Source organism: Alnus glutinosa, chromosome 5 (genome assembly GCF_958979055.1).
Source record: "Alnus glutinosa chromosome 5, dhAlnGlut1.1, whole genome shotgun sequence".
Taxonomy (NCBI): domain Eukaryota; kingdom Viridiplantae; phylum Streptophyta; class Magnoliopsida; order Fagales; family Betulaceae; genus Alnus; species Alnus glutinosa.
The window spans coordinates 22303371-22369030 of NC_084890.1; the positions used below are offsets into that span (position 1 = coordinate 22303371).

Consider the following 65660-nt stretch of genomic DNA (forward strand, 5'->3'; position numbering starts at 1 on the left):
TACTTAATAGTTAGATGGTATTACCATTTGATTAAATTTTATTATTAAATTATATATATATTATATAGATATTTATAGATATAATTATTTAATTATAAATTTATAGTTTATAGATATAATTATATGTTGTAACAAGTAAAAGCTTACAAATTATTAATTATATTTAAACTATAATAATAATAATAATAATAATCATACTTAATTATTATTTTATACTTAAGCTAGAAGTATCAAGTATGTATCAAAATTATTTAAGTAATTATCTAAGTAACAAGATACTTAATCATTATTATTTACATTAGTTACTTGGTGTGAATTGTATACTTATGAGTTATGACTTATGTAGTTATAAGTTATGTGACTATGTCATTATGTGGTTATAATAATTTATAGTTATAGCTTAATTTTTAATTATATATAATTTTAAATTTTGATTTATATCATATGATATGAGCTTATTTATAATATGATATAGAAATTATGAATCATACTTAATTACTTATCCTAACTTCCGTAGTATCTAATTAATAATAACATTTATATAATATAATATAACTAGATAAGCATTATCATTATAATTAAGATACATAGGAAATAAGACCATAGGATTATTAGCTTATATAATAAATATACATTATGCCATATGACATGAGATTTAATATCCTATATATTGTTAGATGATACTTAAATTTAATCAAATGAATTATTAGATCATATCACCTAACTATTATTGTTAGATCATAGTACATTGTTAGAACTTGAATCACACTTAATTATATAATGATATAAAATAACTATTGTTGATATCATTATTACATTATATAATAAAGATATAATGTGTTATATCACATAAGATTTAATATCATATAAATTGTTAGATCATATGCATTTCATATAAATTATAGTGATAATATATGATCATATGTACTTGCGGAACAAGCCTTTTCTGGATGATTTTATAAAAGATCTATGATTTCTCAATATATATATATATAATATTATAATATCAATTCTAATAATTATACTTAATTTTTTATTATAAGAAACACATTGTTGATTTTAATGCTAATCAATTGATTTGGGATTATACCAAATACATTATCATTGTATATGATATGATTATTTGAATAATACGATTAAGTAACAAGATTTTCATTAAATTATATGATTAACAATTTATTGTTAATTCAACAATCATTAGATATTTTATTAGACTTAGAGTCTTAGTCTCTTAGATCATATAAGATATAATCATATTAATTATCTTTTATAATTAAATTATATATTATATAGATAATTATAGATATAACTAATAATTATATATTGTATAACAATGATTAATTAAAAAGTGATATACTAAATAAGTTATTTTTATCAATATATATGCATATATTTATTAATAAATATATACGAGTCGGGCCAATAAGCGAGCTGAGCCTTTTTACGAGTATGTTCGCGACCTTTAAACGAGCGAGCCGGGTTTTATATGGGTATTTATCGTTTAATAATCGAGTATAGTTTCGTGTCCACGAATAGCTCATTTAATAACTGAGTCACGCACGAGCCGAGCCTTATCGAGTCGAGCCCGAGCGAGCTCACGGATAGCTTTGCTTCATTTACATCCCTACCCTCACCCCCTTCGACTCCTCTCATCACAATCACTTTCTTTTCTCCCAGATTTTTTCGAGAAACAAACACAGACCAACCTTCCCAACCAAATTCCCAAATGGCTCGTAGCAAGCAAACTACCTGGAAGTCGACTGAAGGAAAGGCTCCTAGGAAGCAGTTGGCAACAAAGGCTGCCAGGAAGTCGGCTCCGGCGACCAGTGGAGTAAAGAAGCCGCATAGGTTCAGGGCGGAGACGGTGGCTCTATAACGCCCCCAAACCGCTAAGAGTTAGATTCGTCCATTTTCTTACACCAAAATCACAAGGATTCATAAGGTCTGCCAGATAACCTAGCTAATATACTAAATTAAATAAATTACTAGAAAAAAATAAAAATAAACTCAGAGCTTCAATAAATGCGGAAACGGGTATTTCAAAAAGAGTAGTTATGTTTGATACAATAAATGAAAATCTAAAGAAAACTAAATTTATCGCGCAAGTGCACTTATTAAGGTAACAGAAATGCAATATCCTAATGCTAGCCTAGATCCCATCCCGGCCGCCTAGGTCTCTTTGCTCATAACCTGAAAAGAAAACAAAATAAGGGGTGAGCGAGAAAGGCTCAGTAAGGTAGCCCTCAACCACAAAACGATTGAGTTAAATTCATTTTTTTCAAAACGATTATTAAAACTCACTTGAAATCTAAATTTCCAGAACACAAATATAAGTTCAACATTTTGCTTAACACATAAAATTACTGGTTGATAAATAAAACTTCTCATATTTAGGGACCATGTACACTATTACGCCCTGTGTACTAGGGTTGCGCGGTCTTGGAATGTCTTGGAATGATATGTCTTGGAATTTGAAGAACACAAAAATCTTACACCACTAACGATTCTTAGTACTTCAGCTTGGTTAGGTAAATGTTGATCATGATATTTGTGCATTATAGGATTACCACGTTTCCGCTACGCCACTCTAATGCGATGTCTGCGAGATAAGCACTACTCCTAACAAGGGGTCAATGATGAGTTTGACTTCTTTACTTGAAGGGAACATAATGAGCTAATCCAAGGAAATTCTTGGAAGCCCAACTACTAGGTATCTACGACATAGTGTTTTCGTTACTCAAGTGGACATATTCCTCCAAATGACTTGCTCCAAATCGTTCTCCTCCTGAGGTTGCTACAAAATTCTAACTCTAGAAATTCTAACCCTAGATTGCAGTCTTTTAGTAGAAAATGATGACAACCAAAGTAACACTTTTATCTACTCAAACAAAACTCCTTAGATAAGTCGGAAGCGTACTTGTGTCCTATCGCTGGAGGCATTAGTGTCTGTCGAGTTTGACGTGCAACTCGAGCTGGTGCGATGTTTCTCTTTTGCCGTATCAAATTTGGCAAGATTAGTGATTAGCGGGTGCTCTGTAATCTCTGACAATGTGGCCTGGTCCTTTGCATCTATAGCAAACTGCTTGTCTGTGCAAACATTTTCGAAGGTGTATCCTTCCGCATCTTTGGCTCGTCGGATGACTTTCATTTATTAAGGCTTCTGGTTGGCGTTGCGATGTCGAGCTCCAGTCATAGCTCTGATTACTTAGCTTCTCCTTTGAGATGATTTTTCTCTCTCCTTGTTTGTCATTATTGGGTACAACTCTCCTTCCCTGGGGCAAGGTACGTCATGCTAGTCTTCGGTATGTTTATTGATGAGGTCCTCCATTATGTTTACCATTTGGGTTGCTAATGCTAACAAAGCCTCTAGGTTTGGATCTTGATTCCTTGCAGTTCCAGCTTCATTGTTGACAACATTCTCAATGACATCCTTATTGGGTTTGCTGCCTATAAATGGTGCCATCTAAATTGAAACCACATGTATCAAAACTGAGCAAGGGATTGCATCCCTAACAATCTAACTTAAGTAATAGACTAACTCTACTAGGCCGGAACGTGATTTCTCATTACCCCACGAAGTTTAACCTGATGATCTGGCTTCTACGAGTCTACAGAACCTTATAATCTTTGCTCTGATACCAAAACTGTAACGCCCCCAAACCGCTAAGGGTTAGGTTCATCAATTTTCTTACACCAAAACCGCAAGGATTCATAAGGTCTGCCAGATAACCTAGCTAATATGCTAAATTATTACTAAATAAAAATTAAAAAATTAAACTCAGAGCTTCAATAAATGCGAAAACGGGTATTTCGAAAAGAGTAGTTATGTTTGATACAATAAATGAAAATCCAAAGAAAACTAAATTTATCGTGCAAGTGCACTTATAAAGGTAACAAAAATGCAATATCCTAATACTAGCCTAGATCCCATCCTGGCCGCCTAGGTCTCTATGCTCATAACCTGAAAACAAAATAAAATAAGGGGTGAGCGAGAAATGCTCAGTAAGGTAGCCCTCAACCACAAAACGGTTGAGTTAAATTCATTTTCTTCAAAACGATTATTAAAACTCACTTGAAATCTAAATTTCTAGAATACAAATATAAGTTCAGCATTTTGCTTAACACATAAAATTACTGGTTGGTAAATAAAACTTCTCATATTTAGGGCCCATGTACACTATTACACCCTGTGTACTGGGGTTGCGTGGTCCATGCGTCACAAGCAGGTAAATGGTGGCCACAGGCCTGCCCCGTCAGCTAATTAATCAAAGTGCACTTAGCATGACCTAGGGATGAATTACCGCCTTCTCAAAGTCCTTCATCGGGTTGCTCTTCCAGTACCGAGCTTAATCATTTGTGAATCTCTGTGAATATCTCTGGGGTCAAAATAATAGTCTCCTCCACACACGTGCCTCATTTATAAAAATCTTTCTCATTTTCATAAATTATTCTTATTCCTTTCGCTATGCTTGGTAACTCTTGAAGCAACGTGTGGGAGGGTTTTTACATTCATCTTTTCATTAATTTCAAAAAGTAGTAACTTCCCGTATCAGGAACCAAATAAGCAATTGACTATAATTGGAAAGTCTTTTATAACTAAAGCTTTTCTTAAAACCATTGATTTCAAGAATATCATTTCTACCAACAACTTTCATCTCAAAAATATTTTAAAACAATCCTTCATGCATCAATATAAATTTGAAACACATAACGAGAACAATTATTCGTAAATATGCTAGAATTAATGGATAAAATAATATGATATAAAATAATTTTAGAAGGGGTAGAGGATCCCTTACATCTCTTAACGCAGTACGTTACTGAAATATTTCGACAACTAGCTAATCACCTGGGTACATGTTTAAATAAACCAGTACAATATACTAGTCACTAGATGACATACTGACCTCACTATGGTTCGTCTTGCTAGCCTAGTGAGAATAGACTTACTCGGTATATTTACATAACTCATTTTACAATTGTATACATGTGTTAAAACATATTAAAAAAGGTATTAATATGTGTTATCCACTGAAACTGTGAAACTTAGTTATTTCAAACCTTTAGATGAAATCATGAAACCACGTATTAAAATCATGGAGGTAGTGCATGGTGTATAGAAAACAGTTTCAAACTCTGTATATGTATTGTACCCTAGCCGTGACTTCTGGCTGAAAAAGAAGTTTCAAATATATATATGGGAAAAGTACACTTTACCACCCTGATGTATTCACCCATTGGCAATTTGACGCCCAATATTTAATTTTTGGTAGATGACCCCCTTAATGTTGTACACGTGTGTCACTGCGGACCTTCCGTCCACTTTGTCCGTCTAAAGTGACAGAAATGAGGTCACATGCAAAGCACGTGACCTTTTAAATCTCAGCTTTCCAAAATCACACATTCTATTCAAAACACACCGTTTTATTTAATTAGTCAAAACACACCGTTTCAAAACACATCTACTGCCTCTCCCTCAGCGGCCTGAGCTGCCGTTTGGATTTCTTCTCCTTGCCAGAAACGACTTTAGTTTGGGAAACTGTGTCGTTTTGAAGACCGGTAGAGGTGGAGGAAGGTCTGGGAGGTGGAGGACGAAGGAACTCTTTCTTCACGGGAGCGATTGCCTTGTCCGCTAGCACTTCCGGCGTTGGCTGAGAATCGTTCGATGGCGGTGACTCCATCGAGAGCTTCTCTATGTCCACGACGAGCTCCACTGGAGACTCGTCCATGGCCGGTACGACTCAACTTGGAACTCAGTTGCTATGTGTGAGAGTGTAGAGCGGAACATGTAGCTCTCCTTTCTCAGTTTTTTGAACGTCAAACAGAACACATACTGGTCTCGGTTTGGACATGGCGTTTGGAACGAAAGACAGGTGATCTGCCCTATGTATCACCCGATCCCACAGCACCCTCGATTCACAATAGTAAATCCTACGACAAAAAAAAAAAAGAAAAAGAAAAAGAAAAAAGAAATCATAAAATAAGTTTCATATATTTATATAGATATATGATCATGATTGGGTTAGAACAAATTAAAAGAGTGTACCGTAAGATCTAGCGTTGGTTGCGATGTCTGAAAACATATGGGCAATGTCAACGTAAGTGAATCTGGAACCTGGTAGTTTGGCACAAAGGTTGTTGATCATTGTCTTCACATTTGCATTAACAGTTTGAAAAGAAGGTTGACCGTTTCCGAGCAAATTCTAGTTGGGTTTTGAACTCTGCTTCGGGTATTATCATGCTCTGTTTTTTGAACGTCAAACAGAGGACGTGGATTAGATGATGATCACTAGTTTCATTTTTAGGCATTGCAAAGCAACCAGACTCTAGAAGTTTTGGCACTGGGTACTTGGTAGGTTTTAGTTTTTTGCATGGCTTTACCCATGGTCATCCCAAATCCCTTCAGGTAGCTACATCCAATGTGCTTCCCTCAAATGAACAAATGCATATGGTACAACCACTGCATCACAAGTTGACTTATACAACACCACCCCAAGCACCACCTCATGCTTTCCTCTATAACAATGGATTTTGCATTGACCCCAACAGCCTATCCTCAACTGTATACTCTCCTAGTTTCCTCCCCTACATAATGGATTCAAGTGGAACTATTGTCATCCCTCATCCTCAAGTTTTAGGATTAGGTGCTCCGCATATCATGAGCAATCCAGGTGGCATGGGTGCTCAACATATGATGAGTTTTACTGGTGGATCAGGCCCTTCTAGGCTTCTAGCGTACTAGTACGCAAGATATTTCAAAACCACAGTGTATACAAGCGTGTGAACAGGAAAACAAGAGAAGCATGCAAAACCACTGACGCTCGCTTGATTCAAGTCTAAAACAGAGCGACCTGCAGATCCAGTTGCACCTTTTGTGGAACAGTTATGGGTGGATCCCTTTTCGACCATCCACTACGTGGCAAAGCCACAACTTCACGTTTTTTTTAAGAGTCTTTCAAAACTGTGAGTTAAAACAGTGCGTTTCTTTCATTCTTTTGAACAACAAAAGACATTAATTAAACGGTGCGTTTTTTCATTATCTTCTACCTTCCTTCTTCAACGTTGTTTGACCTAATTTTTACTATACGCCTGAAACCCAAACAGTGGTTTCCGGTTGTTAGAAGAAGCGACAGACCAGTTCTGGAAAGAAAACAACTTGAATTAAACCATTGGCAGGGCGACTTTCCTTTTCGAAAGGAACGACTCTTATCACTGGCAGCCATCTACTAGCTCGCGGACATTGTGGTGGTCATGGGTCACCACGTGCAAAAATGGCAAAGAGAAAATGGACTGGAGTTGAGTGTGAAACTCACCGTTTTAATATGGGGCAATTTTGGAAAGCTGAGATTTAAAAGGTCACGTGCTTTGCATGTGACCTCATTTCTGTCACTTTAGACGGACAAAGTGGACGGAAGGTCTACAGTGGCACACGTGTACAACATTAAGGGGGTCATTTACCAAAAATTAAACATTGGGCGTCAAATTGTCAATGGGTGGATACATCAAGGGGTTAAAGTGTACTTTCCCCTATATATATATATACACATAAACGAAAGTATGAAAATTTTAGGAACAAATTTTGTCCCTGTAGTAACATCTTGCTAATGAAAATAATAAATGGTTTCATAAAGAAAATTTACGTGACTGTGTGTTAGTGATATGACCACAATTTGCGATAAAATAATATTGGCTAAAAAAAAAAAAAAGACAAAGGACTATGAGTATCATCATCACAAAAGACAAGAAATATGTAATTATACGTGATGTCAAAGGCGTCCTCCACTACAAGACTGAAGATGAACAATTTCCCATGCAATACCAACTCTTGACTAACTTCTAGAAATTACACAATGAAAAAGAGAGTAGTTCAAGGCAATAATGATATCTAACAAAGAGTAATGATTCATTTCCACCTTTTTATACAACTTTTCACCACCTTACCTATGTGGCAAGGTGGTCCCTTATTATTTTTTGAGTTTTAAAAATAAAATAAAGTGGGGGACCACTTTGCCACATAAGTAAGGTGGCGAAAAGTTGTATAAAAATGTGGCAATGAATCATTACTCAAATAAGGGTAAGAGGGAAAAGAAAGCTAAACATAGAAAAATTATGAATGGCATCTCGGTTGCAGTATCAAGAAAGAAGGAAAGAGAGCAACAAGTAGCAGTAAATGCAAAAGAACAAGTACTGCCTTTAGACTTGCTACGGCATGACTAGAAAATAAAGAAAACAAAATAAGAGAGAAAAAGAATAGAAAACAGCTGGAGACCATGTTGTGACTAAACCAAAAAGAAAACAAACAAAAGCAATAAGAGGAGTAAGCAATAGGACGTGAAGCGACGGTCAACAAAAATCAAAGAATAACGGGGGCCGTCAAACTTTGAAAATACGGTATCTCAAGAAATAGAAAAGAATGTAATGCTTTAGATGACGTCGATACAGCATGTGAAAAAAAAAAAAAGAACAAAAGGAGCCGGTCAAGCTTTTCACTAAAAGAAGTAGAAATAAAGAAATAGACAAGCTTACCTTATTGTAGAACCCCAAGTCATGCGAGAGAGAATCGGAGAGACGGCTTGAAGAATTTTTTGTGATAAGAGTTGACAGCTAGAGATGTATTTATAAGATTAGGGTCTTTTTCACTTGGTGGCTACTAGGGTTTTGACAATAAGAATTTTACATTTAAGACTAAAACTAGATATTAGATATTAAATTATTGTGTGTAAAAGAGGCATTCAATATTAATATAAAAAAATTTAAATATAAAATAAGCTATTTGGTAAAATATAAAACGGGAATTCAATATGAATAATAAAATATTATATGAACTTAAGTGTTAAATATTTAAAATATCATATTCGTTATCCATTTTCATATATAGCAATTGACCATTATGCCCTTGTAAGAGGGTCGGGGTTATTACAGGCTCTGAGGGAGATCAAGAAGTACCAAAAGAGCACGGAACTGTTGATAAGAAAGTTGTTGTTCCAAAGGCTGGTGAGAGAGATCGCTTAGGACTTCAAGTCCGATCTCCACTTCCAGAGCAGCGCCGTTTCCGCTCTTGAGGAGGCCGCAGAGGCGAACCTTGTGGGGCTCTTCGAAGACACCAATTTGTGTGCTATTCACGCCTAGAGGGTCACCATCATGCCCAAAGATATCCTGCTCGCTCGTAGAATTAGAGGCAAGAGAGCTTAATTAGGGAACAATAATTGTGGAGCTAATGAATAGATCTAAGTTATTTTCATTTAAGTGATTTCTTTGTTTCTGGATCTGTGTTATTATACGTGGCCTGTGAATGTTTGGAAATCTAATCGCTTATTGGATTTCTGTTGGATAATTGGTGCTATCAGTTCAATTTTGTGAAATTTGAAGCTACCGTTGTTCTTATATTCTCTGTTTCTTATGGTTTACCAGCTGGCACATTGATGCGAGTGTTTAGAATTCTTTATTAATAATGAGAAAAAAAAATGAAAAACATAAAAACATTTGTCCTCAAAGTACCTAATTATCACTTGCATTTTTTAAAGTATATGAAAAAATTATGTGTTTTAAGAATATATGTTAGTTTAATAAATTAAATTGTAAGAATTTTTTTGAATTCAATTTAAAAGAAAACTTTATTCTTACGTATTTGTAATAATATAATTAGAAAAGGTTGGGAAGAATTTGACCGAGCATATTTTAAGGGATAATTATTAAGGTGAAACTAAGGATAACATATGTATATAGGATCTCTATATTTTCACAATTTTTTGAATATAATCATGAAAATAAAGTCAGATTATATTAACTAAAAAAATTGAATCAAAAGCAAATACAGGAGTAATGCCACTTTTCTTATTCGTTTATTATATTGATTTATACGAATTAATATGACGTGTTTTGAATAAATAATTTTTTATTTTAATTGTTAAAAAAAATGTTACTTAAAATACACTATTATTTAAGAGAATAATTTCAATCAGGTTGTGGTTGTAAAACACCTCATTTACCGCATCTAATAAGAAATTGACACATCAGCTTCAATCAGGCCCACCATCTCTGGTCGCACGGTACGCATCCGGCGCAAGTTAGATAGAATAGTTGAATTGGCGGGAAAAAAAGAAAATGATAACAACATTCGATTCACCTAAAACTCACTCCGTTACACCGAAACCCGACATCTGTGTGTGTGTGTGTGTGTGTTCAATGGACAAATACTTGGCCCCTCTCGAGCCCTCACCTAAAAACCCTAAACACATTCAAAGGCACCGATGGAAACGAATCGCCATCGAATTGAACGGCCCGTTCGAGCTGAAGTACCGTCACGAGATTTCTGGTTTGCTCATGCAGTCGTATTCCGAGGTGCGTCTGATTTGTGATATTCTTTGTTTGTTTGTTGAATTGTTTTGTGTAAAAAATGGATGAGTCTTTGTGCGCAGGTTTTTTGATGTAGGACAAGCCGAGGATGCGCCTCGAGAGGTTGACAATGTCTCCGAGGCTGACAATGTCGTCTCGGATTATATCCGAGATGTGCCGGGATTTGTCTCGGTAAATTGCAACTTTCCCACTTTGTCAAATACCCGAGACTCAGCTCGGTTCATTCCAGCAATTAACTGAGACCCAGTTCGGTCCCTTCCAATAACTAACCGAGACCCAGCTCGGTAACTCGAAGTGAAAGACTTCTGCGGAAGGAGCAGGCGAGCGGACTTTCTAGAAAGAAACAGCCAAGCGGATTTTCTGGAGAGTTAGTGCGGAAATCATGGAAGAGTTGTTGATTTCCCCATTTTCTTTAATCATTTTGTAGTACTTTTTCTTAAACCGTGGGATTTTCTTTTGACCATCAAACCTCCCTCATTAATGAGAGATTTGATGACTACTTTCATTTATTAATTATTTCCTTTTACAAGCCTTAAGGCTTCACTATAAAAGGAAAACAATGTAAGAATGGTGGATCATCATTGATTATCATTTGAATGAAAGTTTGCACTTTCCTATTCAACTTGCGAGTTGAACTTTGTGCTTGAGAACACAGCTTCTCTTCACTTTTATCTGCCTGCACTACGTCAATTGGTATCAAAGCCTTTACTATCCTGGTCTGATGGCAAGAGACGGAAACGACGGCAACCACTCTGACGGTGAAGAACGTGGAGTGCAGGCCCTTTGGGCAGCCATAGACACCCGTGATCAGCAACTTCTCCGCATGGAACGCACCCTTGAAGCGTTACAACAAGCAGTTGCCGGACTAGGCGTTGAAGGCAACCAGAATCATGAACCCCCCCGGAATCGCGCCTACGAAGAGGCTCGTGGCCATCCCGGCGGAGAACGTGGTCCTGGACCTCGACGAAGGCATCAACCCTTCGAATAGTCATCTAGTGAGGAGGAAGACCACCTCCGGGAAGGAGAAGGCGATAGAAGGAGACTGGAAAATGCCCACAATTTTCGGGTAAAGATTGACCTTCCTAATTTTAATGGTCACCTCCACGTCGAGAACTTCCTTGATTGGATTCTCGAGGTAGAGAATTTCTTTGATTACATGTAGACTCCGGAGGCTCAACAAGTGAAATTGGTGGCGTACAAGTTGGTGGGGGGGGGGGCATCAGCCTGGTGGGAATAAACGTAGAGCATAGCAATCGGAAAAGGCAAGGAAAACAACCGGTTCGAACATGGTTAAAAATGAAGAAGTTGATGAAGGCTCGGTTCTTACCTCCAGACTATGAGCAAATGTTATACCAGCAGTTCCAAAATTGCCGACAGGGAACTTGGTCAGTTACGGACTATACCCAGGAGTTTTATCGATTGGCCTCTCGGAACAATCTATTCGAGACTGAGGGGCAGCAAGTAGCTTGGTACATTGGAGGGTTGCGAATGGCAATTCAAGATCAAGTCTCGTTACATACGGTGTGGACTTTATCTGAGGTTGTGAACCTAGCAACGAAGATTGAGTCGCAGATGGCACGACACTCGGGTCGGTCACAAGCTTTCAGGCAGTCTGAGAGAAAAGGAGAATCGACGATTGTACCAAACCCTCAACAAAGCTCACAGCCCCGAAGGTTTCAGGGTGAAAGCAGTAACACCTAAAGGGCTAAAGAAGTGTCCTTTCCCCCTCGGGAAAAGGAAGCCGGCGGCAGTAGTAACAGTTCGTACACCAAGCCTATTCTCGGCAAATTTTTCAAGTGTGGCCAACCAGGTCACCGATCCAATGAATGCCTGAGCCGACGTCCTGTAAATATGGTGGATTCGACGGAAGGAGTCTTACCAGAAGATTCGGTAGGAACCGAGGAGGACGAGCTCGATGAATATGAAGGAGGAGAATTCACCGAAGGTGACAACGTAGAGTTCGTCAATTGCATAGTCCAAAGAGTGATGTTAGCTCCGAAGCTTGAAGAACCGACGCAACAACATAACATCTTCAAAACCCGATGTAGTATCAATCAAAAGGTGTACAATTTGATTATTGATAGTGGGAACTGCGAGAATATTGTCTCTCGTAGATGGGTTGAAGCATTGCAACTAAAAACCGAGAAGCATCCAAGCCTCTGCAAAATCAATTGGATCAAGAAAGGAGCAGAGACGAGAGTCACAGACACCTGCTGAGTGCCTTTTTCAATCGGGCAGTCGTACCAAGACGAGGTTAAATGCGATGTTGTAGACATGGATGTCTGCCATGTATTGTTGGGACGACCGTGGCAATACGATGTAGACGCCACATATAAGTGTCGGGACAATGTCTACCTCTTTTGGTGGCATGGGAAGAAGATTATATTAGTACCAACTGCGACTAATAACACACCTCAAAGTCGTACCACGGCAAGCAAACCATCTTTCCTCACCCTCGGGGAAACGAAGTTTATGCAGGAATTGAAAACTGCAGAGACAATAATAACGGTGGTAGTTAAAGGAGTCGAGTCGGAGTCAAAGGCAGATATTCGTCGATTAATTCGGCCGATGCTGGATGAGTATGGGGATCTCGTGCCAGCTGAATTATTGACCGAGTTACCTCCCATAAGGGACATTCAGCACCAGATTGACTTAGTGCCGGGAGCGAGTCTTCCTAACCTCCCCCACTATCGGATGAGTCCCGAAGAGCATTAGATCCTGCAAGAGAAAGTAGAGGATCTGATCTGAAAGGGTTTGATCAAGGAGAGCTTGAGTCCTTGCACTGTGCCGGTGCTACTGATTTCAAAGAAGGATGGAAGCTGGAGGATGTGTGTTGACAGCCGAGTCATCAACAAAATCACGGTGAAGTATCGATTCCCCATTCTGAGGCTACATGACATGCTCGATATGTTAGCAGGGGCAAAGGTCTTTTCAAAACTTGACCTATGCAGCGGCTATCACCAAATTCGGATTCGACCCGGGGATGAATGGAAAACAACCTTCAAGACGAAGAAGGGTTTATACGAATGGCTGGTGATGCCATTCGAGCTGTCGAACGCACCGAACACGTTCATGCGAGTAATGAATCAGGTACTGAAACCTTTCATCGATAAATTCGTTGTAGTTTATTTCGATGATATTATGGTTTATAGCCAAAGTACCGAAAAGCATCTGGAGCAGGTCCAAGAAGTTCTGAGTGTGCTTAGAAACAACAAGCTATACCTCAATCTAAAGAAATGCACTTTCCTCATGGACAAATTGCTCTTCCTCGGGTTTATTGTAGGAGCTAAGGGCATCCAAGTAGATGAGGAGAAAGTCCGAGCCATTCGAGAATGGCCGAAGCCCACTACAGTTGGCCAAGTTCGAAGCTTTCACGACCTAGCCACTTTCTACCGAAGGTTCATTCGGAATTTCAGCAGCTTGGTAGCTCCAATTACCGAGTGCTTGAAGAAGGGGCAATTTTTTGATGGGGTGAGAAGCAAGAAGCCAGCTTTGCCCTAATCAAGGAACGACTATCAACCGCACCGGTCCTAGCTTTGCCTGAATTTGAGAAGTTATTTGAAGTTGACTGTGATGCCTCCATTGTAGGGATTGGAGCAGTATTATCACAAGAAGGTCGGCCTATAGAGTTCTTCAGTGAAAAATTGAATGAAGCTCGGCAGAAGTGGACAACCTATGAGCTCGAGTTCTACGCGGTTATCCGAGCCCTGAAGCATTGGGAGCATAATTGATTCATAGGGAATTTGTTCTCTATAGTGATCATCAAGCTCTAAAGTTTGTCAACACATAAAACACTCTGAATCGGATGCATGCCCGGTGGATTGCTTTCATGCAGAAGTTTACTTTCGTGTTGAATCACAAATCGGGAAAACAGAACAAGGTGGCAGATGCCTTGAGTCGGCGTTCGGCATTACTCGTGACATTACAGTCCGAGATAACAAGCCTAGAGTACTTGCGGGCTCTATACGCCGAGGATGAGGATTTCGAAGAAGATTGGGAAAAGTGCATGTCGATGCAACCAAATGCCGATTTCCACATCCAAGAGGGATATCTGTTCCAAGGAAATCACTTTGTATTCCCCGAACCTCACTACGTGAGCAGATAATGTGGGAGTTGCATGGAGGAGGACTCGATGGTCATGTGGGTCGGGACAAAACTATTTCACTGGTCTCGAATCGATATTATTGGCCACAACTCAGGTGAGATGTCGGCAAATTTGTTTCGAAGTGCCCGATATGTCAAACCGAGAAGGGAAGCTTGCAAAATACCGGACTCTACACCTCGCTGCTAGTGCCCGAGAACATTTGGGAAGACTTAAGCATGGACTTTGTGGTTGGACTTCCGAGGACTCAACGAGGTATGGATTATATTTTTGTAGTCGTTGATCGGTTCTCCAAAATGGCACACTTCATACCCTGTAGGAAAACTTCGGACGCTACCCACATAGCCCATCTCTTATTCCGAGAAGTAGTTTGTTTACATGGAGTGCCAAAATCCATCACCTCGAGTCGTGATGTCAAATTCCTTAGCCACTTCTAGAGGACTCCATGGCGTAGATTCGATACCTCTCAATTATAGCAGCACTTGTCATCCACAGACGGATTGGCAAACCGAGGTGACCAACCGTACTCTTGAAAATATGCTGAGGTGTGTTTCCCGAGACAAACCAAAGCAACGGGATGTCAACCTTCCTCAAGTTGAGTTCGCCCATCAGGGCGGGAAGGGGCGACCAATGTAATTACCTCCCTTGGGTGTGACCATTAGGGTTCCCACCTGCTGTGGAATGTTTGGTTTGAGCCATAGATACTGCCTTGGAAGGCGAGTCTGTCACCACAGCCCCACCAAGTTGCAAGTTGGGAAAGCCCCTTCTTAGTAGTATCTGGTTTGCGGACTATTACTGCAAATAGGTTCGCACCTGTTACCACTAGGAAGAAGGGAGAGGAAGAATTGAACTTTATCCCCTGCTACTTTACCAACTCGATTACCACTTTGGTGGTGGTTTTAAGAGTTCAATACATAAAATTGGTGGACAGAGGGATAGGTGGGCCACAAATTCTCAGAACTCCCCAGTGAGACCCTGCTATAGCCTAACCCATCTGCAGCCCAATCTAACAAATCGTAAAGCCCAATCCGTTACCACCCATCATTTTTCCAAATTTGCCCTAACAAACCCTAAAGTCTAATAAAAACCCTTGCTCCCTCTCCCTCGCACGCTCATCTGCTCTCCGCCGCTAGCACTGCCTCCGATTCTGCATCTGCTCCGATGGTAAGCCATTTCTCTTGATCTCGACACCAACCTATACGTACACAAGCTATTTCTATCTATATTCTCTGATCTCTCGTTGTGTGTGTGTTTGATTCTGGATCATATTTCGATATAGGGAAAGGGAACAGGGAGTTTCGGAAAGAGGAGGAACAAGACCCACACCCTCTGCGTGAGGTGTGGCCGCCGCAGCTTCCATCTCCAGAAGAGTCGCTGCTCCGCATGTGCGTTCCCCGCTGCCCGCAAGAGGACGTGTAAGCCCCTCTCTCTTATCCCTGCGCATATTATTCTATGGATGTTTAAATATGTTTCTGATTGATTATGTGTTTCTGGGTTTGTTTCTGAGTCAATTTAAGGTAATGGGTTTGTTGTGTTTTTGCAGTAGCCGTGTTGTTCTCCTTTAAGGGAAGTGTTTTGTAGTGATCTGTTTTCTGCAGATTGTGTGTTTGTTTCCCTATTGAGAAGTGCATCCAGTTTTCTGGAGTGTTGAACTTTGTTCTTGTTTGGTCTATAAAATCTTTTTTTCATAAAAAAAAATAAAATAAATGAGAGGGCTTTTCTTTCATCACCGTGTTTGTATTATTGTTTGATTGTTTTTATGTCTTGGGTTGGGATAATAAGCGTTTGTAACTCATATTACTGATTGAAATTTTCTTGTGGGTTTGATTGAGCTATGGTTGTTGGTTTTGGTTTTACTGATATGAATGCGATGTTTTCTATTTGTTTTATGTTTGTGTTAGGGGTGATTTGTTGTGTTTGGGGGTAATGATGTTTTTTGGTTATTGTGTTGGGTTTTAGATAACTGGAGTGTGAAGGCGATCCGAAGGAAGACTACTGGAACTGGAAGGATGAGGTACCTCCGTCACTTGCCTCGCAGGTTCAAGAGTGGCTTCAGAGAGGGTATGCGATTTTCTTTTTCTTGAGCTGTTGGGCTATGTTTGATTTTTAGTAGTTTTGAGTTCAATTGTTGTGTGTTGATTCTTTGTTTGTGATTTTTGTTAGGTACTCAAGCAGAACCAAGGAAGAAGGGAGCTGCCGCCACTGCTTAAGGCATTAGTGTCAGTGGTATTGGGTGTAATTTGCATGCCAAATTACAGATTTAGTTTTGAGTTTTTATGTGTCGAAACTGGTTTTATGAATGAGCAACGATTGGTAGCTGTTTTAACCTTTTTAATGATTTAGCTCTTTTTGATTCTGATTAGTATGTAGCCTTAATTTTGGTCAAGAATGTATGAGTTTATTGTTGTTTCACCATTTAATACTTTATATTTACATATTCAATTAAGTCTCTGAATGTTGTTTCTGGTTAACATTGCTTGATTATTGAGACCACCCCAAATTCAAGGAATGTTTTCTTTGGTTAGATACTTGCCAAATATTTTCCTGTCTAAGAGAATGCTATTTGCTCAATTTTCATTTCAGTGATTTATTTGTTTCTAGGTTAATGTTTCTAGATCTGTGTTATTCTATGCGGCCTGTGAATGTTTGGAAATCTAATCGCTTATTAGATTTCTGTTGGATAATTGGTGCTAGCAGTTCAATTTTTGTGAAATTTGAAGCTATCGTTGTTCTTGTATTCTCTGTTTCTGATGGTTTACCAGCGGGCACATTGATGCGTGTGTTGAGAATTCTTTATTAATAATGAATTGTTAATAAAATAGTTGAATTGGCGGGAATAATAAAAATGAAAACAACAGTCGATTCACCTGAAACTCACTCTGTTACACCGAAACCCGACATCTGTGTGTGTGTTCAATGGACAAATACTTGGCCCCTCTCAAGCCCTCACCTGAAAACCCTAAACACATTCAAAGGCGCCGATGGAAACGAATCGCCATCGAATTGAACGGCCGGTTTGAGCTGAAGTACCGTCACGAGATTTCCGGTTTGCTCATGCAGTCGTATTCCGAGGTGCGTCCGATTTGTGATATTCTTTGTTTGTTTGTTGAATTGTTTTGTGTAAAAAATGGCTGAGTCTTTGTGCGCTGGTTTTTGGTTGTGGAAAAAGATTGGGGCATTTCCGCATTCATACCATGTCGATGGCGTGCCGTGTCGAACACATGTAAGGGACAGCCACAGCTCGTTGCTTGATTGATTAGTTTTGTTATTTAGAGCTTAAGATTGTTTTGGCTCTGATTTACAGATGAATATGATTGATAACGGTGCAAGAATCGACAGCCAAATGCCAATTAGAAAGTTAGCATCTCTTATAACACTATTTATTGTTGTTGTTTTTGTAAATTCTAGCTTATATGTGGGTTCTTATATGAGATCATGAATTAATTAAAGATCAAATGTTTGTATTTGCACGTTTCTGTTGTCAAATCTATTCTTCAAAGCTTGCACTAATGAATCTAATTAGAAGTGAATTGAGTCATAAAGGAAAGCGATAATAGGCTTATACCGCGAAATGCTGTTAGTTTAGTAGCTGCAAGCTCTTGTCTCATGTTGTGTTTACATGAGATATATAATTTGCATGTACACTAGGAAGTATTTACACGCATACTTTCTTATCAAAAAAAAAAAAGTATTTACACGCATACTTTGGTTTTACATGCGACAGTTGGGATGACAGGCTGGAAATTTCACTTGGTTTGTTTTTAATTTTTTACATGAAAAAAAAAACATATTTGATCTATAATATTCTTAATGTTTATGGTTAATACATGCAATGCTGGGCAACTGGTTCCAGTGACAAGGCACAATTCTGCTTTTCATTTCTCATGTGCCAAACATGCATGTTTGTAGTGACTTCACTGTGAATGCTTTTGTCCTTCTGCAACACATATTCAATGTACTCATAGCGCTGTATCTGCTGCGTTTAGAAACTAAAAACGGAAGCGCCATTCATTGTGTCTAACATAGCAAGCGCCAAGCAACATCACTTTCCAGCGTCTTTAAAACTGCAGAATGATATGCAATAATCATATTCTTTCCTTGAAAATTGACTATGTTTCTTTTCAATGAGTCGTTAAAACTATATATTCTTTCCTAAATAAATAGTTATACCTTTGATTTGAATCATCATCTATTTTTAACTCTTTCTGATGTGGTCTAATTAGCTATTGTATTGAGAAGAGACTTTAGCAATGACTTTATAACGTTTCTTGTCCCTTTTCCCCTTGGATGGATACATGTCTAACCTTCAATTGCACTCAACAACTCATCTCAACTCAACTCTGTGTTAATCCCCTATTTGTTGAAAATCTCCCTCTTTTTATGTATGTTTGTAATCTGTGTGTCTCTCTAGTTGATTCATTACGTTTGACTTCAAAATTTAACTATAAGTACACAGTTTTCTTTGTAGTCTTTTTTAGGAGTTTTTTTTAGTTTCTATTAATTTAGTTAAATTAGAGTTTTGCATGCAGTTACCATTAAGAGGATCTGAATCTCAGATGCCAACTTGGAGGCCATAACAAAATTAATGCCATCCTCATTTCCCAAAGATACCACTTTATTTATTTATTTATTTTTATCACTTTGCTATCTTTATATGAATTAGGTTTGTTAGAAGGTCATCATTGACTACTTGGCCACTTGTACTGTGATTGATTTAGGTTTTTACTCGTCAAACTTTCTACATCAGTTTAGCCTTTCAGTCTTAGTTCCCTTGTCATTCATCATTATTCAAAAGTGTTTTCCTTGCATTATTTAGTACAACCAAGGCCTTAAGTGTTCATTATTCCAAAGTGTTCTCCTTTCAGTCTTAATATATATCTAATATGTTCACTTCGTTAGGTTGCTTGCACATCCACAAAATGTAATGCAGTACTTATTTTTGACCTTGGTAATTATGTCTTTTCTGAACCAGTTGAAGTAAGTTTTCTCTTTTTCCTTTTCATACTGCACGTATTATAACCACAACATTCTCTTTGGAAGCATATATGCTAATTAACATTAATAGGCCCTCAAACTCTCGTGGTCTTTGTTTTCCATTGCAATATAATTGAAACCTTCTCGATCTATTGAAGGCTTACTTTACACTGATTTCTTAAGTTTTCCTTTAAATCTACTAATTATTTTAAGATGTTCTTAGAACAAGGGCTTGAGTTTTGCTTAAATGAATTTCTTTTGTAACCCATTATCTAAATTTATAATCTAAATTTCATAATGTTTCTTTTATGAATTCAATGCCATTGCTGTCTATAAAAGAAACATTAAGAAAATCAGATTATAAATTTGCCTATGTTTGGTCCCCTGTTGTTGGAGAATCCATTTGTGTATTAGTCTAGATCATAATTTATTTGGAATTATTTTTTGATATTTTGGATAAGTGATCATTATTCAATCTTGATGTGAGATATATAGCATTGCAACTTATAAATTATTATTTAGATTTTTGGGATGGATTTAACGGTTTGTTTGGACTTGCAAATATGCTTGGGGAACATCGGGCTCCGATTGGTAACCTCCTCCTTTCAAGTACGAGGAGAATTTTTTTTTTAGTGGTTGTAAAAAATTATTGATGTGATATAAAGTAGAAAGAATTTATATGTAAAAATGAAAAAAAAAAAATTGTATTGTAGTGAGTTTTTTAATTTAATTAATAATAAAAAATTGTTGATGTGATATAAAAAGTTAAAAAAGTTAAGAATATTTTGAAATTAATGTTTTTATTGGGAGAAGTGAAAAGAATGGGAAGGGGGAGGGAGGGGGTTGCCAAACGGATGAAGCTAAACAAAAGGCAAATGAAGTGTCGTACGTATCTCGGACATACTTGTTTCAAAATAGATGGTTTTTCCTGTGGTGTTCAAAATTAATTGGGATGTGTTGATTGATAAAACAATAAAGATGATGGGTGTGGGTATCATTGTCAAAGATCATGAGGGGCAGGTTATGGCTGCGATGTGTTCCTCTAAAGCATAAATAATGGACCTTACTATTGCGGAGGCTTATGCGGTATGGAAGATTGTGAAATTTAATAGAGATTTGGGTATGCAAATATTATTTTAAATGGTGATGCTCAGAAAATTGTACATGAGCTACGAAAGGAAGAACAATCGTGAAGTCGTATGATAATCTAATTGATGATTCAAAGACACTAAACAACCTCCATTCATGACGTGACATCACATAAAAAAGAAAGCTAATAAGGCAACTCATTGTTTGGTGAAGACAACTCTTCAAAACTTGTGTTAACTAGTTTAAGATGTGTGCTTCCCGATGTATTATCTTTTGTTACTATAAGATACAATTCTTGACCACTTGCCTATGTGGTGAGGTAGTTCCCTTACTAGTTTTAAGATTTTTTTTTTTTCTAAAAAAAAATAAAAATAAATTAAAAGTAAAAGTTACCACGTAGGCAAAGGTGGTCAAAAGTTGTATTTGGAGGGTGTCAATATATCATATCTCGTACTTCCCTGAGCATCACCAATTAAACTAATTCCACATTGGATAATCAATGAAAGCCAACCAGTTCTTAATACATAGTTATCCTTCCATTCTGTTGTAAACTTGGGATAATTTGAATTACTTTCTATTTGGATTGCTTCAGTATTGTAAAATGACACAAATTCCTTCTTGTACATTCTATATAACACTAACACAAACATGGTCTTGGCATGTTTTGCCAAACCGCTTTTATTGAATTCTTTCATCTTGATGGGTCCAAGTAAGGTATCAGAATCTCTACAATACTTAAGAATCATAAGACTCAATTATTAAAATCACGACTTTTAATTTAAAATGGACAGTGAACCACCTAAAGGAAGAGGCCTAACTATTCATTGAGATGACCACCCCACATAAGGCCAAAGGAAGTGGCTGATCGTTCCCTCAAGACTTTTGAGGGTAGTCAAATCATTATTTCAAGGGTTTTATGGGGCTGTTCGGCCACCTTTTTTGGGAGTTTTGGAGGTACCTCCCAACACTTTTATTAATTTTGGAATGGTTGAGCTACTCCTTTGAGATGATTGATTATCCCAAAAATCCAAAAATCTTGAGTTGTGGTTTGACCATCTTCGTTGGATGGTTGGTTGAATAACTCATTTTATTGTGTCAAAGTAGATGACGTGACAAAATGTTGATCATTTGTATTAAATGTAAATGAATGGTAATGATCTTATAATTATAGTTTCGTGCAATTTTAAGCATCGAAGATTGATCTTGATTCTTAAATGGGCTCCTTTGCCATGAATTGAGATATGATACAATATTTTGAACTAAATGCAATACATTTGATTTATGTTCATTTAAAATAAATGATCCTAATTGCAACAACAAATTAATTTTTGTTCAAAAGAGTGCTTCGCTAGCCCACCTTCCTTGATAGTTGGTTTTGGAGAAGTTGAATGACACCATTAGTTAAAGGAGGCGGTTCAACCACCCCTAATGCCTGATTTGAGGGGTTGTTAAATTACCTATCTTGGCTAAAATGTGTGACTACTCTAATAGCACAATCCAAACCATCATTTATTTTACTTGTTTTTATAATTTGGACTGTTTATTTAAAATGAACTACCTAAATAAAAATCTATCTCACTGCTTTTATTTATTTTTTATTGTAAGCGATATATGTCACAATATGATTAGTATTGACGTAATACCTTTGACGATTTTTGTTAAAATTTTAGACGGAAGTTAGGTCTGAGACTTATTATTATTTTTATTACCCCAATGTGTTTTTAATTCTCAATGAACTATTTGAAAAAAAAAAATTTGTTAAATCTGACCCTTATTAATTTTACAGGAAATGTGCTACAGTTTTTAGTAACCACATAAGCCAATCCTCGGTAAAATTATATGAACTGATCTTACCATTTTTTATTTTTAAAAATAGCAAATCGTTACATGTGTCCTGATTCTTAAATGGGCTCCACTCCGAAATTCCTAGTTGAAGTTGAAAACTTCAAATCTCACCGCCAATTGAAAAAGTTGAAAATTTGTGCAGAGTGCCGCCTAGACAAACAAATCCTATTGGCGAGTTCTTGGTGCCACGGATTGCTATCCGTGTCACCCTCCTCAAAAAAATCCTAGCCGTAGATCACTGCACCAATCGACGCTCCAAATTCACTCTCCCGCTTGCTTTCAAAACACACCAAAATTTCCCTCCCGCCCCACTACACTACAAAATTACAAATACACTCACCCCCTTCCACTCCTCACAATCACTTTTCTTTTCCCCCAAATTTTTTCGAGAAACAAACACAGACCTACCTTCCCAACCAAATTCCCAAATGGCCCGTACCAAGCAGACTGCCCGGAAGTCGACGGGAGGAAAGGCTCCTAGGAAGCAGCTGGCAACAAAGGCTGCCAGGAAGTCGGCTCCGGCGACCGGTGGAGTAAAGAAGCCGCATAGGTTCAGGCCGGGGACGGTGGCTCTGAGGGAGATCAGGAAGTACCAAAAGAGCACGGAGCTGTTGATCAGGAAGCTGCCGTTCCAGAGGCTGGTGAGAGAGATCGCTCAGGACTTCAAGACCGATCTCCGCTTCCAGAGCAGCGCCGTCTCCGCTCTTCAGGAGGCCGCAGAGGCGTACCTTGTGGGGCTCTTCGAAGACACCAATTTGTGTGCTATTCATGCCAAGAGGGTCACCATCATGCCCAAAGATATCCAGCTCGCTCGTAGAATTAGAGGCGAGAGAGCTTAATCAGGAAACGATAATTGTGGATCTAATGATTAGATCTAAGTTATTTTCATTTCAGTAATTTATTTGTTTCTAGGTTAATGTTTCTAGATCTGTGTTATTCTATACGGCCTGTGAATGTTTGGAAATCTAATCGCTTATTAGATTTCTGTTGGATAATTGGTGCTAGCAGTTCTATTTTATGAAATTTGAAGCTATTGTTGTTCTTGTATTCTCGGTTTCTGATGGTTTACCAGTGGGCACATTGATGCGAGTGTTGAGAATTCTTTATTAATGATGAATTGTTAATAAAATAGTTGAATTGGCGGGAATAAAGAAAATGAAAACTACAGTCGATTCCCCTGAAACTCACTCTGTTACACCGAAACCAGACATCTGTGTGTGTGTGTTCAATGGACAAATACTTGGCCCCTCTCAAGCCCTCACCTGAATAAACCCATTCAAAGGCACTGATGGAAATGAATTGCCATCCAATTGAATGGCTGGTTTGAGCTGAAGTACTGTCACTGAGATCTCTGGTTTGCTTATGCAGACGTATTTTGAGGTGCGTCTGATTTGTGATATTCTTGTTTGTTTGTTGAATTGTTTTGTGTAAAAAATGGCTGAGTCTTCATGCGCTGGTTTTTGGTTGTGGAAAAAGATTTGGGCATTTCTGCATTCATGCCATGTTGATGGCGTGCTGTGTTGAAATCGAGGATAAAGCCTTCAAAGCATTATTATACTGTGAAAATAATAGCAAGATTGTGAAATTGAAAATCTATTTCTTTAAGGACATGTTGGTAGTTATGAGGTTGCCTCTGAGAATGAGCCAAACTTTGCTACTCATTGTAGTGTTGAAATGACTTGATACTTTCAAGGATTTTTGCAAATTGAGAATTTATGAGGATCTAGAACCATTCAAGGCGAATAACCTGTTAAATTGAACAAAACTTATAACTTCTAGTATACACACTTCAGGTTTTTTCTAATCTAATTCTCTCTCTCTCTCTCTCTCTCTCTTAGTTCATTTAAGGAATTTATGAATAGTTATGCAAGCGACACTATCTTTGAGGTCAAACTCCATGGAGCCTTTTAATTTTAATTCTTATAATAATAGATTGAGTCTCTCATTGCTTGTTTTACTTTGGACTTCAAGCTTCAGATTTCACCTTTTTATCTTTTATTAACTTCATTCCAGGGAATATATTTGGCATCAGTGACAAAATCAGGATGTTTAACAGTGCATGACTTTAAAGCTCTTTATTTGCAGAGTAATGGATCATTGCCGAGTAAGTTCCTGCACTGCAACTTGCTGTACTGTTTCCCATCTTGGCACATATTGGTTTTGACCAATTGGTGGCTTATTTATGCTTTGGGAAGTTTCTTTGAGTTATTTAAAAGGAGCGTTGCACTCATGCTCTTAAAGTAGAACCTGATGACAATGATCTAACACTAATAGATAGACACTCATGTGGAGATATATAATTTGCATGTACACTAGGAAGTGTTTACACGCATACTTTGGTTTTACATGTGACAGTTGGGATGACAGGCTGGAAATTTCACTTGGTTTGTTTTTAATTTTTTACATAAAAAAAAACATATTTGATCTATAATATTCTTAATGTTTATGGTTAATACATGCAATGCTGGGCAACTGGTTCCAGTGACAAGGCACAATTCTGCTTTTCATTTCTCATGTGCTAAACATGCGTGCTTGTGGTGACTTCACTGTGAATGCTTTTGTCCTTCTGCAACACATGCCATGTACTCACAGTGCTGTATCTGCTGCCTTTATAAACTAAAAACAGAAGCGCCATTCATTGTGTCTAATATAGCAAGCAACACCACTTTCCAGCGTCTTTACAACTGCAGAATGATATGCAATACTCGTATTCTTTCCTTGCAAATTGACTATGTTTGTCACTTTGGGTCTAAAAACTTCCTCCCCTTGCCATTTTTTTTTTTCCTGAATTGCAAGACGAACTTTAATATAATGCTATTAAATATGGTTGCTTAAATGTCAATGACAGATTGCTTAATATGTGCTTTTTAATTTATATTTTGATGTATCATAAGTTTTGGTTACTATCTCTTGTAGTGTAATTCAAGAACTAATTTTATTTTACCTTTACTATTAATGTCACTCTTTTTAAAAATCCTGGTAGGCTCAAAGGAAGATGAAACTAAACATTTAATGCACCTTTCTTTACGCCAACAACTTGATGTGGTCCGGTGGAATTGCACTAACCAAGATGAGGTATGGATTTGGTGGTGCTTCTACTTGCTGTTATCCATTGAGATATTTATACTTTATGGATGATACACTACAGAACCAGATATGTTTCTCTAGAATGTGGCTTGTGCTTGCATTAACAGTGAAAGATTGTGGATTGTGGCACTGAAGCTCAAATTTCTACCATTGTGCTAGTGATATGCTTGTTAAAATGACTTTCTGGTAAGTATATGAATATATGATAGTTTTGTACCAATAGTTGAAAAATGATGGGATAAAAGAATCCGTAAGTGATCTCATAATGCTTCCCTGCCACCAGTATGACTTTTCAAATCCTGTTTCATTGAAACATATAATGAAGAAACTTTCTTTTCAATGAGTCGTTAAAACTATAAATGGATGTTTATTATCCCTTTGATTTGAATCATCATCTATTTTTAACTCTTTCTGATGTGGTCTAATTAGCTATCGTATTGAGAAGAGACTTTAGGAATGACTTTATAATGTTTCTTGTCCCTTTCCCCCTTTGATGGATGCATGTCTAACCTTCAATTGCACTCGTCTAATTAGCTATCGTATTGAGAAGAGACTTTAGCAATGACTTTATAATGTTTCTTGTCCCTTTTCCCCTTGGATGGATTCATGTTGAACTTTCAATTGCACTCAACTACTCATCTCAACTCAACTTTGTGTTAGTCCCTATTTGATGAAAATCCCCCTCTTTTTATGTGTGTTTGTAATCTATGTGTCTCTCTAGTTGATGCATTACTTTTGACTTCAAAATTTAACTATAAGTTCACAGTTTTCTTTGTATTCTTTTTAAGGAGTTTTCTTAGTCTCTATTAGCTTAGTTAAATTAGAGTTTTGCATGCATTTACCATTAAGAGGATCGGAATTTCAGATGCCAACTTGGAGGCTATAACAAAATTAATGCCATCCTCATTTCCCCAAGATACCACTTTTGTTTTTTGTTTTTTGTTTTTTGTTTTTGTTTTTGTTTTTGTTTTGTTTTGTTTTGTTTTGTTTTTTTTTTTTGTTTTTTTTCACTTTTCTATCTTTATACGAATGAGGTTTGTAAGAAGGTCATCATTGACTACTTGGCCACTTGTACTGTGATTAATTTAGGTTTTTACTGCTCAAACTTTCTACATCAGTTTAGTATTCTCTGCCTTTCTCAGTCTTAGTTCCCTTGTCATTCATCAATATTCAAAAGTGTTTTCCTTGCATTATTTAGTTCAATCAAGGCCTTAAGTGTTCAATATTTTGAGAAATGAAAGGAGAAAGTGAACTTCTATTTTCTTCCTTAGCGTGCATAGATATCATGCTGTTAGTAGTGAGTTAGATGTCACATGTGAAAGGCTTAGTATCATTTTGTTTGTTCCCTGAGTGATTTGGAATGATAGGAATATATGCATTTGTATCATGCTTCTAGTTCGGAAACCGTCAATAATATTGTTATATGCATCTGCTGTTTGGGTTGATTAACTGTGTTGTAATTATTTCCATGTCTTAATTTCCTCCTGGAATTTTGACCTTAATACATATCTAATATGTTCACTTCGTTAGGTTGCTTGCACATCCACAAAATGTAATGCAGTACTTATTTTTGACATTGGTTATGTCTCTTCTGAACCAGTTGAAGTAAGTTTTCTCTTTTTCCTTTTCATAGTGTACGTATTATAACCACAACATTCTCTTTGGAAGCATATATGCTAATTAACATTACCGCTTTTTTAATATACATTACTTATCAAAAAAAAAAAAAATGCTAATTAACATTAATAGGCACTCAAGCTCTCGTGGTCTTTGTTTTCCATTGCATTATAATTGAAATTCTCTATTGAAGGATTACTTTTATGCTGATTTCTTAAGGTATATGAATTATCCAACCCTTATTTTTCTTATTATTAGAAGCTAACACGCACTCCATGCCACATGCATATATGTAAACTTTTTCGAAGGCAATGTAGGATAATTGATTCCAAGACTCAGCATCCTACTTGGCTTACAGCCTTGGTAGTCTGGTTATTCTCAAGTATTTGACAGCTTCTTCATAGAAAAAATAATTTCTGGTCTCACATTTCTTCATTCTTTACTTGAATTTTTATTATCAAGGCTGTGTTGTGGTTTGGTGCTGCAGTTCGGTCATACTACCTAGTATGACATCCTGTTGTTTTCCATGTATATGACAATTCTTGTTCATTGTTGATGCAGGTATTAAAAACAAGAAATAATGTCACTGTTCATGGGTCTGACATTCATAAAGGTCTATCTGATATAGCTTTTACTTCAATTGATGATTCAAGGTTGGTAAAAGAGGGTAACTTAAGAGAAAAAATGGTTTTGTTGCCAGACTTGTATAATGAACTTGTGAGAGAACAAACTTATTCCAAATTTGGTCATCTCTCTCGTCTCTCTCTCTCTCTACAGAAAAAACCCTTAGCCTTCTTGTTTCGCCTTTTGAGGAAGGGAGGGATCTCCTCCCTCCCTTCTCCTCTTCCCTTAGCCTTATCTGTTTTTCTTCTTCTTTGTCTTTTAGTTTTGGGTTCTTTTTGTTGGAAGTTGATCTTCGGTGGTGGGGTCTTCTTCGGTGTGCACGCGCCTCGCCCGAGACCTCGCCAGCTTGCTCCGGTCCTCTTTGTCATCGCTGTTTCTGTGGTTGGCCGCTGCGCTGTTGTGGTTCTCTCGCTTCTTGGGGTGTAGATCTGCGGGTTTTGGGACCCCCTCTCCACGCACGCGCCTCTTTGGTGGCCTCTTTGGCGTTTTCCGCTTCTTCCGGTGGCCTTTCCACTCCGCACCGATGGCGTGTGACGCTACGCACCGGCCACGCATCACCGTCTTTTTATTTTCCCCCCCCTATATTTCTCTTTTTCTTTGTATTTTGGGTCTTTTCCGGCTTCCGTTGGTTTGGGTTGTGGGTTTCTATTGGGTTTTGGGTTTGGTTGTTTTTTGGAGGGTTGTTTGGGCTTTCTGGTGGGTTGGGGGATTTGTTGGGTTGGGTTGGGTAAGTTTTGGGGTTGGTTTGGGTTGTTTGATTGGGGCTTTTACTGTATTTGGGGTGTTATGTGGGCTTTGGGTGTTGTGGGTCTTTTTGGGTTTTCTAGGGTTCTTTTTGTAAAAAAAGTTTTCTTCTAAGTGAGTCGATTAAACTTTTATATATATATATATTCGTAGAGCATGTGGGAATCACATGCGTGAGTATATTTAAAAAAAAAAGGAATTACAAACTCTAAAAACAAATGTCAATTTAATCAGCCAAATTATAAAACTTTTCCTCAAATCCAGTTTGGAAGAAAACTTTATCCTTACAAAAATTTCATTGTGACATAAATCTAAGCCAATCATTTCTTCATTTTTATTGATTCTTCGATCATGCTTTGATCCTTGATAAGAAATTTTGGTTTCGATCTAACTGTTTATTCTATTTAGAATAATGTTATACAACGTACTTTTATCTCATGCTGATGTAGCATTGTCGGAACAACTCTTAGATTTTTTAGGTAAGATGAGATCCACCTATCCAAGTAAGTAGGTGGGTAGATCAAACTTTGTTTGGGCATGTGGACCTTATATTAGCTCTTTTATATTTGCTGTCAAATTATTAATAATTGGGACAACAAAATTTTCGAAAATCTTTATCTAATCGATTTGACGGTTCAGAGTATGGTATAGTTGAATTGCGATATTAGTGTAGTTGGATTTAAAACCTTGCCATGGTGGTTTAAGCCAATACTTCTTCCCAAAATTGTTATGATTGTTCTGCTGTTTTTGTTTTATAATTTGACCAATAACAAGGAATCTGTCAGAGGAATGCCCTTGCATTTGCAGAAATCCCTGAGTCAATGTATCAATGGAGAGATTAATCCAAGTTAATCCTGCTCTCATCCACATCTCTGCGTCTCACCATGAACACAACATTATCTGCGTCACCCTCTTTGTTTAGACTAGTGCAAGCTTTTACTCACTCTGGCGTATAAAAAGAACCTCCTAATCCTTTAAACAATTGCAGATTTCCATACATTTTGCAAAAACCAAAATTCCCATGTTGACTCCTCTGCTTCCTCCAAAAGCCCTTCCACACATCAACCATGCAAGCAGAAAGCTGCATCTGGGGCATGATCCATAAATATTTCTCATGGCTTCGATGAAGATCAAACCTTGATCAACGATCCTTGAATTGCTCCATAAAGAAAATAGAAGATTACATAATTTGTAAGGTAATGTTTCAATTTTCGCAATGCCCCCACAATCTAATATTGTGGTTTAATTGCAATGTCTTCCTTTTGCGATTCAAAATAACAAAAATACTCTTCATAAAATAAAAATTCAGAAAAAAAGTTGTTTGTTATCATACACCAATGCACAAAGTAATACTAATATACACTAGAAAAAATGAAAAAAGAAAAAAAAAAGGCAACGATTGTAATGGTAAGCTATACATGGGAAAACGGTACTGATCCATATGATATGATGTCTTTGCGCATAAGGATGTTAAAAACCTGAATTGACATAACACTAACAAGAGTATTAGCGGCTTTACATCCATGGACGAGAACTTAACAATGGCTTCCTCTTCAAAACCGCACTTAGAAAGCCCCGAAATGATTGAAGTCCACGAAATGACATCCGGGGAAGACATTGAGTCGAAAATCCGGCAAGCGGATACGATGTCATTCCCAACAACGTAGAAATGAAGCAAGGAGTTATGGATGAAGATATCAAAACAGTGACCGGATTTTAGGACGTGGGCATGGATTTCAAGACCCTTTTGGTGCGCATGCAATAAGGTTGATGCCTTGAGGGCAGGGGTGAAGGTGTACTGGTTGTGGAAGGTTGGGCGTTGGAGCATTTTGTGGGGTGGCAGAGTTTGTGAGAACTCCTAACAATTGTTGAAATATGTGTGTTACAAACATTATTTCATTTTTAGTCATCTTTAAATGTTTTACCATTTGGTATTAAAATATATTCATGAGTTTTTATGGCAAAGAAAAAAATTGATTTATTAAAATATATATTTATGAGTTTTTATTTTGTAACCGTTGGTTATTAAAAAATTGTTTTTATGGCTTTTTAATCTTCAAACATTTTGTCATTATTAAAGTTTATTACTTTTGATTTGTAACGGTTAATAGTTATGAGTCTTATGACCGTTTGTCATTCATGAACCTTAAAAGAAAATCTATAGTGCTAACATTTTTTGACCATTTATATAAATTGAGTTCCCAATGCATTTGAGAACAATCTTCTTCTTTGGCTAAAACCTCTAACATATTTTTCTAGTGTGCATTCATATATTTCAACGTGAATTTGGTTTTAAGCCATAAAGCTATTGTTATATTATTAGCTTTTCTACAAGAAAAATATTCTAAAGTCCCCCATCTACTTTGATCAAAGGGTTGTTTTATTTGATCTTTGTTATTGGAAGTGTGTCCTTAATGAAGATAGACGCTATAGTCTAATCCTGGGAGGTTGCGTGTCAAGAGATCCGATCACACCGAGTTATACACTCCGGGAGGCAAGAATCAACCTTTAAGGACAACGCTCTTGCGTGATTCTATAGCATTGTGAGATCTTTCCTTAATTTAATTTTAATCTCTTGTACAGTATTTATTTTATTATTATTATTATTTCGGATCAATTTGGTCTAGTATCAACAATAATTTTTCAATCAATTATTTGTTTAACAATTATTTATTTAATTGTTAATTTTCATATTGATATTATTTTATTTTAATAAGAACTTTGTGCACCATCCAAAATTATTTTCAACAATCTTAAAGGTTGTTTTACGTTGATGGTTGCACAAATATTTTGATTAAGGTGATAACAATGGTATTTGAACTTATGAGAAGTTAAATACAATTGGAGTTTGCGGTATGCAATTCGCATACAAGAAAGATGAAATCAATTAGTGGTTGAAAAGATGAAGACTCTGTTGTGAAAAAAAAATTTATCTGATTTGTTTGTCAGAAGAAAAGCTTGATTTCATTTATCGATATTGGAAGTGAAAATATTTTTGACAAAAAGAATTTTTCAATTATTTGAACTCAAATTTGTATTATTTAATTTGCTTGTCAAATAATCTTTTCGTGTTAGGTCACAAATCTTGCAATAAAAGTTGAGACTTTTATAGAATTTTAGAACTTAGTAATTTCTATTTTGTTGTGCTGAGTTTGTTGGAGAACATTCACATCTATTAATAATAACAAATGTGAACGATTACTTATGTTGTAAAAAAGAAAATAAACATTGCTAATTGTGTGCAAAGAATACTATTTTGCTGAATATTCTTGTAGGTAAGCACATGTAAGAAGAAGAGATGTGGTGTGCATGATCAATTGATCGGTTTTCATGACATCCAATTGGTATGTGGTGACTTAGCCTATTTTGGAGGATCTTGGAGTAAAACCGTTGGCTCCGCTGTGAGTTCTTAAATTATATTTCCTATGTCTTGATTTTTTTTAAGACATGATATACAATTTCATGAGAAAAAAATATATCAAGTGATGAAGGTGCTCTTTGAATGAATTAAAGCTGATGAAAAATTATAATTATATGAATATTGTATTTGATAAGAGACATTTTTTGATTGATTTATTTGAGAAAAAAAAAAAAATAGCATCTAGCACTTATATTAGCTATGGTATGCTAAAATAGAATGAATACTTTAAAAGTATTTGCTAATTAATTTTTCATCTATATCATTTAGCTTTCAATTTTCCTAACATGCTGATTAGGAATAAAATATTTGTGATGATTGATGTTCCTATTAGAGCTCATTTATAATTGGAAAAAAAAAATTTATCATATCGTAAAAATGATCATAACAATGGCGTATTTATAACAATGAGCCAATAATAGTTGATTATTACATGGTTGAGCCTAATACTTTGCATATTTATTGTAGCTTAAGTTGGAAAGATTTTTTTCATCTTGGTAGAACTTGAAAAAATTGTTACAAGCAGTAATAATTATTTAGTGAAGTTCCTTAGAAAATCACAAGTGGTGATTCATATAAAAGAGAAAAAAAAAAATCAATGCTTCAGAAAATTCTCAATTGAGAGAAAAGAAATAAGAAAAAAGATAACAAATCATACTTAGAGAAAGATGGGTTCATGTAAGTCACATTTCTTAAAGCACTTGTGTGCTGTTAATGAATATTGATTTCTTGTTCTTACTTGGGTTATTCATTAATATTTGATATGATAGATTTATGCATGTAAATCTTAGCTACATCAAACGAATGAAAATAAATTATGAATGCTACAATTGTTAGTTTTGGACTATCCACCAATGTGTGGGGGAAGCCAATTTTTGGCTTGTTACATTTATAATAAAGTGCTTCATAAGAAAATTAGTAAAACTTCTTATGAACTTTTTAGAAAGATATTATTAAGTCTATCTCGGAATACCTCAAAGTGTGGGGGTGTTTGGCAAAGATTATGTTGCCTGAGCCTAAAATAAGGAAACTTGGTTCTAGAATTTGTGATTGTGATTTTATTGGTTATGCTTGCAGTAGTTCATGCTATAGATTACTTCTTATCAAAAGTGATGCTTTAGATTACAATACTATTATTTAATCTAAAAAATGTTGTTTTTCTTGAGCATGTATTTCCTTTGAAAAATAAGAAAAAGTTATTGCATGAATTTTCTGTTGCTTCTAATAAATTCGTTGATGATTTGCAAGAATTGAGAAGAAGCAAGCCAGCTAGAAAAGAAATGAATTTCGGTAATAATTTTATTGCTTATATTGTTGATGATAATCCAACATGTTATTGTGAAGCAATTAAATCTATTTGATGCATTAGTTTTGGTTAGAGGCTATAAATAATGAATTAGCCTGCAAGGGAGTTGACACGAGTTTTAATATAAAAAATAAAAAATAAAAAATCTTTACAAATTAATTAAAAAATTAAAAAATATTAAAAACTTAAAAAAAATTGAAAAAGAAAAAAGAAAAAGAAGATGGGTGGCTCATGGGGTGGCCGACCACCCTCATTTTGGCTAAGGGAGCCACCCTCTTGACTGGCCACCCCCATTTTGGCCAAGGAAGCCACCCTCTTGACCAGTTTGGGGTGACCGAACCACCCATGGGAGGTGATTCGGCCAACCCATGGTAAAAGAAAAAAAAAAAAAAATTATTCAAGGGTTTTGGCCCATGGGGGTGGCGAATCATCCCATGGGAGGCGAAAACCACCCCTAGGTTGGCCGGTCTAGGGTGGCTGAACCATCCCATGGGAGGGGAAAACACGTGTCAACCCTTTTTTGACAGATCGTCCAAGAGAAACCGAGTCGAGGGCGAGTTCGATCTCGACTTCTCCAAGCTATTTACCAAGAATAATGATAGTCCTTTTTTGGTTTTTGTGTGTTTTTGACAAAGATCTAGGTTGAATTGTTGTTGAAAAAAATGGTGGAATCGCAGTGATATCAAAGGCCTTATGTCGGCGCTGCACCAGATCAAAGACAAGGCTCAAAAGGATGGGGAAGAAGACTAGTTTTATTTTATTTTATTTTTTCTGCCATGGGGTGGCCGAACCACCCCCGTGGCCCATGGGGGTGGTTTGGCCACCCCCAAGGGTCAAAACCTTTGAACAATTTTTTTTTTTTTTTTGCCATGGGGTTGCCGAACCACCCCATGGAAGAGCCACCATGGGGGTGGTCGACCACCTCCATGGTGGCAAGGAGCCACCCCTCTTCTTTTTCTTCTTTCCTTTTTTTCTTTTTCAATTTTTTTAAGTTTTTAATATTTTTTTAAAACTTTTTAATTAATTTTTAAAGATTTTTTATTTTATTTTTATTTTTATACTAAAACACGTGTCAACCCTCAAGGGTTGACACTTGGCGAGCCGTTAGTTTTTTGATGGAAAACTTGATTGATATATTAATTTAGTCTTTTTCCAAAACGGAGGTACCGTCTATGACTGAAATTCAGGTACTAAAAAATAAAGTTTTTAAAACTCAGGTACTAAAAATGTTTTATCCCTGTTTAAAACAGTGTAATTCTAAACAGTATATTTTTTACGATTTTGTTTAAAAATGTGTGTTTAGCCTACAAAATTGTGAGTCAAACGCACTTGAAAAACAAGGAAAAACATAAAAAAGAAGGAATTTGTTTGTTGTATTGGATCAATTGGTTTGCATATTGAATTTGGTATGATGCCTGATATAAAAATGAGTGAAATTATTTGGAAAAGGTGTACGCATCATATAATTTGAGAATAGTGGTAGTACTTAGTCTTATAGCAAGATTTGTGGTTCCTCTCTCTCTCTCTCTCTCTCTTAATGTTAAAAACAAATGCAATTTTATATTTGCTACGGATGCAGCAAAACATTGAAGATCCCCTCATCATCCTCTATTAAGATGGAAAACATATATAGCACTATTTGTGAAGAGAAATACGAATCTTCTTCTTCTTTTTTTTTTCTTTTATTTTTTTTTCCTTTTTCTTTTAACACCTCAAGCATATGATTATTAAAGGCAAATGCTTAAGGTACTACAACTTTTACTATAGCTCCCTTATAAACTTATGCGACAGTTCACATTTTATAGAAATATGTGTCATGTGAACTACCACATGGCAATCCACATTTCAGTAGTAAGTTTCACATGAACTATTATATCAATTTGTAAACATAGTGAATGTAATTTGACAATTCACATTTTTGTGGTTCACATGACATGTACCATGTGAACTGCCACGCTAGTTTATAAAAAACTTGTAACAAAAGTTGGAATATGTACCCATAGCCAACAAGGGCAGAACTACCCTTTGGTTTTGGGGTGGTAGTTTCCCCTAAAAAATATTTTCTTTTTTAGTTTTGCCCCCACCCTCACTTAAAATTATAGTTTTGCCCCAGCCTAGCAGCACTTTAAAAAAAAAAAAAAAAAAAAAAAAAAGAAAAGAAAAGAAAGAAAAGAAAGAAAGAAAGCAAGTTGCTCTGAGGTTACACCACTCAAGAATTGTGCCCTAATTCATGGGTCGAGAATATGGTGCCTGATCTTTAAAAATAAGGTGCTCATATAAAAGAACTTAATCCCTTATGAAAGGGTTGATTTAACATGATATCAAGCCTTAACCCTCATATTTGAAAAGTTTTTCTCTCTAGGGGACTCGAAACCTTAGAGAAGGAAGTCGTTTTTTCTCATCCCTTTGGATCTGAGAAGTTGTCTCTTCATTCTTTTTCTCGGGGTGTTTCATTTCTGGAGGACAGATTATGTTATGGACTAAAATGGCAGAAGATCTCACGAATCTTTGGAGGAATTTTTCTTTGTCCGCAAAGGAGGGCTTGACGGTGTAGGTGCCTGATCAGGGGTTGACTACCATTGTTGATCATGGTAAATCCTGCCCGGTGGGCAAGTTGCTGGTTGATCGTGTTATTGGTAAAGATACAATCAAGTCTACGTTGATCCAAGGGTGGAGACCTTCTAGAACAATGGTTTTTAAAATTCTAGGGGACAACTTGTTCCTTATAGAATTTGAGCATGTGTGGGACAAGTCAAGAGTTCTAGGAGGCCAATCGTGGGTATTTGAAGGGCATTTGTTTTCTGTTGAAGATTTCCATGGAACTGTAGCACCTGCCCGAATGGACATTGATAAGGCCTTCTTTTGGGTTCGCATGTGCGAAACCATGGGAGTTCAAATCGGTAGTTCTGTTGGACAGGTGGAGGAGGTTGAGACGGATAAAGATGGTGTTGGTTGGGGGGAGTATCTTCGAGTGCGAATCTGTCTGGACCTCTCTAAACCAATTGTGCAAGGTAGGATTTTAAAAGTTAATGGTGAAAATACTTGGATAGCTTTTCCATACAAGAAGCTGCCCACGTTTTGTTTCCAATGTGGTATTATTCACCATGGGGTGGGCGGCTGTTTAGCCAGGAAGGGTCCTTCAATTCCGAGAGTTGGATCTTGAGTACAATTTGGCACATGGCTTCGTGCTTCTTCATCGAGTCGAAGGCCAGTTCTGGGTAGGAGGTGGAATGATCGTGCTAATTCGCCTAGGAGGCTTGAGCATCTTTTGGGGAACCTCCTAAGCATCTTTTGGGGAATAAGTCTGGCATAACTGGCGGAGTTGTTCCCCACCCAGATTCCCCTAGTTTCCAAGTAGCTGGTTCAATTCATAGTGTTAGGGATAAAATCAACCCTAGAGACACGTGGATTCGGAAACATCTCGGAGCTATGTCTCGGATATTTATTACAGCCAACAAAGAAAAGACTGCCTAGGTGTAAATACATCTCGGAGGTATAACGATGTCTCGGTGTAAATACATCTCGGAGGTATAACGATGTCTCGGTGTAAATACATCTCGGAGGTATAACGATCTTAACACTCCAGGTTACGGTATGAAGAACATCCCGAGATCTCCTAATCTGAATGGAGTGAGCACATCTCGGGTATTTGAGTCTCGGAGTAACCTCGCCTCGGAGATAACAACAAGTCGGTACAATAATGTCTTAGCTTTTTATAACCCCGTTATGATGCAGCGATATCCCGAGATCTCCAAGGTAGAGCGAACATGTCTCGGACATCATCGCCTCGGGGTCTGGTTGAAGGTTTGCCGCAGATGTTTCAGAGTACAATAAGGACAGAATTCCATGATTAATGGGATAAGGTAGTTATTTAACGATTGAGGTGGGGTTCAGCATTAAACAAATGCTAGTGGATGATTTTGGAGAAACTCTGCTGGACAACAACATCAAGACAGCATGGGCAGCACTTTCCTCCAAACCTGGCAGCACTTTCCTCCATCCCAGGCAGCACTTCCTCCAAGCTTCTTGGACAATGCATACACTCAATAAAATAATCCCACTCAATCATAAAATAACCGTCCACTCACTCCTTCCAAGACCATGCACTTCTCGACCAACTTCATTCCACTCACTATCATCCCCACTCATCATTAAATAATCTCCAATCACTCTCTCCACTCGAGGACACAACAAAAACAAATGTTAAAGAGATAGAAGGTGGCAGACATGGGAAGATGGACGCTCCAAACAGAATAAATTAAGCCAGAATTCGAGCTCCTGGGAAAACGAGGCATGAAGAATTGGAAGGAGGCAGCAAGTATAGTAAGGACAGGAGCCCGGCCTATAAAGAGAGGTCATCGCACCAGATGCAAGATATAGAGAAAGAGATATAGAAAAACAAGGGCAAAAAGAGGAGAAAATAGAGAAACTTAAGAGAGGGAAATCTGGGTGTATCGGGGCTTAGGGCTACGAGTGATTTTTCTCTTGTAACTACTTAATAGTGAATTTTCTCTACACCTCCTACAGTGGATGTACCTCGGTTTGAGGGAACCACTTAAATCCTTGTGTCATCCTCTCCCCTATTTCCTCAATTTTTTCATTTCAATCAGGCCTTAGGAAATAAGACTAATTTCCTGAGATAGCGAATCATCAGACGACACGTCACCATACCGGAAACTGTACCAACAGTTTGGCGCCGTCTGTGGGAACGATAATCGTTCTTACGAAAAACAAATCCGCAATGGTGACTACGAGACGTTCCAAGCCAATCCAAAACGAAGCGCTGTCAACCAGCCAAGGCGATGCTCGTGGAGAAGCAGAATCTGCCGGACTAGAGGTCCGGATAACCCAACTAAGTCAACAGTTGGTCCAGGCACAGAAGAATGTGGAAGATTTGCTGGCTCAAAATGCTGTGCTCCTAGCCGCACGAACTCCGCCACCATCCAACCACGATGCAGTTGATGGGACAAACCCCGAAGGGTCAGGAGAGAAAGCCGAAGATCATGGGAATCCCATCAACCCGGTTCCACCCACTGAAGCGGAAAAGAGGTTGCAGAAGATGGTCCAGGATCTGGATGCAAAATACGACATGCTGTCAAAAACGATTGATCAAAAGCGTGGTGGGAAGGAGTCTCTCGTAGACAACCTCTTTCAGCACAAGGAGTCAATATTCACCGAGGAAGTATCCAACTTCGATCTGCCTGTAAGATTCAAGGTACCTGACATCCCGGGTTTTTCAGGCAGTGAAGATCCGGTGGAGCATTTGGACAATTTCCGATCGCATGTATCGTTGCACAGGACACCAGATGCTGTGGCATGCCGAGCCTTTCCTCTCACCTTGTCAGGAAAGGCCCGAGACTGGCTCAGAAATCTCACACCAGGATCGATTGATTGCTTCGATACCCTTGGGAGGAAATTCCTGGCCTAGTTCGTATCCGGGAGAGTTAGAAGAAAACCCCGAGGATACTTACTCTCTGTTCAGCAGGGACCAAATGAATCTCTAAAAGACTATCTGTGGAGGTTCAACCAGGAGAAACTGGACACAGAGAGTGCACCAGACGACTTCATCTACGGTGCAATTTTTCAAGGCTTGAGAAAAGATGGACCCTTGATGGCGGAGTTGGCATTGAAACCGCCGAAAGATCTTCATGCCTTTATGGTGAAAATGGATAGGTACATCAACCAAGAAGAGACGCTCCGGGCCCTTCTCAACAATTCCCAGCCACAACAACAGCCCTCCGCTGAGAAGCTTAAGAAAAAGAAGAATCCTGAGCCCGCACAGGATGCTGGCCCCTCGGAGTATAAGAAGGTGAAAAAGAATTTCGGGGATTACAAGTGGACTCCATTGAACACCTCCATCACCGAGGTGCTCATGGAGCTCAAGAAAGACCCGAATTACCAGGGACCGAGACCTATTCAAAGGAATCCCCCTCCGCACTTGGCTCACAAGTACTGCGCCTTTCATGATTCACACGGTCATTTGACTGAGCAGTGCATATCGTTGAGACAATTGATCGAGAAACTCATCGAGAATGGGAAGCTAGTCCGATTCCTCGTCAATGAGAGGAATCAACAGGAGCGAGACCATTACCCGAGGCCTAGGAGGGAAGAGGATCGGGATAATAGAAGAAATAATCAACCAAGACGAGACGAGAGAAGAGGAAGAAGCCGAGAACCAGCCCCTCAACCTCAAAGGGACGAAAGAAGGGAGAGAAGCAGAAGCAGACCTCGGGGGGCGCAGCAAGGCAATATCCCTATCATTCACACCATCTCGGGGGGATTCGGAGGCGGAGGTGAGTCCAACTCGGCTCGGAAGGCGTATGCCAGGCAGCTAGAGGATTTCGAGGTTTACTCGGTCCAGAGGCCCCCTAAGTCTCGGAAATATAACCCTCTGGTTATAGGATTCTCTGATGATGATTATGCTGGAGTCTCGCTTCCGCATACAGACGCCCTAGTGGTCACCTTGACCATAGCGAATTATCAGACTCGGCGGATCCTCATTGACACTGGGAGCTCGGCTGATATTCTTTTTAAATCGGCTTTCGATCAGATGGGTGTTCCGTCAGAGAAGCTGATTCCAGTCTCATGCCAGCTGCAGGGTTTTGCCGGAGAGAGAGTGTTGCCTCTCGGTTCTATCGATTTACCTGTGACAGCCGGGACTTATCCGAGGCGAAAAGTCATTATGGTAAAATTCTTGATAGTTGACACGGTCTCGGCTTACAACGCCATTATAGGGCGAACGGCTCTCAATGATTTGAAAGCTATAACTTCAACGTCGCACCTCAGCATGAAGTTTCCGACGGAGGAAGGAGTTGGAGAAGTAAAAGGAGACCAGAGAGAAGCTAGAAGGTGCTACAATCTGTCCTTGAAAGATACCCCGGGGCAGCACAGTCGGGGGGAGAAAACAAAGGAGGATGGAAAATAGCAATCACCGTTGGGGGAGCCTGTGGAAGCCTTGGAAGAATTCGAGATAGGCGACTTGGGAAAGAAAATTCATATAGGCTCACAACTCCCTCAACCCATGAAGGAAGATTTGGTGGCATTCTTAAGGCGCAACGAAGATGTATTTGCCTGGAGCCATGAAGATATGCCAGGGATCGATCCCTCGGTTATTGTCCATAAGCTGAATGTGGATCCAAATTATCGCCCAGTGAAGCAGAGAAGAAGAGCTTTTGCTGCCGAGCGAAACAAGGCTGTTGCCGAAGAAGTAGAGAAGTTGCTGAAAGCTGGATTCATCCGAGAGGTGGATTATCCCGAGTGGCTGGCCAATGTAGTGCTGGTGAAGAAATCTAACGGGAAGTGGAGGATGTGCGTAGATTTCACCGACCTGAATAAAGCGTGTCCGAAGGATAGCTTTCCCCTGCCTCGGATAGATTTATTGGTGGATTCGACAGCTGGACATGAGCTCTTGAGCTTCATGGATGCCTTCTCGGGATACAACCAGATCTACATGGAGGAAACAGACCAGGAGAAAACTGCCTTCATCACAGACCGAGGACTTTACTGCTATAAGATGATGCCCTTCGGATTGAAGAATGCCGGAGCCACATATCAACGACTTGTGAACCGGATGTTTCAAAGTCAAATTGGTCGAAACGTGGAGGTATACGTAGATGACCTGCTGGTTAAGAGTGCTCGGGCAAACGGACACATAGAAGACCTCCGAGAAACTTTTCGGACTCTAAGAAAATACAACATGAAACTCAATCCTGCAAAGTGTGCCTTTGGAGTTTCTTCAGGCAAGTTTCTGGGATTTATGGTGTCACAAAGAGGCATTGAAGCTAATCCAGAAAAGGTCAGAGCTGTCCTCGAGATGGAGGCCCCGAGAACAACAAAACAACTCCAACGATTGACAGGAAGGATCGCGGCCCTGAATCGTTTCATATCACGGTCAACAGATAAGTGCCTACCCTTCTTTAAAATTTTACGAAAGGCATTTATATGGAGTGAGGAATGCGAGGAGGCTTTCAGGAAATTAAAAGAATATCTGGCCAACCCACCGCTGTTGAGCAGCCCAACTGAAGGGGAGATTCTTTATCTCTATCTGGCAGTCTCTCCCTCAGCAGTAAGCTCGGTACTAGTCCGAGAAGATTCAGGAGTTCAGAAACCAGTTTACTTTACGAGTAAAGCACTGCATGGCGCAGAGGGAAGGTATCCTCGGATCGAGAAATTGGCATTTGCCTTGATCATTTCAGCCAGAAGATTGAGGCCATACTTTCAAGCTCACGCTATCAGAGTTTTAACCGAGTATCCGATGAAGAAGGTGTTGCAAAAACCTGACCTCTCGGGAAGATTAGTCAACTGGGCAGTGGAACTCGGACAGTTCGACATCGAGTTTCATCCTCGGACGGCTATCAAAGGGCAGGTTCTAGCAGATTTCCTGGCAGAATTCTGCAACATCTCCGAGGCGGAAGAACTGCCAAAGGAGTTAACCTGGGTAGTGTTTGTAGATGGCTCATCCACACGGAGCAGAAGCGGAGTAGGAGTCTTCCTCAGAAATCCGGAAGGGCAAGAGTTCGGCTTTGCCATAAAATTGGACTTCGTTACGACAAACAATGAAGCTGAGTACGAAGCAGTGATAGCAGGTTTGGCATTATCCCGAGAAATGGGTGCAAATAATGTTGAAATCCGAAGTGACTCTCAAGTGGTCGTAGGCCAAGTCCAGGGGCAATTCGAAACACAAGAAGATAGAATGGCTAGGTACTTGGAAGAAGTGCGGCGATTCCAATCCTATTTCGAAAGGTTTGTCATCACAAAGATACCTCGAGAAGAGAACATCCGAGCCGATGAGCTCTCAAAGATTGCCTCGGGAACAGAGGAAGAGATTGAAGCGTCAAGAAGGCAGGTTATTATTCTGGCCGAGCCCTCGATAGCCCCGAGAACCAAGGTTATGGAAGTAGAGTCGACACCAGAGGAGCCAGAATGGGCAAAGGACATTATCCAGTTTCTCAGACATGGGCTGCTGCCCGAAAATAAGGTTGCGGCTCGGAGGGTGAAGATACAAGCAGCACGGTACTGCCTTCTCGGGGAGATACTGTACAAAAGGGGATATTCTGAACCCCTGCTCAAATGCCTCTCCAGAGCCGAGTCGAACTATGTTCTCAGGGAAATTCATGAAGGTGTGTGCGGAGATCACTCAGGAGGTAGGATGCTGGCACAAAAAATCATTCGAGCAGGCTACTATTGGCCCACGATCAAGAAAGATTCAGCTTCCCTTGTCAAAACCTGTGACAAGTGCCAGAGATTCGCAAGAATCATGAAGGCAAGTCCCGAGAAGCTCACCCCCCTCACTTCTCCGTGGCCATTTGCGAAATGGGGGGTGGATATAGTCGGTCCAATGCCAGTAGGAAAAGGTGGACGGAAGTTCTTGGTTGTAGCTGTAGACTACTTCACCAAATGGGCGGAAGCGGAAGCATTAGCAGCTATAACAACGGCAAATGTCATAGCTTTCCTCTGGAAATCGGTGGTGTGCCGGTTTGGGATTCCTCATGCCTTCGTCACAGATAATGGGAAACAGTTTGACTGTGAACCATTTCGGAAGTGGTGTTCAGATCTCCATATCCGAAACCATTACGCCTCGGTACAATACCCAAAGGCGAACGGTCAAGTAGAAGCGACGAACAAGACCCTGGTAAAGCTTCTAAAGAAAAAGCTGGGTAAGAAGAAAGGAGCATGGGTTGAATATGTTCCGGAGGTGCTGTGGTCATACCGAACCACCAGAAGAACTCCAACAGGCGAGACACCATTCTCACTTACGTACGGAACCGAGGCGGTGATACCTGTGGAAGTAGGATCTTCAAGCTTCCGTGTGGCTCACTACAATCCAGGACTCAACGATGAAAGTGTTAAGGTACACTTGGATCTTTTGCAGGAGAAAAGAGACGACGCTCATGTCACATGGGCGGCGTATCAGGATCGAACGGCTCGGTACTTTAACAAACGGGTAGTGCCCAGAAAGTTCCAGCTCGGAGATTGGGTACTCAGAAAGGTGAGCTTGATGACAAAGGATCCAACAGAAGGAAAAATGGGACCTGAATGGGAAGGTCCCTACAAGGTAATAGGATGTCATCGGAAGGGAGCTTATCGCTTGATGACCGAAACAGGGAAGATACTCCCGAGGCCATGGAATGCTGAGCACCTGAAAAAATATTTTATATAACATGTTGCTTTTGTCTGATTTTTTCAAAACAATTTCATATTCAATAAAGAATATCTATTTCCAGTATTTATTAACGATGTCAGGAATCCAAAAATCAATCTGATTTTTGATTAAAGAAAAGTCTCTCGGTCATTCAACACCGAGAGCAGAAAAGTCTCTCGATCATTCAACATCGAGAGCAGAAAAGTCTCTCGGTCATTCAGCACCGAGAGCAGAAAAGTCTCTCGGTCATTCAGCATCGAGAGCAGAAAAGTCTCTCGATCATTCAACATCGAGAGCAGAAAAGTCTCTCGGTCATTCAACATCGAGAGCAGAAAAGTCTCTCGGTCATTCAACACCGAGAGCAGAAAAGTCTCTCGGTCATTCAACACCGAGAGCAGAAAAGTCTCTCGGTCATTCAACACCGAGAGCAGAAAAGTCTCTCGGTCATTCAACACCGAGAGCAGAAAAGTCTCTCGATCATTCAACACCGAGAGCAGAAAAGTCTCTCGGTCATTCAGCACCGAGAGCAGAAAAGTCTCTCGGTCATTCAGCACCGAGAGCAGAAAAGTCTCTCGGTCATTCAGCACCGAGAGCAGAAAAGTCTCTCGGTCATTCAACACCGAGAGCAGAAAAGTCTCTCGATCATTCAACATCGAGAGCAGAAAAGTCTCTCGATCATTCAACATCGAGAGCAGAAAAGTCTCCCGATCATTCAACATCGAGAGCAGAAAAGTCTCTCGGTCATTCAGCACCGAGAGCAGAAAAGTCTCTCGGTCATTCAACACCGAGAGCAGAAAAGTCTCTCGATCATTCAACATCGAGAGCAGAAAAGTCTCTCGGTCATTCAGCACCGAGAGCAGAAAAGTCTCTCGGTCATTCAACACCGAGAGCAGAAAAGTCTCTCGATCATTCAACATCGAGAGCAGAAAAGTCTCTCGATCATTCAACATCGAGAGCAGAAAAGTCTCTCGATCATTCAACATCGAGAGCAGAAAAGTCTCTCGGTCATTCAACACCGAGAGCAGAAAAGTCTCTCGATCATTCAACAGCGAGAGCAGAAAAGTCTCTCGATCATTCAACATCGAGAGCAGAAAAGTCTCTCGGTCATTCAACACCGAGAGCAGAAAAGTCTCTCGATCATTCAACATCGAGAGCAGAAAAGTCTCTCGATCATTCAACATCGAGAGCAGAAAAAAGGTTAGTCCAACAAAGGACACTAAGACAAGAAAACCCCTCGGTTGGAGGTCTCCAGACGTTAGAAGATTGAAGCCTTCAGAGATAAAGAAATTAAAATGGTAAAGATCTCAAGTTATGATTTCATCTCAGTAGCATCTTTTACAGGATACAAAGATTTTCAAGAAGAAAGGAAAAGCTCAGCGACCTGATTATCCAACTCAAACGACTTAGCCTGCGGTCGCAGACTAAGGTTATGAGGGGTAACTCATTAATGTAAGCAGAAAAGTCTCTCGGTCATTCAACACCGAGAGCAGAAAAGTCTCTCATACAAAACCGAGAGCAAGAAAAGCATCTCGATTAGTCCAACACAGAGAACAGAAAAAGATAGTCAATTCATCATAAGAAGAGACTACGGAAAAGAAAATGCCTAAGTAAAAAGGCTTCTTTGAATGCCATGATCAGAAAGGAAAAGTAGAAATTTCATTCAGAATATATCATGTTCAAAATTTTGTACAGGAAAAATGTACAGATAAAAAAGAAAAAAAAAAGAAACAGCTTCTAGCCGGCAGGATCGTCCAGAGGATCGTCTTCAGGAGTTGGCGCGTCAAGACCCCAATTCGGGACGTCGGGCATGAAGTCCTTCCCGAACTCCTCCATCTCCTGGATGGCTTCTTCGGGAAAACCCACCAGACTCGGATCAACAGTCTTGGGATCAAATTTGTACTGGGGATTTGTCACCAAAGTTCGAAAATTTTCGAAACCCCAATGACAACCCCGACACCAACTATGATCCCGAAGATGTGGTGCATAGCTCAACTGCTTCAGATAACGCTTGAGCTTCGCCCGATCTGCGTCATATCTGGTCCTGAGCCGAATCAAGAGACTCTCCGAATGATCCTGCGCCTTGACTGCTTTATCCCTCTCGGCTGTAAGTCTTTCAACTTCGTCTTTTAGCTTGTCCTTCTCAGCTTCGGCATTCAGAGCATTTTTGCATGCCTCGGAACATTCGTTCTGTACGGCCGACAAGCGGATGGAAAGTTGGTCTGTACGATCCAACTCGGAAGAAAGACTTGCAACCGAGCGGTTATACTGATCGTTGGCCTCCAGTACTTCCTTCCTCAAACGAGCGTTAGCAGAACGCATCTCGGATATGATAGAGTCCCTGGAGGCGAGTTCCTCGTCCTTGGACTGAAGAAGAGACTTCAGCGTCGCAACTTCATTCTCTAAACCCGAGATACGGGCCAGCACTTCAGGGGAAGGAGTAGACGGAGGCGCAGGACGATTCTCATACTTCTGCCAGAGGGCAGTCATCTTCACAAGAAGCTGTCAAGAAAAAAGTAAGCAAAGTCAGAATCGGGATGCAAGTAGAATAAAAAGTCCTAGCTCCAGAAACTTACCTGATAATGAGAGATGAGAATGCCTTGAGCGATCTTCTCGGGAGAAGACGCCCCTGCATTCCCCAGATATCCCTCGGGAATTAAGTTCTTTATGGCCTCCATCGGATGACCCAGAAGACCCCTACCCAAAATCTCGAAGCCGGCCGAGACCCTGGAGGAAGAGCTAGGACCCACTTGAGGTACAGCCCCAGCACTTGGGCTGGCCTCAGCACGAGACTCGCTCCTAGTAGAAGTCTCGGGAAGCACGCCAGCTTCAGGAATAACGTTCTCGGAGTCGATCCGAGACTCCTCAGCCACTCCAACATGGGGAGTTGTTTCGGGTTGACCGGAACTTTGAGTTTCAGGAGCAGATTCCGGCACCTCCTGATCAACCACTTCCCGAGAGGGGCAAGGCTCTTCGACATTTTCAGCCTCGGGCGCCCCAGCAGGAGCTCCAAGTTCCACAGACGCTAGGGGGGTGGTAGGCCCCGTTCCAAGGTCTTCCTCTGGAAGTGGTGGTGTTTCTGGACGTTCCGAAGAAGGAGTTCGGGGAGTACCTTCTACTTCAGACTCTTCAGCCAGAGGCTCGTCTCGGGGGGTGCCAACTTCCTCTCCCATCTCTTCGAGAGGTTCATCACTCTCTTGGCGCACTTCCTCGGCGTCGGAGGGTGTTATAACCGCTTTACCCCACATCCGCTCAGCGTCCGCAAGTCTTTGAGCCATTCGGTCCTGGGCAGTGAGCTTCCGCTTCCTGGCCGGATGCTTCACCCTACGCGCGACTGGGATGTCTCGGGTCTCAGGTACATTTCCCTCTTCTTCTCCAGACCTCTCGGGTTCCGCACACTGTTCACCATGGAATGAAGCCTCGGAGCCAGATTCATCCCGTGAAACGAGGGAAGGAGAAGGTCTAACCTCGGGGATGAAACCCCGAAAGCTGGCAGACCCCTCTTCAACGTTCACCCTGGGTGATGGAACCGAAGGAGGAGTTCTCCTCGCACCCGAGGCAGCCAAAGGGATCTTCTGTTTCTTTTGCGCTGGAGTATCCCCGAGAACTTCCTCGGAATTTTTAGTCGACCTCTTCTTAGCAGCAGGCCTCGGGGATGGAGGGGCTTCATTCCTCTTCTTGACAGCTCCCCTCTTGGTGATTAACTGTTTGTCTCTCGGAATGTCATATCCGAGAAACTGCCTCATATTCTCCTCGGTGACGAGATTGTCAAAATCGACTTCTTCAAACTTGTCGGCCTTGACTCTGGTAGCGGACCACCCACTTATCTCCTTAACATCCTCCAGTTCGGATACAGTGAGCGAAGGGGGGTCACTTCGGTCAGGTCGCAACAACTGCCAAGTCCGAGGCATCATACGATCTTCAGGAAGGAGAGTACCTTCGGGGCATTCCCACTCCCCGGAAACTCTGAAAAACTGCATCTCCCAGAACTTGTTGTTCGTCAGCCCACTCTTGAGCTTGATGAAAACAGGCGGGTGACGAACGCAGAGTTCAATCATTCCCTCTGCAGTCTGCCTCGGCCTATAGATGTTGAAGAATTGCAGGATGTTCATCTCCTTCTTCAACACGAGCCTCCACAGGATGTAAGAGGCGAACAGGTACCGCCAAGCATTTGGCATTATCTGACTGGGTGCGATCATCAGAAAAAGAACGAAGTCTCGAGCAATCTCCGGAAACGGCAATCGGAGACCAGCCAGAAACATCCTCTCGTATAGGGTGACGTCACCACCATCAATAACCCTGGTTCCAGGCGCCTGATAAAACAGTTTCACTGCCGGAGAAATTTCGTAATTCGAGCGAAGAACACTCTCATGCTTCGCGAAGATAATGGAGTCGACTCTGCTCTCCAGAGGAGAGAGATCTACAGAGCCATCGGATCTCTTTGTTCGAGCCCGAGATGTGGCAGGAGCAGTCTGGACAGCTTTCTTGGGAGCCATGGAAGAAAGGAGAAGAGTGGAAACAGGAAATACAGAGAAAGGAAAAAGTTGAGGAGGAAGAAGACAATGAAGATCGAAAGAAACAAATAAGCGATGAGGAATGAATAGTAAAATATTCTAACTTTAAATATCTCCACCCATACGTGTCTGAGATCCCAAAAGGCGGTGTCGATTCAAAATTTCCGAAGGTGAAAAGGCGCACCTTCCGTAATTCCAGCATTAAATGCACTGCCTCGACAATACCATTTAATGATGACAAAAAGGCGGCTGTACAGAGCTGACGTCGTCATTGGGAAAAGAAGCGGTCAAATTCAAATTTTGAACTGTTGAAAAGACGCGCCCTTCACAGTATCGAGTACAGACTGGCGGCCGAAGAATAATTCCCTAATTTCCGTTTATTTCCGAAATCAGAGAATTAGGGGGGTAACTGTTAGGGATAAAATCAACCCTAGAGACACGTGGATTCGGAAACATCTCGGAGCTATGTCTTGGATATTTATTACAGCCAACAAAGAAAAGACTGCCTAGGTGTAAATACATCTCGGAGGTATAACGATGTCTCGGTGTAAATACATCTCGGAGGTATAACGATGTCTCGGTGTAAATACATCTCGGAGGTATAACGATCTTAACACTCCAGGTTACGGTATGAAGAACATCCCGAGATCTCCTAATCTGAATGGAGTGAGCACATCTCGGGTATTTGAGTCTCGGAGTAACCTCGCCTCGGAGATAACAACAAGTCGGTACAATAATGTCTTAGCTTTTTATAACCCCGTTATGATGCAGCGATATCCCGAGATCTCCAAGGTAGAGCGAACATGTCTCGGACATCATCGCCTCGGGGTCTGGTTGAAGGTTTGCCGCAGATGTTTCAGAGTACAATAAGGACAGAATTCCATGATTAATGGGATAAGGTAGTTATTTAACGATTGAGGTGGGGTTCAGCATTAAACAAATGCTAGTGGATGATTTTGGAGAAACTCTGCTGGACAACAACATCAAGACAGCATGGGCAGCACTTTCCTCCAAACCTGGCAGCACTTTCCTCCATCCCAGGCAGCACTTCCTCCAAGCTTCTTGGACAATGCATACACTCAATAAAATAATCCCACTCAATCATAAAATAACCGTCCACTCACTCCTTCCAAGACCATGCACTTCTCGACCAACTTCATTCCACTCACTATCATCCCCACTCATCATTAAATAATCTCCAATCACTCTCTCCACTCGAGGACACAACAAAAACAAATGTTAAAGAGATAGAAGGTGGCAGACATGGGAAGATGGACGCTCCAAACAGAATAAATTAAGCCAGAATTCGAGCTCCTGGGAAAACGAGGCATGAAGAATTGGAAGGAGGCAGCAAGTATAGTAAGGACAGGAGCCCGGCCTATAAAGAGAGGTCATCGCACCAGATGCAAGATATAGAGAAAGAGATATAGAAAAACAAGGGCAAAAAGAGGAGAAAATAGAGAAACTTAAGAGAGGGAAATCTGGGTGTATCGGGGCTTAGGGCTACGAGTGATTTTTCTCTTGTAACTACTTAATAGTGAATTTTCTCTACACCTCCTACAGTGGATGTACCTCGGTTTGAGGGAACCACTTAAATCCTTGTGTCATCCTCTCCCCTATTTCCTCAATTTTTTCATTTCAATCAGGCCTTAGGAAATAAGACTAATTTCCTGAGATAGCGAATCATCAGACGACACGTCACCATACCGGAAACTGTACCAACACATAGGAACGAATTTCCCCGATGGAGGCCTGGAACGACGCCGACATGCAGGATTTGGTGGGGGTGGCTGATCAATGGGATAGCGGTTACGTATCCAAGGTAACTGCTCTCATGCATGAAGGCAATTCGGAGGTAATTCAGGGTGTTAGTATTTTATGTTGGCTACATTTTGGATGACAAAAATACTTTATGTAATGGTTGCATTTTAACAGGATTATTAGTCTTATTCAGAATCTTCAAGTTATATGGACAAATGTTAATTTCAAGTTTTTAGAAGATGTTCATAAAGATTCTATGCAAAATTTCAAGTCAGCTAACCGGTTCCTGTGCAACCGTCCGGACTGGCCTTTAAAGGCGTCTAGACGCCCAGCAATGTCTAGAAGCTTTAGCGATGCAGACATCTGGACGTCAGGGTAACACTGTCTGGACGCTAGGTCAAGCTTCTCCAATTCTACACGGAGTTGCATTTCAGTCGACACTATTTGGAAAGTTTCTGCAAGACATCCGGACGACGTGGCAGCACGTCCGAAAGCAGTCTAGCGTTCCAGAATATTCTAGGTTTCCTTTATGAACGCGAAAAGGAGATATAGCAAAGACCGTTCGGACGCTCGACTAAGCCGTCTAGACGTGGACATGTTATGGGAAGAATTGCACTATTTTGGAAGGCGGTTGCAGAAGACCATCCGGACGAAGCTAACTTCCGTCTGGACGCTCCACAGCCAGAGTCCGAATTTGAGTAGAATTAGGGTTTCTTTAAGCATATAAATAGAGGGCTTTAGGCTTGTTAATTGTTAGAATTTAAAATAGAATTCCATAGTGCTTAGAGAGAGTGGTTAAAGAGATTTGAAGATTCGCTAACTCTCAAGCCATTGCCGGTGTGTGCTCTTTGTTCGTGTGAAGTTTATCTTAGGGGTTGGCCCTAAGGTAAAGGAATCCATTAAAAACCCCTTCAAGTAAGAGACTTGGTTGGGAAGCGTTTACGATGGGCTTCGTGTTATAGTTAAAGGTATGACTACTGCAATGATTTTGTGAGTACGAGTGTTTTGTAACTTGCTTTGTCTTTGGATAGGGGATTTCCTGGGTTTGGCTACCCTGGAGTGGTTTTTCTCTTCACAGAGTTTACACTTCATCAAAAAATATCTTGTCCCTTTTATTTTTCATATTTAAGATATTTTGTTGCACACGAACACACACTTGGTTGTTTAGAAGTCATTATTTATTTTCATGTACAGGGCAACGTGTCCATGCAGAATCCTACACTGTAACGTCCCACTTTTTACAAAAATGCATAAGTAAAAATTTTCATTTCCACGTGTTATTACGACATCATCAGAGTTAAATAATTGGCAGCGAAATATATTTTTTTCTTTGAAAACTATGAAACATAACACAACAGAGCTGACTGAATTACCTCATTATAAACCATGAGTTTTAATACTATAAATATACTCGAAGCAATAACATATGTACCACATGCGGCACTTAATAAATACCATTGTTCTTAACTAATTCGAATCAACATATAAAAATATTACATAACAAAAGTATTATCCTTAAATATAAATATTAGCAGTTCCTTCCTTCCGTTATGTGGTTGTGGTTAACACCATAATCCCATACTATCGGAACAGTGAGTCAACTGTCTCCAATAACATAATGAAATACTAAATCATTTAAAAGTACACCACACAATATTATGATGACAGTTATATGTATGCATGATCTTAGTATTTGCCTTAGGACTTTAACCTGTAGTCTATTTGTTACTTATTGCCTCAGGACTTAAGCCATCGGTCTTAATCTTGATTAGTGCTAGAAGACTCTGACCTTAGTCTTATTATTGGTGATTACTGATTAGTGCCTGAGGACTCTAACCATCTTTGGTCTTATTTGAACCTATGGTCTGAATCAGCACTGTCTTGGGACTCCAACCACCGGTCTTTTGCCATGGGACATTAACCTTCGGTCTTCAGCGATTGATTGATGCCTAGAGACTCTAATCCGCAGTCTTTGATCCATTAGTGCCTTAGGACGTCAACCCTTGGTCTTTTTATTAACAAGTTCATATCTTCTCACAGTAAATATACAATGACAGTTTATCAACATGTTCACTATTCATAACAATAAAATAGGCATGGTTCCAAACAAAATGCCAAACAACTTGTATACAATTAAAGAAACCAGAAATCAAAACATCAAGACCACCACGTATCCTCAGTGAGTAAGAAATACTCATAGTTATTTCGTTGCTTCAGAAAAGTGTTCACACAAATATTAGCTGCAATATAATTTAATACCAATAATAGTGAATTAGTACAAATTGCTAATAGACTCACATTAACACTATTTTCATTTTTAACCTTTAAGCCTTAACATAATCTCTAATATCATTTAAACATAATAACGATATATAAAATTAGTTAATCATAATGCCACATATTTCATGTGGACATTATAACAATATTTATTATTAAATGACCAAAATACAATTTTTCATTAAAAACGATTATTTACATAATGATCGTTTTAAAAACATCTATAATCATAACTGCTATTTATATAATAGTTACATATATAAATCACATAAGTATAATATCATATTTTTATAAAAATAGATATAACAGTTAATATAACTAATTTTGATACAGTTATAAAATAATTCCAATTTTACATACTATAAAATTGAGCAGAATAACGGTATAAGTATTTAATAATTCCTAATATTACTTTTAAAACATTTCAGCAGCGCAATGACGCTTTTTGTAAAAACATCATTTTTAATCGAGTATCACAACGGCGTATTTTATATTTCAAACACTCCGCTTTGAGAACCCTATTTAAAAAAAAAAAAAAAACAACATTTAAAATGTTAATTAGATAACTTGAATAATTATTTATAAAATCACAAATATTAAAGCAATATTTTATTTAAAACCAAGTGTCCTTTCTTTATTATTTCTTTTCTTTTATCAATTAATTAAATCCACATATATATTACATAAAATCTGGTAGATAAATATATATGTAACAATCACACACACTTCTTTCTTTTTGGGACACGTACAGAGAGAGAAGAGAGAGGTCCTTTTGCCTTTTACTTCATTTTTCTTTGTCTTATCTTGTCTCTTCTTCCTTATTTCTTTTTCTTCCAGAACCTACTACCCCTTTCTTTTTCGTTTCTTTCTTCTTTTATCTTATCTTTTCATTTTCTTCTTCTTTCACTTAAACACAGGGAAACCCGAGAGAGTAAGTGACACAGAGAGATGAGAGTTTGAGAGAGAGGAACCTACCAAAACTACTAACCCGAGAGAGAGAAGAAGAGGTTCTTCTTCTTATTTCTGCTGCCCGAGAGAGATAGAACAGGCGAGAGTTTTGCTTTTCTGTTTTCTGTTGATGCCGTGAGGGAGAGCAAGAAAAGTTTCTGGTTTTGGCTGAGGAAACGACGGAGGGAAGAGGGTCCTTTTCTGTTTCCGGGCTGCTGGTAGGAAGGTAAACAGGGAGTGTTTTCTGCAGCAAAGAGGAGAAGTGCTGCTGGTTTTTGCTTCTTCTTTGGGTTGCTGAACTAACAAAGAAAGAAGGAGAAGATCTCCTTATCTGTTTACACAAAATCAGAAGAGAGAGCAGTTTGAGAGCTGCTGGAAGTTGAGAGAACAGAGAGAGTTCCTGCTAGAGAGAAAAATTAGAGAAAGAAGGAGAGGTGATGCGTGAATCCGAATGGGGCTGCACCTCTATTTATGCACTATTGAGAGGCCAAGATCGGTTTGAGTCACCATTGATCAAAGGTTGGGGATTACACAAGTGTTCGGTGGTTAGCAAGGGGGTAGAAAATCATCATTTCAAACTCTAATATCTCTTATCTCCTTCTAACCGATACTTAGATTTCTAACTTTAGAAACTTAGTTTGCTGTTTTCCTGTAAGAGCATTTTTAGTAGCCTCACCAAATTAGTTTTTTAGCTATTTTGGTGAGTCAATTTGATGAAAACTCTTAAAAACCACTCCCAGCAGCCTCACCATTTTAACCAAAAAAATTTGATGACTGAAATTACTAGTCAAATTAGACCAGGCATTTTCACTCAACAACCCACTCACCAAATTTTGTTTCACATTTCTCTCTCACATGATTAGCACATTTTTTTTCCTTTTTTCTCTCATTTTCTTCTCTCATCTCCTATCTCTCACACGATAATATCCTTATTTCATGGATATAAATGATTTTTTATAAAAATATTATATAGAGAAAAAATAAAGAAATATGAAAAAATTATTATTTAAATGGAATAGTGAATATTGACTAGTTAAAATGGTGAGGCTGCTGGGGGAATTTTAATAAAGTGGCTCATCAGAATAGAAAAAAGTAATTTTTAGTTATTTTGGTGAGTAAAATTTGGTGAGGCTACTAACTAACGAAGCTATGTGTATGTGTGAACTGGGCTTATATGTGAGAGCTGGGCTAGGCTGATGGGTAGCAAAAATGAGCCCACAAAATGTTTTATATCTGAATTTTCGTCTACATTCGAGGTACTATTTTTTGTGAGTATTTCCGTACCTTTAATAGAGTCTAAAAATTATAAAATTTGGAGAATAGCTAAAGAATTTCGAGATGAGTGTTTTGACTTTTGAATCAACCAAAATGGAGTTCGTTTAACCCAATTTTCATTATTTCAAAGTTTAAACTTTTTATTAAATTAGAACTATAAACATATTTTTAATCTATGAATATTTACTTTTAAAAATATTTATATATATTCTTTTACTTTATTAATAGGTCTTAAAATTTTATGTGTTAAAATTTGGGGCGCTACGTACACGTCCGCTTTTGGGAGAAGGGAAATGATTGTTGGTCATCCGTCCCCCAACAACCCATTAATAATAAAAAATTAGTTTTTTAATATTAATGGGATGACAGGGGACGGATGTGTAGAACGGCTCTTGGGAGAATCAAGGGTAATGGGAGTGACACCACCTGGCGTAAGTTTGGTTGGTTTTCCAAATGATGCAGCAGGAATTCAGGATATCGTGGAAATAACGCCCCCACTTACTTTTGTTGGGACTGGTTATGTAGGTCCTCACACGTATGAGCAAGACGTGTCCTCATCCCTGTCTCCCTGCTCGCCTACTCCTCAGGAATCGCGGGACGGATGTGTAGAACGGCTCTTGGGAGAATCAAGGGTAATGGGAGTGACACCACCTGGCGTAAGTTTGGTTGGTTTTCCAAATGATGCAGCAGGAATTCAGGATATCGTGGAAATAACGCCCCCACTTACTTTTGTTGGGACTGGTTATGTAGGTCCTCACACGTATGAGCAAGACGTGTCCTCATCCCTGTCTCCCTGCTCGCCTACTCCTCAGGAATCGCGGGACTCTCTACCACTTTCTCCCAATCGTCATGCCCACGTGTCCCAGACAGTGCATGCGGTTCAGCCAAGGCTTGTGGACTCTGTGACGATGCCACTATCTTCTCCTGGTGTGGTATACCAGGAGCTGTCCCCGGCGCCAACCATAGTATCAGAGAGGGGGAGAAGTGATGCATCGTGTCATGTATTGGCTCCATCGACAGATAGGTTTGTCTCAGCCCAGCTCGGTAATATTTCCAGTTCATCCAAGGTTGGCCATGGTGTCAAGGTGGAGGCTTCAATATTGATGCAGTCAGGAATGGGGGGCCTACTATTTTCTCAGCTAGTGGCTGCCCAGCCTGTTTTGACCACTCCCTCTCTTCACAAATGTAAGAAACAAGCTCGTAGAACTTCTACGGGATCTCCTTATTCCGCTTCTGTTGCTGGAAAGAGGAAAACGGGTACTGGAAAGTCAATGGCGGATCCGGGGTCTGCCCAAAAGAAAGTTAAGGCAATGGCGGAGGCTGGTTCACAGCCCCGCCTGCCACAATGATTCTATTAAGCTGGAACTACCGATGGCTGGGCAACCCTCGGACAATTCAGGCCCTTCACCAGTTGGTGAAGGAGAAGAGGCCTAGCATTGTGTTTCTTATAGAGACAAAGTGCTCAAAAACTTATATGGATCGTGTATGAAAGTCGTCTTGGCTTCGCTAGTATGTTTATAGTTGAATCGGTGGGCAGAAGCGGAGGACTTGCACTACTTGTAATATATTATTCCTTTTTGGTTGTGGCCTTTATATCACATTTACGGTATTTACTATGTTTATTATTTTTTCAATAAACATATACGGCATTATGGATATTTCCATTAATTTAGATTACCGTAAATATGGAATCGGTATTATGGTTATTTCTATTAATTTAGATTACCGTAAATATGGAATCGGTTAATTGATTTTAAAATCAATTAACGATATTGTTTCCTTGATGGAAGGAAACAAATACGGTGTTTACCATTTTGAGGGTCCCTAACCTAGCCTATAAATAGAGTGCCTGTGTACACCATCAGTACAGCCATCAAGCAATAGGCATAGGTTAGAAGATCCCTCAAATAATCTTTTTTGTTCTTCAGATGGATCGTGGAGACGCTTGAGCAAACATGGCTAGAGGTAAGCCTGAATCCTGTTTATTCGTTTTCCGCTGCGCATGTTAGATTAAATAATATGTTGATTATTTCTAACATGTGGTATCAGAGCCAGCCTCTGTGCTATTTTGCTCAGCATATAATTTTACTATGCGTTATCAATATTGAATCAAGTATTTTTTATTGGTTATCAATATTAAATCAAGTATATTCTATTTGGTATTGTTCACTTCTGTTTGTCAATATTGTTTGAGCAATATTTCGTCTTTTGTGACATGATAGAAACGCATTAGCGATTATTTTGTGAATATTTGTTGTTCACGTACTGTTTGTGAAAACCAATAAATTTGATAAAACTATTTTTTGTTTTATCACTATTCTGTGTATTGTGATATACTGCCTAATTTTAAGTTGTTGTAATTTTGATATGGGTATTTTCATAAAGGGGTGGCGGCTAGGGTTCTATTTTTAGGGTTTTCAACCCATCTGGAACATTACGGGTCGGGTTGGTTGGTGACTGGGTAGGGTTTCGACCCATTAAAGTTTTTGGGTTGGATATATTTTTCGGGTAGGGTTTTTTTTTTTAAAAACCCATGCAGTTTTGGGCCATTTAAATGGGCTGACCTAGTTTGGGCCAGCACTATACATAGACCCAGAGGCCCGACCCGATTAAGTGGGTTGACCCAATTACCCAAATACAGTAGCCCATTTGGAGTCTTGTGACCCAGAAACCCAACCCAATATAGTAGCCCATTACAGTAGCATTTAAATAAAATAAAAGATTTGGCTCATATGGGGTTCGAACTTGGGACCTTCATGTCCATAAAGTGACAAGCTTCAAACCATTGAGCTAAGTCTAGTTTTATGCTTTCACATTAAGGTTTTATTCCCTTTATTATTTACAGTACTGTGTATTAAAATTATTGTTTATTTAATACATGAATTGAGGAATATATTTTTAATTGTTGAATTTATATTGTTTAAATATAAATTGCTTGATGCCTAGACCTAAGAATAATTAACAATACCATATATACTGGTGTGTTTACAGTAATATCTAAGAATGCAATGTCGGGGAAAGTTCTGGCAAGGAAAGTCTTGGGATTTAAGTGTGTCCGGTGTGACCCCCCTCACTTTCCTGGGAGCTCATCTGCTTGCACCTTAGAAAATGCTGTTTACCCCTTTTAAGTATTGGTTTGTTATATTCCTAGGGCTATTCAGGGGGCATCTATAAAGTTGTTAGATGTTAATGAAGTAGCAATTATCATGATAATTTTGGGAGAGCCACAGCATCCCAATTTTGAATGACAATTGCATCAAGATTACACACACGTAATTATCATAATAATTATGGGAGAGCCAAAGCATCCCATTTTTTGTATGATAATTACATCAGGATTACACGCATGAACCTCATAGAGATATATTAGATGTTCATGAATTACAGCGTGATTATTATGATTTTGGGAGAGCCAAAGCATCCTAATTTTGTAATAATTGCATAAGGATCGTACACATGAACTTCATATAGAAAAATTAACATCGTATTGTAATTAATTCATAAATTTAATTACCTATCCCCAAAGGGAAGTTTTTATTTTTGTGACTTAATTAGAATAAGATAACAAATTTAGTATTAAAAGTAAAATTTCTTTCGGTTGCCCAAAGGTACGAAGAATTTTATTTTTTAATATTTAAATTTGCTTTAGTCTTATTAATAAAGAGTAAATTTCATGCGTGATGCAACCTTTGCCCAAAGGTAGGTTGAAATTTACTATTTAAATTGGTATTAGCTAATTTAAAATAAAGTTGATATCGTCTTGTAGTTAATTCATAAATTTAATTACTTATCCCCAAAGGGAAGTTTTTATTTTTATGACTTAATTAGAATAAGATAACAAATTTAGTATTAAAAGTAAAATTTCTTTCGGTTGCCCAAAGGTACGAAGAATTTTATTTTTTAATATTTAAATTTGCTTTAGTCTTATTAATAAAGAGTAAATTTCATGCGTGATGCAACCTTTGCCCAAAGGTAGGTTGAAATTTACTATTTAAATTGGCATTGGCTAATTTAAAATAAAGTTAATTCATAGCATTAAAGTATTTATTTTATTTTTGGATTATTGCAGCTATTCATATTACTCTACCTTGGTAGTTTCATATTCCAATACATTATGCTAATATTTTTCTGACTGAAAAATATTAATATGCTTATTCATTTGGGGTGTTAAAAATTTTGGTGCTCCGTGTGGACAAACCACCTACTCCCGCGGAATTAAGTACGCCACGTGAGATTATTAAGCATGAACGGTGGGAGTGATTTAATCACTTAAGTTAGATGTTCATGAAATCTCATGTCACTAAAGTCATCAGGGATTTATTCCTGAATGTTTTAGAGCCAAAGTTTTATAAAGGTTGTTTATGAACATTTAGTAAGTTCAAACAAAACTTGGCCAGAACCCTAATAGAAAAAGCTTTAAGGACAAACCTTTTACAGTTTCTAAAGTGTTTATAATCTCATTATAGGAATGAAGGATATTATAGCTTAGCTTAAGTCCCTAAAGATTGAGATTTTTAAGTCATTATTGGTCTATTTCAATTTTTGAATTCTCTTTTCTAAGTGTAGAATTTTATCTTGTAACACACGTAAGGATAAATGGTTAGTAAATAAACTTCTAACCATGTGTGTTCAAGGATATGAGAGAATTTATAAAGTGTTCTCATGATTATTCATGTCAAAGGAAGGACCAATAAATGCAATCATGTCCAACACTTAAAGCATGAGAATAAGGTGCCAATAAAGTATTATGGCAATCAAGATACATATTTCTCATGAAATAAGGAAAATTAAGGGCATATAAAGAAAGATTGCATGAAGTATGAGAAATGACTTAAAATAAAGATAATCTCATATATCTAGTATGTCGTGAATCTCTTTTAGTGACTCATTCAAATATATTGTGGATTGATTATGGTTTAACAATCCATGTTGTCAACACAAATGCAGAGTCTTTTTAAAATGAATAACACGTGTTTATAATTTGAGCTTGTTGGGATCTATAGGTTAATTTTAAAATTCAGTTATAATTTTGACCTCAAAAATGATTTATATTCCATAATCCTTTTGAAATCTATTTTCTAGTTTGGCTTTTAAACTTGAAATTTTTCTTATTTTTGGTGGAATATTGGTTGGGATTTATTTAAAGTCTATTTAAAATTGACCTACATCCCAATTTTTGAAACAAAATTATTTGTTTATTTCTGCATACTGATGTTGACGTAAAGTAGAGTCTTTGAGAATTTAAAATGCTCTGGTTATGGCTTTGGAGATTGAAATATATCTCCATACAGTAAATAAAAGTCGGTAATTCACTGACTTTGGTTCTTGTGTGGGCTGCATAAGGGAAAGCATACCAACAAGACCACTAGAAGTGCCAAAGAGAGCATTTTGAGATTCTTGAGATCATGTACATTGAAAGGTGTTGACCTTTTCATACTCATTGCCTAAATGGCCAGAGATATTTTTTATCTCTTTTAGTGATGACCATATAAAGTTTATGTATCTCTATCTTCTAAATATTAAAGCTGGGGTATTGAATGCTTTCAATACCTATAAGGAAGAAGAAGAGAAACAATATGAAGATCATAAGATCTAATATAGGCATAGAGTATTAAGGTAGGTACACACAAAAGGAAATGATTAGTAATACTAATCTGCTATCACCCTTATAGAGTAAAGCTTTGAAGACCGTTGTGTATATGTTAAACGGGATTTCATCTAAGGTTGTCCATAAGACACCTTTTAAAGTATGAAATAGATGGAAGCTTAGTTTAAATTATTTACACATATGGGGTTGCCTTGCTAAAGAGAGGATTTATAATCCTCGCCTTAGGAATTTAGATTCAAGGACAACCAGTGGATCTTTTATAAGCTATCTAGTAAATTTTAAAGGGGTTTAATGTTTTATTGTCCTTCATATAAGCCTAGAGTTGTTGATTGTAAAATTTCTAGAGGATGCAGAACCTAGTGGGAATGCTCATTCACATAAATTGGAATTTGAGGAAGCACTAGAGTTGGCCAAGTCTCCTCCTCATAAAGGATGATTGATTGTATTCAGGAAAAATCAGATTGATTATCCTGAGCCACAATCATTTCTAGAACAACCAACTCATACAGAATAGGTTCAAAAAGTCTATTCTCCCATTGCAAAATGCAGAGGAAGTAGAATTAAGAAAATCCTATAGAATAAGGAGATCAACAATTCTTAGTGATCATATTGTATATCTCCCAGAGTCTGATGTTGACATTGGACATAAAGATGATCCAAATTTGTTTTCATATGCTATGAGTGGAGAAAACTCCACATTGAGATTCAGTGCCATGAAGTAAGAGATAAGTCCATTGCTCAAAAGTCAAACTAGACTCGTAGCCAATGGTTTTACTCATAAGGAAGGCATTGATTATCGTGAAACATTCTCTCCAGTGTCTAAGAATGGTTCATCAAGATAATCATAGCATTAGTAGCTCATTTTGATCTAGAGCTGCATCAAATCGATGCGAAAACAACCTTTTTGAATGGGGATCTTAAAGATGAGGTTTACATGAAACAATCAAAAGGTTTTATAAATAACAGTCAGAAAGCTTGCAAATTAAAGAATTCTATTTATGGGCTGTGATAGATCTCTCAATGGTAAGATACTTTTTACAAGGTTATTGTTTATAGAAAACCTTGTTGATTAGTATATATACCTTAAGGTCAGTGGGAGTACAATAATCTTTCTAGTCTTATATTTGCAAGTGGTGATTTAGGTTTGCTACATAAAGTTCACAAAACTTTGAAATGAAGGATTTGGGTGAAACCTCTTATGTCTTTTGACATAGAGATTCACAGAGACATAAGGAATATTAACATTGTCTCGGAAGGCCTACATTGAAAAAAGTTTTGGAAAAAAAAAATTTTGGAATGAAGGATTTGCACCTTCAGTAGCAATTAAGAGGGACTAATTAAATACAGATTAATGTCCCAAAAGGTATTGGAACAAGGGCAGATGAAAAGTTTTAAGCGTCTGCATTATACATAACCATATGACTGACAATAAGTATATTGAGTCAATAAAGTGCTGCAAATAAAGCCTTGCGGTATATGCAAGGAACCAAGAAGAACAACTTAACCTAAGGATACACTTTCCATTTGAAGGTGGTTAGTTGTTTAGATTTGAGTTTGCTGATTGTGTAGATAGTAGAAAGTCTACTCTAAGGTATATATCTTTTTATTGAAGGATAGATCCTAGAGATGCAGTTTGCAGACTATAGTTGCTACGTCTACCAAGAAAGCTAAAAGTCTAGCGTGCTATGAATTTGGTACACAGGCATGATGGTTGAGACATTTGTTGAAAGTCTCAATCTTGTCGATTTTACAGTTAGACCATAAAGATACTCTGCGGTAATTCTACTATAATCTTCTTTTATAAGAATAAAGAGTAGAAGCAGAAGTAAATCGACATTAAGTATCTCAGTACAAGAGATAACATTAAGAGACATAAAGGGTCTATTGAGCATATAAGTACTGAATTAATGATTGCGGATCCCATGACTTAAAGTTTACCGGTAAAGAAAGAATAAAGTCATGCGGAATATATGAGACTCATTAATTCATTTTCGCTTGGTTTGTCTCTTTTTGGTCTATAGACATAAAGTTATTGTAATAAAGATTTTTTGTGCACATTTGTTATTTTATCCATGAGGATAAATAAAGTTGGACCCGAATGACTTATAGGAAGTTCATTCATAAAGCTTGATTATCCATAAGGTACTCATGTAAGGAGTGTTTTACATCGTGATACATGGAAGGGACGACCTAATTTTATAATGGTTTTACCGCCATGATTCGTGTAAAACATTTCTTAACTGAGTTGGAGGATTCCATAAAAGATTGGCCAAAACTAAAGAACCTAATACCATATGGTCATGTGTTATAAAGTCCAAGTGGGAGAATGTAATATATTATTCCTTTTTGGTTGTGGCCTTTATATCACATTTACGGTATTTACTATGTTTATTATTTTTTCAATAAACATATACGGCATTATGGATATTTCCATTAATTTAGATTACCGTAAATATGGAATCGGTATTATGGTTATTTCTATTAATTTAGATTACCGTAAATATGGAATCGGTTAATTGATTTTAAAATCAATTAACGATATTGTTTCCTTGATGGAAGGAAACAAATACGGTGTTTACCATTTTGAGGGTCCCTAACCTAGCCTATAAATAGAGTGCCTGTGTACACCATCAGTACAGCCATCAAGCAATAGGCATAGGTTAGAAGATCCCTCAAATAATCTTTCTTGTTCTTCAGATGGATCGTGGAGACGCTTGAGCAAACATGGCTAGAGGTAAGCCTGAATCCTGTTTATTCGTTTTCCGCTGCGCATGTTAGATTAAATAATATGTTGATTATTTCTAACACTACTATGGCAAGATCCTCCAATGTTGGATATATATATATAATTATTCCTGTTTCCATATTAATGCGGTGGTGAAAGATAGTGAGGGGATTGCACAATTAATGGAGGTTCGTTGGTTTCTATGGTCAGCTGTGAGTGCTCGAAGGGAAGAATCATGGGCGCTGCTCAACCATCTAAAACCTCTTCAACCGTTGCCTTGGCTCTGCATAGGGAGCTTTAATGAGATTTTAGAGCAAAAGGAGAAGTCTGGGGCTGCGACTCGGCAAGCATCACAGATGGAAAGGTTTAGGCGAGCATTGGAGGACTATGAATTATGTGATTTGGGTTATATTGGCCCCCGTTTTACTTGGAGTAATTGCCGCACGGATGCTTCTTATACCCAGGAGAGATTGGATCGGGCTGTGGCTAACCGTGAATGGTGCACTTTGTTCTCGGTCGCTTCAGTAACAAATCTTGCAGCTTGCTCTTCGAATCATAACCCCATTCTTGTCTCTTTCTTGGAGCATCTGGAACAGCATTCTTCATATCGACGGGGTTTCAAGTTTGAAGCTGCATGGCTGAAGGATGATGAGTATAATGGGTTGGTTTAGGAAGCCTGGGACACTGATGTAGATCAAGAATATAGTCTTTTTCTAGCTGAACTGGGTCTTGTAAATTATCCAACAACCATTTTGTACCGCCCATCGATCATTGATTGCCGCCGCAGTTGTCTATGCTGCACCCTGCACTCTCAGCGAGAGTCCTTTTTGGAGTGAAACTCTTAAGCACTATTCAGGCTATTGTGAAGAACAGATAATGTAAGTATTTTTTTTTTTCCTTTCTAATTGTCACATGTAGGCTCAATATATGACTATATGTGCCTTTTGTGTTAGTAGCTCATGGTACTAAAGTATGCCTCTATGGGAATTAATCATATTCCCCCGTTTTGAATCATGGTGTGCAGGGACGGAGGGAGGGGGGGGGGCTGGCAGGGGCCATGGCCCCCCCCCCCCCAAATTTCCTAAAAAAAAAAATTTTAAGGTGAGAAAAAAAAATAATCTAAAAAATTAAAAAATTTAAGGTAAAAAAAAAAATTTAGCTTACTTGGCCCCTACCCAAAAAAATTTTTCGGCCATTGGCCCCTGCCCATAAGAACTTCTGGCTCCGTCCCTGATGGTGTGCCATATTGCAGTACATTTGTGGCCTCTATATACTATCTTAGTGTTCATTGAAGAGTAATGTTACTTTTCACACTGACTAATGCAACGTGTTTTAAGTGGTTTCACATGTCAGCAACTTAAAACATGTCACGTAAGTCGTGTTAAATGAGTGTGGTAAATGAGCGAAGAGCTTACTCTTTATTGAAATACAAATTTGAGTTCCACCTAGAAAAGGAAAAAGAATAAACTTGTACCAATTTCAGTTTGTGTTTTGTCTTTTGACAGGGATTGCGCCAAACTTTTGGTTGGCTTCCACTCAGCTGCTGTATAAAGCAAATGTAAGGTGGTATATAAGAAATACTCAAGTCTAGACAAGGGTGATGTTGCTCATTGCACTCCACCCAAAAGTCTTCTGTCTACATCATTGTGAAGGATATACCTTGACTACTTTTTGTACCCAAATCTCTGTATACATCTAAAAGTGTGTTTGATTAGATTTTATACTAGAAGATCTAAAATTCTTTTATATGTTGGATACTTTAGAAGTCATTCTTGAGTAATGATTTATATGCCCTAGTTTCTATGGTCTTTTGAATGGATCAATAGCAGTTTTCATACTCAATAGCTGAAATCACCATTGATCAACTGATAATAACCCAAACAAGTTTCTTTGTCAGTTATTTTGGTCTTCGAAGTTCCAAGAATTTTTTCAGGTTGAAATTCGAGTCTATCCACCAGTGGGTTGCCATGTGAGGAAAAAAAAAAACAAAAAAATGTTTTAATCTGGTCAACTTCACGTTGTTGTATCTGGTGCTAGAGGCTTAAAAGCTATACCATGCAGATTTTGTTTTTGTCCTTTCTGTGTGCTTCTGACTTTTGATCAACTTCATTTGACATTTAAGTATAAGCACAAAAACTTATGGAATGACCAAATTTCAACTTAATGAGGATATTATTGAAAACAAAAAAAATTGGACGACACAGGTTGTGGTGATATCATTTTCAGGACATTTTGATCCCTCCAATATGTGATTTATTAGTACCAATATATACTACTATTTTTTTTCCCTTCCCTTTCTAAGGGCATATTGCTGAATACCCAGGACCCCCAAAATAGAAATGGGTTCCAAAGTTTCCATCATGGAGTGCTACACGTATATCATAGCACCCACTTTTTGTTGCATATGGTTCCAGTAGTCCTGTATCAGGGTCAATGAATTTTCCCATGCTATCCATGTATTGAATATTGCGAAAATAACTTGCTTTCCTATAGCCTTCACTCGGAAAATGTCCACTCCCCATTTGAGTTGTGGTGTGATGAGCCTGTTCCCTTGAGTCAAAAATCTCTCCACCCCAGCTGATTCTGCTAGCACTGGTTGCTAAATTTGTGAAGATGGAGCTAGGCCAGTATCCAAGTACCTTACCTTTCACTTGTAACCACCAATTTCCACTATTCTAAAGCACATAAGTTTGAGAATTTAGTGAGCAATATGTAAAAAGAGAATTTGCTGAACTAGGAAATGAATTTAGAGGAAAAATGTCAATTGATTAATACCATTTCCTATCAGCTTAAACTTTTAGTATAAATGGTAATTTAATATGGTGTTAGAGCCAAAAGTCTCGAGTTTGAACCATGACTCTGTCATTTATTCCCCATTTCAATTAAATATTTCATATGTTGGGCATCACATATTAAAAAGCAATTTGAGCCTACATGTGAGGGAGTGTGTTAAAGTACTGTTTAAGTGATTAAATTTAATTAATACTTCCTACCATATTAAACTTTTACGATAAATAGTAATTTAACAATAAAAAATAGGCACGTGCATTTACCTCGTATATGCTTATCCCTATCGAGAATTGCGCCGCATTGTAGCTTGAAATACGCTGTAAGGGAGTACCAAGTACAAATCTACTATTTACTTGCACGAAACCAGGACATTTGAGATCGTAGCACCCAGTTGTTTGGTATCCATCACGCTTACAACCACATATATATATATATATATATAGCTTGATTAGCGATTTGACA

At 38.6% G+C, this 65660-nt stretch overlaps 2 protein-coding genes and 2 pseudogenes across 2 annotated transcripts; all 4 read left to right on the plus strand.

Moving 5' to 3' along the window:
* Positions 1 to 1693: 1693 nt before the first annotated feature.
* Positions 1694 to 9192, plus strand: LOC133868352 (histone H3.2-like; annotated as a pseudogene).
* A 3438-nt stretch (positions 9193 to 12630) lies between these two features.
* Positions 12631 to 13071, plus strand: LOC133869090 (uncharacterized). Its single transcript, XM_062306061.1, has one exon. It carries the CDS (start codon positions 12631 to 12633, stop codon positions 13069 to 13071), a length of 441 nt encoding a protein of 146 aa, XP_062162045.1.
* A 2396-nt stretch (positions 13072 to 15467) lies between these two features.
* On the plus strand, positions 15468 to 16870 carry LOC133868351 (large ribosomal subunit protein eL37x). The gene is made up of 4 exons (XM_062305220.1): positions 15468 to 15622; positions 15738 to 15873; positions 16418 to 16519; positions 16622 to 16870. The coding sequence occupies exons 1-4, from the start codon at positions 15620 to 15622 to the stop codon at positions 16666 to 16668; spliced, it is 288 nt and encodes a 95-aa protein (XP_062161204.1). The 5' UTR covers positions 15468 to 15619; the 3' UTR covers positions 16669 to 16870.
* A 5556-nt stretch (positions 16871 to 22426) lies between these two features.
* LOC133869092 (histone H3.2-like) lies at positions 22427 to 23413 on the plus strand (annotated as a pseudogene).
* Positions 23414 to 65660: the final 42247 nt, after the last annotated feature.

Excerpts from the sequence above, each read along its gene's own strand:
- LOC133869090 (XM_062306061.1), top strand. The coding sequence starts at position 12,631 with ATGGATGTCTGCCATGTATTGTTGGGACGACCGTGGCAATACGATGTA.
- LOC133868351 (XM_062305220.1), top strand. Across the intron at positions 15,874-16,417 it reads CGCTGCCCGCAAGAGGACGT|ATAACTGGAGTGTGAAGGCG; the intron begins GTAAGCCCCTCT and ends GTTGGGTTTTAG. Across the intron at positions 16,520-16,621 it reads CAAGAGTGGCTTCAGAGAGG|GTACTCAAGCAGAACCAAGG; the intron begins GTATGCGATTTT and ends GATTTTTGTTAG.